At 43.4% G+C, this 72,089-nt stretch overlaps 1 protein-coding gene across 1 annotated transcript; it reads right to left on the bottom strand.

The window, feature by feature from the left end:
• Positions 1-14,951: 14,951 nt before the first annotated feature.
• PDYN (prodynorphin) lies at positions 14,952-54,094 on the bottom strand. Its single transcript, XM_058174544.1, has 4 exons — positions 53,948-54,094; positions 19,004-19,148; positions 17,320-17,445; positions 14,952-15,571 (listed from the first exon to the last, which is right to left on the bottom strand). The coding sequence occupies exons 2-4, from the start codon at positions 19,130-19,132 to the stop codon at positions 15,131-15,133; spliced, it is 696 nt and encodes a 231-aa protein (XP_058030527.1). The 5' UTR covers positions 19,133-19,148; positions 53,948-54,094; the 3' UTR covers positions 14,952-15,130.
• Between the last annotated feature and the right edge of the window lie 17,995 nt (positions 54,095-72,089).

Here is a 72,089-nt window from a genome sequence, read left to right as displayed (position 1 = left end):
TACAGTATCCTTTCCCTGGAGTGAGGTGGGGATGGAAATTTTACAGTATCCTTCCACTGGAGTGGGGTGGGAATGGAGATTTTACAGTATCCTTGCCCTGGAGTGGGGTGGGAATGGAGATTTTGCAGTATCCTTCCCCTGGAGTGGGGTGGGAATGGAGATTTTGCAGTATCCTTTCCCTGGAGTGAGGTGGGAATGGAGATTTTACAGTATCCTTCCGCTGGAGTGGGGTGTGAATGGAGATTTTACAGTATTCTTCCCCTGCCACGCCCACCAAGCCATGCCACTCCCACTAAGCCACGCCCACAGAACCAGTATAAAAAAAATTGAAACCCACCACTGGACCACGGGAATGCTGCGACAGTCGTAAGTGCGAACAACGGTCCTAAGTCCCTTTTTTCAGTGTCTTTGTAACTTTGAACGGTCACTAAATAAAATGTTGTAAGTCGAGAACTATCTGTAGTTGCATTGTATTTTAAGCAGTGATCCTAAACCTTCCAACTTTAAAATATCTGGATTTTAACTCCCAGAATTCACCAGACAGCTGCAGTTGGCTGGGGAATTCTGGGAGTTGAAGTCCAGACCTCTTAATGTTGCTTGGGAAACGCTGATCTAAATGCCGAAGGTTGTGAGTTCAATTCCCAACAGAGATTTGTATAGTCAATTTGACTACTCAAGAGTTGATGAATCCCAGCTGGATAAAACCAGATTGTCTCGTGTGGGTTTACATAACCGAAAAATTACAAAGGGATATTTCACTTCCATCTGGATGAGTCTGTTGTTTAGGAGGAACAATTCTTTGTGCGACGCTGGTCTTTTTGCAACAAGTGAATCGCACAAATCCTCTCCGGTTCATCCAGATGGGGTTTTGGGTATTTGTTTGTTTTTTTGCAGCGGATGCTAAAACTGGAACGGCTGTGTTGTGTCTTGCCCGCCCTCAGAGCAGCCGGGGCCTTCTTACCTGCTCCCGAACACTGAGGAATGTATGCCTCCCGGCCCAAGTCCTGGCTCCATGCCCAGACAAACTGCAGAAGAAGGAGCATCTCCCTGCCCCAGCCCTGGCTCCATGCCCAGGCAAACGGAGCAGCTAGACCCCTCCCCCTCCTCCACAGCAGGTGAGCCTGAGGAGGGTTTACTCCCAACAACAGCTGATTGGAGTAATCCTCGCATCAGAAGATTGGAGAGGCAGAGGCAACAGAAGGAAGGGAGGGGCAGGCCTTAATGAGTGCTGAGTCATGGAGCCACACCCCATGGCCTATATAAAGGATCTGCTTTCTGGCAGTCTCTGAGTCAGGCAAAGTCGAACTTATCTTGCTGAAGTCACTTACTGGTCTCCTGCCTGCTCTGAGGACTTTGCTAGGACTTTGGGCAGAGCTGCAGAGGCAAGCCTGATTCGGATTTCCCTGACCCAGCCGTCAGCGGAGGAGTGGGACACGACAGGCTGTCATTTTAAACGTCAACATTGATGAAACATTTTCAAAAAAAAAAAACTTCTGCGGTCTGTGTATCGTTCCAAAATTTGCCCTCCCGTTTCTTACAGTAGCAGTGTATCGGAAAGCTTTTGCAGTCCAAAGGACTGAAATGTACAAACACACACACTCTCACATGTATGTAGGTCTTGGCATATTCGGGTCTTTTCCCGTGTAAGGTTGAGAGTATCTTGGCGACGTTTCGACGAGGTCTCCCTCATCATCTTCAGGCTGGTGCTTTCGGCTTCGTGCTTCTGCGAGCAAAGCGTGGTCGGAGCTGCCGTCTCTCTATAAATACTGGCGGGGAGGAGGTGGCACAACTAGGACCACACCCACACAGGGTGCTACGAAACAGCCGACTAATCTGCAAACACCCACCCCATCTACCAATCAAGATGCAACCACACAGCCAACCAACCCGCTCACAGCAACACTCCCCACCTCCCCACCAGTATTTATAGAGAGATGGCAGCTCCGACCATGCTTTGCTCGCACAAGCACGAAGCCGAAAGCACCAGCCTGAAGATGATGAGTGAGACCTCGTCGAAACGTCGCCAAGATACTCTCAACCTTACAGGGGAGAAGATTTGAATATGCCAAGACCTACATACCTATACCCATGAAAACCTACGAAAACAAATATATGTGTCTTGGCGACGTTTCGACGAAGTCTCATTCGTCATCTTCAGGCTGGTGTTTACAGCTTCGTGCTTCTAGGAGCAATTATATATATATAATTTCGGAATTAAAGAAAGCTCATAGACAGACACTAATACAATGATTTTATTTATCGCAAAGCAAAGAACGAAAGGAGACATTCAACCAAATTTCTGGCGTGCCAAACTGTCCGCTGTTTTTTGTTTTTTTCCCCGCTTCGCTTGTCTTCTGGAAAATTGCAGAACAGATTTGCCTCTCGGCCCAAAAGAACCAAGACACACATTTTAAAAAAAAACACCACTTAAGAACAGGAAGGGATTTCGGCAAGGGAAAGTGCTGACCCGAGCGGTGCAGAGTTCAAATTCAACCATCGGATTAGACCTTTGGGTTCACTGTCCGTTACGGCTAGCCCTCCAGTCTTACAACCACAATCGGGGGCAAAAATTTATCTTGTTAAGCAAGGCGGTTGTTAAGTAGTCCTGCCCATTTTTTTTCCAGCCAGGGTTGTTAAGGGAATCACCTGCGGTCGTTAAGGGAATCATGCGGTCGTTAAGGGAAACCAGTTCCCCTTTTGACTTGACTTTGCTGGAAACTAGCTGGGAAGATCACAAATTTTGATCATGTCAACGCAGGACACTACACCGTCGTAAATGAAACGTGCCTTCGGAAGTTGTGGGAACTTCATCCCTGGAGGCTTTCAAGAAAAGATTGGACTGCCATTTGTCAGAAATGGTGTAGGGTCTCCTGCTTGGGCAGGGGGGGGTTGGACTAGATGACCTCCAAGGTCCCTTCCAACTCTGTTAATCCGTTAAATACATGACAGGTACCCAAATTTTGATTATGTAGCTGTAGGGGGGTGCTGTGACAGTCCAAACTAAACGCTGCAAATGTTTATTAATTAGCTCTACTAATTCCTAATTCCTAAAACGACTTGTGGTTTTAACACGAAACGTAAAAGTTGATGGAACTTAAAGAAACATTTGCATGATGTTACGTTCGAATCCAGAGGACGTGAGTGCATGAACTTACCCTGTAGTTTTCATGGAATTTTACTTTTTCCTGGACATGCAATCATTAATCTCCCCAATGAAGCCAAGCCAGGAAAATAGCAAAAGAAGGGGGAGGGGAATGAGAAATGAGTCAGAGCTTAATCTTTATCTTCCAAAAATCTAATTTATGCAGGAGGATTCTTGCATTCACTGAAAAAGTGACTTTTCGCTTACGATAAATACATGCTCGGTTGCTTTCTAGATTTCTGTTATGGCCTCCGGCAGTTGGATTTCGTTTTGTTTTTTTCAAACCTGGGGACTTTTAAGAGGTGTGCGACTTCAACTCCCAGAGTTCTCCCTAGCAGATCGACGCATATTATAACGGCGCCTACCCGTTGCAGTCGTAAGTCGTGACAATCGTAAAGCAAGTCACCTGCATGACCGATTTGATTTTACCCCCTTTTTTTCATTGTTTGAAAAAAAAGGTCATAAAATGTGGGTCGGTCGGGTGGATAACCTGGTTTACGACCATCACAGCTTACGATCATCATGGTTTCATTACGGTTATAAATCATGGCTTACCTGTATCCCCCCCCACACACACACACAAAAAAGCATGTCTCATCGCAAACCTCTAGATGGCAGCAGAGATCCAAAACGGCTGGATTTTTTCAAGCTCAGCTCTAACTGCCCTGCAGAAAGGAGAGGTTAACGGTTAACGGTAACAGAGTTGGAAGGGACCCTGGAGGTCATCTAGTCCAACCCCCTGCTCACGCAGGAGACCTGGACTAGGGATTCGAACCGCCGAACTGCCGACCTTTCTGATGGACAAGCTCAGTGTCTTAGCCACTGAGCCCTCTTTACCTGGGCCTACAAATAGTCCTGGACTTACGACCGCAGCTGAGCCCCAAATTTCTGCTGCTAAGCGAGGCAGTTGTTAAGTGAGCTTTGCCCCATTTTGCGGCCGTTCTTGCCACAGTTGTTAAGTGAGTCACACGGCGGTTAAGTGAAGCTGGCTTCCCCATGGACCTGGCTTGTCAGAAGGTCGCAAAAGGGGATCGCGTGACCCCGGGACAGTCCAACGGTCATAAATACGAGTCAGTTGCCAAGCCTACAAATTCTGATCGTATGAACCCGAGGATGCGGCAACCGTCGTTAAGCGTGAAAACCAGTCATCGGTGACTTGTTTCAGTGCTGCTGTAACTTTGAACGGTCACTAAATGAATGGTTGTAAGTCAAGGGCTACCTATATTGCTTAGAGCTGGGGTCTCCAACCTTGGCCACTTTAAGACTTGTGGACTTCAACTCCCAAAATTCCTCAGCCGGATGTGTCTGTTTCTTTTTCTCTTACCCGCCAAAGTGGAGAGATTGCAGAGGAAGGGATTATAAGAGAGTAAGCAAAGCTGGCTGAGGAACTCTGGGAGTTGAAGTCCACAAGTCTTAAAGTTGCCAAGGTTGGAGACCCCTGGCTTAGAGAGGGGAGGAATTTATTATTATTATTATTTTTCACATGACAGCAAGCCACAGTTTAACCTGGATAAAAGCAAGCCAGGCACCAGAGGCCCCTCAGAGTGGTGGGAGAAAAAAAGAAATTAACCTCAGAAGGCCTTAATGGAGGGTTAGAGATGAATAGTGGCAGAATGGTGGCCGATTCACAAAACACGGAGGTGTAACATTGCCCACAGCTCGACATGCGGGCAAAGAGTTGAGGCTTGCGAACTCGGCACAAAAAAAACATCGCCTGTGCGAAATAAGACCAGAACCTGAGAACTGGGGGTCCGTGTGTGTGTGTGTGTGTGGTCGTGTGATTGTGTTCCCGCAACAATTAGAAGGGAGCTTTGAATCTTCAGATCTATGCACGGAAGGGCTCAACAACAGCTTGCGCATATCGCACGGGGCTGGGGCTTCCAATAAAGGAGAATATTTGGAGCTCAGGGTTGACGTGAGGGGTCCCTGGTGCTATGAGCTTGGGGGTTTTCTTGCAGATGTTTCGTGACCTAGCTAGGGAATATCATCTGTGCTAGAAGGGAGTGGGGAGATGAGGAGGAGGAGGAGGAGGAGGAGGAGGAGGAGGAGGAGGAGGAGGAGGAGGAGGAGGAGGTGGTGGACAACTGTGGGGTCCTTAGTGCTCTCTGAGCTTCGTTGTTTTCTTGCAGATGTTTTGTGACCTAGATAGTGAATATCATCAGTGCTACAAGGGAGTGGGGAGATGAGGAGGAGGAGGAGGAGGAGGAGGAGGAGGAGGAGGAGGAGGAGGAGGAGGAGGAGGAGGAGGAGGAGGAGGAGGAGGAGGAGGACAATGACTGTGGGGTCCTTAGTGCTCTCTGAGCTTGGTGGTTTTCTTGCTGACGTTTCGTGACCTAGCTAGTGAATATCATCAGTGCTAGAAGGGAGTGGGGAGATGAGGAGGAGGAGGAGAAGGAGAAGGAGGTGGACAACTGTGGGGTCCTTAGTGCTCTCTGAGCTTCGTTGTTTTATTGCAGATGTTTCATGGCCCAGCTAGGTAACTTCATCAGTGCTAGTGAGGAGTGCTGTTTGCTCTCAGTTTATATTCTAATGTCTTTTCCTGGCATCATCTTGAATTTTTTGATCCTCATCCTCCACCTCATCTCTCTTTGCAGATGCTGGATAAAAACCCAAAGAAACTAATCCATAAGTAGGATTTGCAGATTTCAAACCGTCCTTGACTTACGTCCACAGTTGAGCCCAAAATTTTTGCTGCTAAGCAAGACAGTTAATTGACTTTTGCTCCATGTTATGGCCTTTCTTGCCACAGTTATTAAGGGACTCACTGCAGGCCTTAAGTTAGTCTGCTAACTGAAGTTGGCCGTGGTGAGTTGGCCATGACAAGTTGGCCATGGTGAGTTGGCCACGGCAAGTTAGCTGCAGTGAGTTGGCCATGACAAGTTGGCCGTGGCGAGTTGGCCATGACAAGTTGGCCGTGGCAAATTGGCCATGGTGAGTTGGCCATGACAAGTTGGCCATGGTGAGTTGGCCACGGCAAGTTAGCTGCAGTGAGTTGGCCATGACAAGTTGGCCGTGGCGAGTTGGCCATGACAAGTTGGCCGTGGTGAATTGGCCATGGTGAGTTGGCCATGACAAGTTGGCTGTGTTGAGTTGGCCATGGTGAGTTGGCCATGACAAGTTGGCTGTGTTGAGTTGGCCATGACAAGTTGGCCGCGGCAATTTGACCATGACAAGTTGGCTGTGGTAAATTGGTCATGGCAAGTTGACCAGGTGAGTTATCTTTGACAAGTTGGCCGTGTGAGTTGGCCGCAGAGAATTGTCATAGACCCCTCTAGAGGAGTCTGGGGTTCAATTCTGTCGTGTCCCACTCCTCCGCTGACGGCCGGGTCAGGGAAATCCGAATCAGGCGTGCCTCTGCAGCTCTGCCAAAGTCCTAGCAAAGTCCTCAGGGCAGGCAGGAGACCAGAAAGTAACTTCAGCAAGATATGTTTAGACTTTGCCTGACTCAGAGAATGCCAGAAAGCAGATCCTTTATATAGGCCATGGGGTGTGGCTCCATGACTCAGCACTTATCCAGGCCTGCCCCTCCCTTCCTTCTGTTGCCTCCACCTATCAAGTCTTCTGACGCGAGGGTCACTCCAGTCTGCAGCTGTTGGCAATTGACCTCCCTCAGGCTCACATACTGTGGAGGAGGGGGAGGGGTCTAGTTGCTCCGTTTGCCTGGGCATGGAGCCAGAGCTGGGGGCTGGAGGTATTTCCTCCTCTTCAGCCTGTCTGGGCATGGAGCCAGGGCTGGGGCCGGGAGGCATACTAGGACATTCCTCCGTGTTCAGAAGCAGATAAGAAGGCCCCGGCTGCGGTGAGATTGGACGAGACACAACAAATTCGTAGGAAGGTAGATTCTCCCCAAATCTTGGCTGGGGAGTTCATGAATTCACAAACCGGAAGATCAGAAGGATATAAAATATGAAAATCAGAAAAGGAGACCGTTGTTCAATTCCTTCGCTCATTGATACTTATTACCATCAATGCTGAAGGTGAACAACTGCTCTGGATTTTTGTATACAGACAATCCTCAATTTATAACAGTTCATTTAGTGGCTGTTTGAAATTACAATGTCTTATGACCGTTTTCCAAACTTACGACCTTTACAGCATCCCCCTGGTCATGTGCTTTGCAATTGATTCGTATTTATGACGGTCACAGTGTCTCGGGGTCATGTGATCTCCTTTTGCCACTTTCTGGCGAGCAAAGTCAATGGGGAAGCCAGATTCACTTTATAACCGTGTGACTAAGATAACGACAGCAGTCGTTCACTTAACAACCGTGGCAAGGAAGGTCATAAAATGGGGCAAAACTCACATATCAACTGTCTCGCTTAGCAATGGAAATTTTGGGTTCAACTGTGAACCTAAGTCGAAGATCAGACAGACTTGAACATTGGGCGCTGTCTAACAAAATGAAATTTTGGGCCGTAATAGCTCAGGCTGTTAGAAGCCTGTTATTAGAACACAGCAGCCTGCAATTATTTTTTTTTTTTTTTATTTTTATTTTATTTGAATTTATATCCCGCCCTTCTCCGAAGACTCAGGGCGGCTTACACTTTGTTAAGCAATAGTCTTCATCCATTTGTATATTATATACAAAGTCAACTTTTATTGCCCCCAACAATCTGGGTCCTCATTTTACCTACCTTATAAAGGATGGAAGGCTGAGTCAACCTTGGGCCTGGTGGGACTTGAACTTGCAGTAATTGCAAGCAGCTGTGTTAATAACAGACTGCATTAGTCTGTTGAGCCACCAGAGGCTCAGATCAATCAATTGATTTCATGTCTATGGAGATTCTCAATCACTCAGGTCGTGGTGGTCCCAAAGGGGCTTTTTTTCACGAGGCAACTGGACTTTCTGGTTTTTTCTGTGAAGACACTTCACTTCTCACCCAAGAAGCTTCTTCAGCTTCTTCAAACAAACGTTTTCAAAGAAACGCCTTCAAAGAAAAACCAGTTGCCTTTTGAAAAAGCACCTTTAGGACAACCAGGACCTGGATGACTGATAAATCTCCATAGACATTTGTTCAAAAAGACAGATGGATTTTCTTGCTTTTTTTCTTGGCTGGGGGAATTCTGGGAGTTCAAGTCCAAAAAGACTTGAAAGTTTCCAAGGTTGCACGGTCTTGATTTAAACCAGCGGTTCTCAACCTGTGGGTCGCGACCCCGTTGGGGGTCGAATGACGATTTGCCAGGGGTCACCTACAACCATCGGAAATATGGGAAGTATACTTGAGAGTCGAAGAATCGCACTCCAATGGTTGACTCCACAAGCCAGCTGCAGGTTCTTTAAATCGCTAGCCGAATTCGGCTTCAGGCGCAATGAATTAAAAAAGAGAGAAATCTTTGCTCTGATGTCTCCCTCTCAAGCCAGCTGCAATCACTCCCAATCGCTAGCCTAATCTGGCTTCAGGCGCGATGAACTTGATAGGGGAGGAGTCTCCGCTTTAATGCCTCTGTCCTCAAGGCAATCGCAAGCAGTTCAGATCGCTAGCCAATACGGCTTCAGGCGCGATAAATTCAAAATGAAAATAATTTTACGGTTGGGGTCGCCACATCGTGGGGAATTGTGTTAAAGGGGTCGCAGCACTATAAAGGTTGAGAACCACTGATTTAAAAAGTTCCATCTTACGGGAGACTTTTGAAGCTTATCAACAATTTTTAAAAAATGAAGCATTAAAGCTCCAAGACTCCAGTTTTTCTATTCGCCGAGGGATGTTTTACTTTAATTACTGCAGGTTCAAGCCCCACCCGAGGCGGCTTACACTATATAGGTTGACTCAGCCTTCCATCCTTTATAAGGTAGGTAAAAATGAGGACCCAGATTGTTGGGGGGGCAATAAGTTGACTTTGTAAATATACAAATAGAATGAGACTATTGCCTTATACACTGTAAGCCGCCCTGAGTCTTCGGAGAGAAATCGGATCTATAAATGTTCAACAAAAAAAATCTTTGCTTTAAGAAAACCCAAAATGCACAGGTACCGTATATGTGGTACTTTGCTCAATAGTAGTACCTGTGAGAGGGAATCTTGGAATCCTAGTGGACAACCATTTAGATATGAGCAAGCCGTGTGCAGCAGCCGCTAAAAAAGCCAACACAGTTTTGGGCTGCATAAACAGAGGGATAGAATCAAGATCACGTGAAGTGTTAGTGCTACTTTATAATGCCTTGGTAAGGCCACACTTGGAATATTGCATCCAGTTTTGGTCACCGCGATGTAAAAAAGATGCTGAGACTCTAGAAAGAGTGCAGAGAAGAGCAACAAAGATGATTAGGGGACTGGAGGCTAAAACATATGAAGAACGGTTGCAGGAACTGGGTATGTCTAGTTTAATGAAAAGAAGGACTAGGGGAGACATGATAGCAGTCTTCCAATATCTCAGGGGTTGCCACAAAGAAGAGGGAGTCAAACTATTCTCCAAAGCACCTGAGGGTAGAACAAGAAGCAATGGGTGGAAACTGATCAAGGAGAGAAGCAACTTAGAACTAAGGAGAAATTTCCTGACAGTTAGAACAATTAATAAGTGGAACGACTTGCCTGCAGAAGTTGTGAATGCTCCAACACTGGAAGTTTTTAAGAAGATGTTGGATAACCATTTGTCTGAAGTGGTGTAGGGTTTCCTGCCTGGGCAGGGGGTTGGACTAGAAGACCTCCAAGGTCCCTTCCAACTCTGTTATTCTATTCTATTCTATTCTATTCTATTCTATTCCATTCCATTCTATTCTATTCTATTCTATTCTATTCTATTCTATTCTATTCTATTCCATTCCATTCCATTCCATTCCATTCCATTCCATTCCATTCTATTCCATTCTATTCTATTCTATTCTATTCCATTCCATTCTGCATTCTATTCTATTCTATTCACTACCTGTATTTCAGTATACAAAACATAATTTTCAGAGTTTTCACACAAATTTCTTGTTTCTTGTCTCTCATTGCTGCTGATTATTTGGTCAAGCCAACCAAACTTGCCCACTGTCTGTAAACCTGGACCGCAGGTGACAGATATTATTGTATGTCACAACAAACCTGGGTTTGTGGCAAAAGAGACACTATTACAACAACCTGCAACCGACATTTGCAGAGATGACCCAGTTATTGGAAACAACTTTTTTTAAACAACCTGCTTCTCAAATCTATCCCGAATATCCATTGGAGCTGCAGCTTTTAAATTTAATCTTCAGACAAGTTTGGCAACCAAAACCAACTGTATATATAGGCTTCAAAAGCATGTAGGTAGTCCTCGACTTACAAGGTTCATTTAGTGACCATTGAATGACCTGATTTTTCATGTTTCATTTGCTTCTGATCTTCCGGTGTGTGAATTCATGAATTCCCCACCCAAACATTTTACAACAACAAGTGTTACAACACTGAAAAATGTAATTAACGACCATTTTTCACACTTATGACCGTTGCAGCCATCTGACTCATATTTTTGACAGTTTCAGTGTCCTGGGGTCACGTGATCCCCTTTTACGACCTTCTGACGGGCACAATCAACGTGGAAGCCAGATTCGTTTAACGACCGTGTGACTCACTGAACAACTGCAATGATTCGCTTAATAACTGTGGCAAGGAAGGTTGTAAAATGGGGGAAAAGCTCACTTAACAACTGGTTCGCTTAGCAACAGAGGTTTTGGGCTCAGTTGTGGTCGTAAGTCGAGGACTACCTGTATAGGATGAGAAATCGGACTAATGCCCATTTCTTTTCAACAAAGAAAGCAAGAAAGGAAAATCTGTTGCTTTAGTCACTCGGGAGTTTCTGCTACGATTGATTTATTCCTATAGAGAGTTTTTATATTGCTTTTCTTAGAAAATTGCGAGTTGCGGCTTTTACCTAGCATTTCTAAGGAGGGGATAAGCCTTGCTGAATTCAAGAGAATTAGTTTAGAATTGTGCAACGCCGGTGTAGCTTACCAAGGGCATTGCTGATGGAAATCAATTATTATGGATAAAGTGTGTTTTGGAATTCATTGTTGGAATGTATTTTTATGGGACAACTACAGTAGTATTCACCCAGTAGATGGCAGTGTTTACTGTCATCTATGTGGATCTATGGTGTATATTCTTATGTTCTTTTGCTCTAAGTAGAATTCCCTGTTTCCTGTTACAGTTAAACAGTTAAGCAGTAAAGCACATGGTGACTGTACTCTTTGCTCACCACTCTGCGGTGCTAAAGATACACAGATTTTCTAACAACGTGGTTCACCACACTATAAATATCACTACACTATAAAAAAGATGTTGAGGCTCTAGAAAGGGTGCAGAGAAGAGCAACCGGATGATGAGGGGACTGGAAACTAAAACGTATGAAAAACAGTCGCAGGAACTGGGAATGCCTAGTCTAGTGAAGAGAAGGACTAGGGATGACATGATAACAGTGTTCCAATATTTGAGGGGCTGCCAGAGAAAGGAAGGGATCAAGCTATTTTCCGAAGCACCCGAAAGCCAGACAAGATAAAATAGATGGAAACTGAACAAGGAGAGATTCAACCTGGAAAATAAGGAGAAATTTCCTAGAAGAAGATAAAGTTCCTGCCACAATTTTTCCTTTTGGGAATTATAACGGATTGTACAGGGATTGAGACTAAATTGATTCTGAATTTAATAACAGCAGCAAGACTGTTGATTGGACAATACTGGAAGAAAGAAGAGGTACCTACAATAGAAGAATGGATACTGAAAGTCATTAATTTGGCTGAGATGGCTAAAATCTCAGCGTTTTTAAAAGACAATACGCAGGAAAGATATTTAATTGAATGGAAAAAATGGATTGATTATCTACAAAACAGATATCAGATTAAGAAATATCAGATTGCCTTTGAATAATTAGAAAGTTATTTTATGTAATGGGGAGGGGGTTGGGAGATGAAAAGATTTGGATGAGGTTAATTGGATTAGAAGGGAAAATTTTACTCTATGTTTGGTTTATGTATAACAATACCTTGTGATTGACCCGGGAAGCCGGGGGGGGGGAGGGAGGGGGGAAGGGTTTTTTTGGGGGAGGGAGGGGGGGAAAAAGGGGGAAAATGTTTTTGTTTTTTAAAACTCTTTCAATAAAAAAAAAAAGCAAGAAAGAAAATAAGGAGAAATTTCCTGACTGTGAGAACAATCAACCGATGGAACAGAAGTTGCCTTCGGAAGTTGTAGGAGTTTCATCACCGGAGGCTTTCCAGAAGAGACTGGACTGCCATCTGTCAGAAATGGGGTAGTCTCCTGCTTGGGTGGGGGGTTGGACTAGATGACTTAAAGGGTCCCTCCAACTCTGTTATATTCTAATCAAGGAGAAGCAACCTAGAGCTAAGGAGAAATTTCCTGAAAGTGAGAACAATTAACCAGTGTAACAACTTGCCTCCAGAAGTTGTGAATGCTCCAACACTGGAAATTTTTAAGAAGATGTTGGATAACCGTTTGTCCAGAATGGTATAAGGTCCCCTACTTGAACAAAGGGTTGGACTAGAAGACCTCCAAGGTCCCTTCCAGCTCTGTTATTCTGTTTTTGATTGATATCAAGGACTTTCGCAGGAGGGTCAGAAAAAATTAAAATGGTTTCTGCAGTTACAGAATCAAAATTCCACTTCTTTTTTAGATGTCAGGCATGCAAAAAAGAGGGAGGGGCTTTTCTAAGCAGGGGGGGGGACATTGATTTTTTTTAACCCTTCTGTGGGCACTCAGGATAACTATTAATATTAGAATAGAATTTTATTGGCCAAGTGTGATTGGACACACAAGGAATTTGTCTTGGTGCATATGCTCTCAGTGTACATAAAAGAAAAGATACGTTCATCAAGGTACAACATTTACAACACAACTGATGATCAATATATCAATATAAATCATAAGGATTGCCAGCAACAAGTTATAGTCATACAGTCCTAAGTGGAAAGAGATTGGTGATGGGAACGATGAGAAGATTAATAGTAGTGCAGATTCAGTAAATAGTCTGACAGTGTTGAGGGAATTATTTGTTTAGTAGAGGTCATTGTTAGTTTTCAGGCCTAATTTGGCAAAAAAAGCATACAGATAGCCCTCGATTTACAACCGTTGGTTTAGCAACAATTCAAAGTTACGGTAACACTGAAAGGAGGGTCTTATGACTGGTCCTCGCACTTACAACCGTCGTAGCCCCTCCACGAGCAAGTGATCAAAATTCTGGGACTTGGAAACTGGGACATATTTACGACAATTGCAGCAGAGCGATCGCCATTTGTCACCTTTCTGGCTGGGTTCCGACAAGAAACGTCAATGGGAGAAGGCAGGTTCACTTAATGACCGCATGATTCACTTAACGACTGCCATGTTTTGCTTAAACGCTGCGAGGGGGGGGAGAAAAAAGACCGTAAAATCGGGCACGACTTACTGAACAACGTTAAGCCTTATCCAACGTTGATCACTTTTAAGACTTGTGCACTTCAACTCCCAGCATTCCCCAGCCCGCCATGCTATGCTGACTAGGGAATTCTGGGAGATGAAGTCTACCGGTCTTAAAGGGGTCAAGGTTTAACACCTGTGTTTTAGAGCAGGGGTCTCCAACCCTGGCACCTTTAAGACTTGTGGACTTCAACTCCCAGAGTTCCTCCGCCAGCTTTGCTTTGGTAGCTGAGGAACTCTGGGAGTTGAAGTCCACAAGTCTTAAAGGTGCCAAGGTTGGAGACCCCTGTTTTAGAGGCTGAAGAAAGCTGTCTCCCCTCCCCCGCTCCAAAAAATTATAAGATTTAATCTAATCAAGCTGGGGGCTGGACTAGAAGACCTCTAAGGTCCCTTCCAGCTCTATTCTGATTCTGAGCTTAGCTCGTTGTATCAACGCAGCCAGGGGTCTGACTAAGGCTAAGGCCAACCGTCCCAAACCGAGAAACATATTTGAATCTTAAGCCACCAATGCTGGTTTATTCACATAGCCCTCCACCCAGGGGTGAAATGTAAAATTTGTTACTACCAGTTCTGTGGGCGTGGCTTGGTGGTGGGGGGGTGCAATGTGACTGGGTGGGCGTGGCCAACTTTTTTTTTTTTTACTTTTAAAAGCATTTTTTCTACAACCTCTTCGGCCGAAAGAAAAAAATGCTTTTAAAAGGCTCTGATGATCAGGCAACTCAGCTGGGATCGCCAGACGAGCCTTTTAAAAGCAATTTTTTGTTACAATCTCTTCGGCCGAAGAGGTTGTAGAAAAAATGCTTTTAAAAGGCTCCTCTTTTGATCCTAGCTGAGTTGCCTGATCGTCAGAGGCTTTTCTTTTCTTTGCAAAGCATTTTTTTTGGGGGGGGGGCCTTTAAAAGAAAAAAAGCCTCTGACGATCAGCTGGGATCATCAGAGGAGCCTTTTAAAAGCATTTTTTTTTACAACCTCTGACGATCCCAGCTGAGCCGTGCGATCATCAGGGTCTTTTTTTTTTTTTACTTTTAAAAGCATTTTTTCTACAACCTCTTCGGCCGAAGAGCATTTTTTAAAAGCTTTTTTTTTTTGCCTTTAAAAGAAAAAAAAAAGCCTCTGACAATCAGGCAACTCAGCTGGGATCATCAGAGCCTTTTAAAAGCATTTTTTCTATCACCTTTTCGGCCGAAGAGGTTTTAAAAGCCTCTGACGGTCCCAGCTGAGCCGCGCGATCATCAGAGCCTTTTTTTTTACTTTTAAAAGCATTTTTTCTGCCGAAGAAAAAATGCTTTTAAAAGTTTTTAAAAAAAAACCTCTGATGATCGCGCGGCTCAGCTGAGCATGCGGGGGGGAAGGGGGGGCAGGGATTTTTGCTACCGGTTCTCCGAACCACCCGCCGTTATCGCTACCGGATCAGGCGATCCGGTCCGAACCGGGAGCATTTCACCCTTGCCTCCACCCGTTTCCTTCCTGGTCAGTTTTACGGACATTCTCTGCATGGCTTGGTGGGCACAAGGAAGGGGAAAGCTAGGGTCAGGGGTTTAGGGGGTTCTCCGTGACCCTCAAGATTGCGGGAAGGGGTGGGGCTGGAGAAGGGTTTCATCTGCCATCGCCGGGGCCTCTATAGGTCAGCAACCTCCTCGGAGGCGGCCTTGGGCCCTTCCTCAGACCTCGTGGTCACCTTGAACTGCCGGCGCAGGAACCCTCCGTAACGTTTCTGCTTGTCCCACTTGAGTTTGGGACGGATCCTGCGCATGAAGCCCCCGTAACGTTTGTGAAGGTCCTCCTGGACGCCCCCATCCGCCTCTTCCTTGGAAGTACCCGCCACCCTGGAGCCCCTCTTGGGGAATTTGCGGAGGAAGCCTCCGTAACGTTTCCGCTCTTCCTTGAGAGACGCCAGATCGGGTTCCTCCTCCTCCTCCTCTCGGTGGGAGACCAGATCCTGAATTTCCAGCATCTCTGGGTTGACTTCTTCGGCCTCTGGATCTGGCCCTGCCCTCTCCGCCATCTTCTGGAAGAAGCCCCCGTAGGGTTGGCTGGCATCTCCCTTGGTGAGGACATGCTGTTTTGGAGAAAACGGGAGAGGAGAAAAGGAAAAAAGAGGAGAAGAGAAGGAGAAGACGAGAGGAAGAGAAGACGAGAAGGAAGGAAAAGAGGAGAGAAGAGAAAAATGTGAGAAGGGACGATAGAAGGAAATAAGAGAAGAAAGGAGGAGAGAAGAGAAAAAGAAGAGAAGAAGAAGAGGGAAAGAGAAGACGAGAAGGAAAAGAAAGGAGGGAAGAGAAAGGAGAAGAGACGATAAAAGGAAAGAAGAGAAGAAAGAAGAAGGAGAGGAGAAGAAGAGAGAAGAGATGACAAGGAAAAGAAAAGAGGATAGAAGAGAAAGAAGAGACGATAAAAGGAAATAAAAGAAGAAAGAAGGAGGAGAGGAGAAGAGAGAAAGAGAAGAGAAGGAAAAGATAAGAGGAGGGAAGAGAAAGGAGAAGAGATGATAAAAGGAAATAAGAGAAGAAAGAAGGAGGAGAAGAGAAGAGAAGGAAAAGAGAGAAAGAGAAGACGAGAAGGAAAAGAAAGGAGGGAAGAGAAAGGAGAAGAGACGATAAAAGGAAAGAAGAGAAGAAAGAAGAAGGAGAGGAGAAGAAGAGAAGAAGAAGAGAGAAAGAGATGACAAGGAAAAGAAAAGAGGATAGAAGAGAAAGAAGAGACGATAAAAGGAAATAAAAGAAGAAAGAAGGAGGAGAGGAGAAGAGAAAGAGAAGAGAAGGAAAAGAAAAGAGGAGGAAGAGAAAGGAGAAGAGATGATAAAAGGAAATAAGAGAAGAAAGAAGGAGGAGAAGAGAAGAGAAGAGAAGGAAAAGAGAGAGAGAGAAGATGAGAAGGAAAAGAAAAGAGGAGGGAAGAGAAAGGAGAAGAGGCGATAAAAGGAAATAAGAGAAGAAAGAAGGAGGAGAGGAGAGGAGAGAAGGAGAGGAGAGAAGAGCGAAGGGGAGAGGAAGGAAGGAAGAGAAGAGAAGAAGGAGGAAGAGAAGAGAAGAAGGAGGAAGAGAAGAGAAGAAGAAGAAGGAGAGGAGAGGAGAGAAGAGAAGAGAGAAGGAAAAGAAAGGAGGAGAAGAGAAGAAGGAAGGAGGGGAGAGGAGAGGAGGGGAGGGGAGAACAGTGAGAACATTTAATCAGTAGAATGACTTCCCTTCAGAAGTTGTGGGTGCGAAAAAAGGAACACTTTGCAGCCTTCCGAGTCTGCAAAGGTAAGTAGAACAGCGAGGAGGCGGGGGAGGAAATCCGCTGTGCCACAAGATTTAGATTACCTAGGAAGAAATCCGAGGAATATAAATCAAGTATCACAGCTGATCGTCGCCCAGCTGATCGTTGGAAATACCAATTCAACCAAAGCGGTAGCATTTTATTTTTTTTTACTACCGGTTCGGGAGAACCGGTCTGAACCGATAGCATTTCATCCCTGGTTTGAATGGATGTGTGTGTGTTTGTGTGTGTGTGTGTGTGTGTGTGTGTGTGTGTGTGTGTGTGTGTACTAGAACAGGGGTCTCCAACCTTGGCAACTTTAAGACTTGTGGACTTCAACTCCCAGAATCCCTCAGCCAGCAAAGATTCTGGGAGTTGAAGTCCACAAGTCTTAAAGTTGCCAAGGTTGCAGACATCTGTAATTAGAAGACCTCCAAGACGCCTTCCAGCTTAATGCTCTCGGACTGTTATCGTCCGAAAACTGTGGTAAATCTGTCAGCTTTGAACATTGCCTGTGTCAGTGTGTGTATCAGCAACTGTGAAACGCAAGACACACCTTTTCACACTCACCTGGGATCTGCCAGCCTCCTCCTCCTCCTCCTCCATCGGAAAGGAGGTTAAGAGCGAGAGGATCCTCTCGCATCTCTGCCACTCCCCGCTGGACACGGAGGGATTTTGACACTCCAAAGAACAGCGCTGCAAAATATAATTTTTTTTAAAAAAAACAGTCAAGAGAATTACAGCTAGTTTTCCGCTTACAACAGCTCCTTTAGTGGCCGTTCCAAATTACAACAGCACTGGAAAAAGGGACTCATGGCCGTTTTTCACACTTAATGACCTTTGCAGCATCCCCCAGGGTCACGTGAGATCAAAATTCGTTCCCTCGGCCACGGACTCACACTTACGACGGTTGCAATGTCCCGGGTGTGTCACCTGATCCTGATTTTGCGACCTTCTGGCGAACAGAGTCAATGGGGTTGACTCAAAGTCAAAGCGATTTCACTTAACAACGATGGCAAGAAAAGTCATAAAAAGCTCATTTCCCAACTGTCTCACTTAGTGACACCAATTTGGGGGTCAATTGGGGTCATCATTCTAGCACTACCTGGATTTTATTTCCTTATTAGCTGATCACCCGGCGTTGCCCAGGTATTTATTTATCCCAATCCTGTATTAGACAGGAAGAGCAACTTCACCCTGAGCCCTGATTTTGGCGAGAACTAAATTAGTTAGAAATTTTTTCCCTGTGCCCCCAGAAGCATCAAGTAACGTGATACCACCTTGTTGTTTTTCTAGCTGATCCATGATCATTTGGACGTTGTAGTTCTTTTTCCATAGGTACATCTTGTTGAAAATGTCCGGATCTAACGTAATTTCTAATGTTGGATTTTCCCCCTTACCAGAGGGAGTCCCCTTGTGGAGTACTATGAAGCCGTTACCATGGCAGCTCCACTGTGCTGTACAGTAGAAGCCATTTTAAGGCAGTCCAGTAGCAGCCATTTGAAGGCACAACAGGCTGTATCTTAACAGAACACACACCCCGAGGGGTTTTAGGGGTGTCTTACCCCCGCAGTATTTCTTTCCAGAGAGTAAGTCATCTGTGTACCAAGTTTGGTTGAAATTGCTCTAGGCGTTCCAGAGTTATGCTGGAACATACACACATACATCCGTTTTTATATAGATTGATTAAATTCCTATATTGTCCATCACATCTAATCACTATGGGTGGTTTACAAGAATGCATCGTCTTTGTGGTGCAGTGGTTAGAATGTACTATTGCAGGCTGACTCTGCCCACACTGCCAAGAGTTCGATTCCTTCAACCTAACTGGCTCAATGTTGACTTCCATCCTTCTGAGGTGGGTAAAATGAAGGCCCAGATGGTTGGGGGGCAACAGGCTGACTCTGTAAACTGCTTAGAGAGGGCTGGAAAGCACTGTGAAGCAGTATATAAGTCTAAGTGTTTTCAAGAGGCAAAACTGGACTTTCTTGTGTTTTTGCTTGAAGACGTTTCTCTTCTCATTCAACCAAAGAAGCTTCTTGGATGAGAAGCGAAACGTCTTCAAGCAAAAACACAAGAAAGTCCAGTTGCCTTTTGAAAAAGCACTTTTGGGACAACCAAGACCTGTATTGGGGTCTCCAAACTTGGCAACTTTAAGACTTGTGGATTTCAACTCCCAGAATTCCTCAGCCCTGACTTGGATGACTAAGAAGCTCCATTGACAGTATTCCGCTCAGCGTCTGTTGTAACTTACTAGAGGGTTGATGGGCCTCTCTCCATCCTGGTTGTGAAGAACACACAGGCAACACCGAGAAACACAGTCCCAAGAAGCTGAGAAAGCCACGTGGAGATAGAAAGCCAGTCCCCAAAGTTGCCAATCCATACTTCCCAGAAGGTACCTGGAGGGACGGAAAGACAAGTCAAGAATTAAGAGCCATTACTCATCAATAGAAAAACTATGGGGATCCTCAACCATCCAGGTTGTCCCAAAGGAGCTTTTTTTCAAGAGGCAACCGGACTTTCTGGTTTTTCTGGTGAAGACTTTTCGCTTCTCATCCAAGAAGCTTCTTCGGCGCTGACTGGATGGTGGAGGATGGGAAGATTTATACTCCTTGCAGACAGCTGGTCATTTGTGTCCTTTTAAGGAGTCGTTGAGGCTACTTGGGGGTTTATCTGTGACCTTGAGAGGACCGCTGGTTTGAAAGAGAGAATCAAAGATGCCGTCTATGTCAAAATTGAACAGTCTTTTCTCAACAGAGGGGGAGGGATACATTTTATTTATTTATTTAATTAATTTATTTTATTTGTCACAACAGTATATATAAGTATAAGCATGAAATAACTATACAGATAGAATAGAATAGAATAGAATAGAATAGAATAGAATAGAATAGAATAGAATAGAATAGAATAGAATAGAATAGAATAATTTTATTGGCCAAGTGTGATTGGACACACAAGGAATTTGTCTTGGTGCATATGCTCTCAGTGTACATAAAAGAAAAGATACGTTCATCAAGGTACAACATTTACAACACAATTGATGATCAATATATCAATATAAATCATAAGGATTGCCAGCAACAAGTTATAGTCATACAGTTATAAGTGGAAAGAGATTGGTGATGGGAACTATGAAACGATTAATAGTAGTGCAGATTCAGTAAATAGTCTGACAGTGTTGAGGGAATTATTTGTTTAGCAGAGTGATGGCCTTAGGGAAAAAAACTGTTCTTGTGTCTAGTTGTTCTGGTGTGCAGATTGAATACAATCAAAGGGAATATTAGGACAGGAACGATAGACACGCTGGTGCTCTTATGCACGCCCCTTACAGACCTCTTAGGAATGGGGTGAGGTCAATAGTAGATAGTCTTTGGTTAAAGATTTGGGGATTTTGGGAAGAGACCACAGCGTCAGGTAGTGCATTCCAGGCATTAACAACTCTGTTACTGAAGTCCTATTTTCTGCAATCAAGATTGAAGCGGTTAACATTAAGCTTAAATCTATTGTGTGCCCATGTATTGTTGTGATTGAGCTGAAGTAGTCATCTACAGGAAGGACATTGTAACAGATGATTCTATGAGTTAAACTCAGGTCATGCCGAAGGTGGTGGAGTTCTAAATTTTCTAAACCCAGGATTTTAAGTCTGGTGGCATAAGGTATTTTGTTGTGATCAGAGGAGTGGAGAACTCTTCTTGTAAAATATTTCTGGAGACGCTCAATTGTATTAATGTCCGAAATGAGGTGTGGGTTCCAGACAGGCGAGCTGTTTTCAAGAATTGGTCTAGCAAATGTTTTGTATGCTCTGGTCAGTAGTGTAACATTATCTATCTCCAGTCTACAACATGGTCCTTTCAACAGTTCCAAGAAGGCTCCACAGCCATTTGCACTGTGGGTGCAAATGAGGACACAGTTAAACTTCCAAGTGGCCTCAACGACTCTCTAAAAAGGATGCAAATGACCAGCTGTCTGCAAGGAGTGTCGATCCTTCCTTCCCCCCCCATCCAGTAAGAGCTGAAGAAGCTTCTTGGATGAGAAGCGAAAAGTCTTCAAAGACAAACAAGGAAGTCCAGTTGTCTCTTGACAAAAGAAAAAAAAGAAAAAAGCAAGCCCCTTTGGGGCAACAATAGAAGAGAATATTGTAGGTCAGGCCTGAATTGTGCGTTCCTTGCTGCCTTTCGGTGTCGGTAGGAATTGTCGTGTCCCACTCCTCCGCTGACGGCCGGGTCAGGGAAATCCGAATCAGGCGTGCCTCTGCAGCTCTGCCAAAGTCCTAGCAAAGTTCTCAAGGCAGGTAGGAGACCAGAAAGTGATTTCAGCAAGATAAGGTAGACTTTGCCTGACTCAGAGAATGCCAGAAAGCAGATCCTTTATATAGGCCATGGGGTGTGGCTCCATGACTCAGCACTTATCCCAGCCTGCCCCTCCCTTCCTTCTGTTGACGCCGCCTATCAATTCTCCTGAAGCGAGGATCACTCCAGTCTGCAGCTGTTGGTAATTGACCTTCCTCAGGCTCACATGCTGTGGGGGAGGGGGAGGGGTCTAGTTGCTCCGTTTGCCTGGGCATGGAGCCAGGGCTGGGGGCTGGAGGCACTTCTTCTTCCACAGCCTGTCTGGGCATGGAGCCAGGGCTGGGGCCGGGAGGCATGCTAGGACATTCCTCAGCGTTCGGAAGCAGATAAGAAGGCCCCGGCTGCGGGGAAAGCGGACAAGGCACAACACTAATGTCATTTTTGTTTTCCTGGATCCTTGATTAGGCTGTTGCTTGTTCCACCAAAACCGACAGGGCAAGCCACATGTATATAATGCATGCTTGGGTGTGTGTTTGTGTCAGAGGTGGCTGTCACATATTGTTACCCACCGGTTCGCCACACACACGCACCTTCTGTGCACGCACCTGGCCTTCCACGCGTGTGCTTTGCTCATACATGTGCCTTCTGTGCATGCGCCCGGCCTCGAAAAAGTGGCTAAATAGGACGGCATAGTACCGGGGAGGGTGAGCAGACTGACCCGCGATCTCTGCTACTGGTTCGCCTTGGGTATAAAATTTACTGGTTCGTTAAATCTCTGTGCCACTCATCTCCTCTACAAAGTGATTCCCGTATAATATATATTATATATATTCAGCTTCGTGATGGCTTGGACCATGATTGCGATGATTCAGCCGAGGTGGCAGAGACTCGTCTTGTTGAGGTTATTTGGGATGAGTTTGATTCTGTGGCTCTCGAGGACGTGGACAGGTTGCTGGGGAGGTTGCATGCAACTACGTGTTTACTGGACCCGTGTCCTTCCTGGTTAGTACTGGCTGCTCAGGAAGTGACACGAGGCTGGCTCCAGGGGATTATAAATGCTTCTTTGGTTGAAGGGGTTTTCCCCGCCGCCTTGAAGGAGGCGGTGGTGAGACCTCTCCTGAAGAAGCCTTCCCTGGACCCAGCTATTTTGGGAAATTATCGTCCAGTCTCCAACCTTCGCTTTTTAGCGAAGGTTGTAGAGAGTGTGGTTGCATGGCAGCTTCCCCGGCACCTGGAGGAAGCTGTCTATCTAGACCCATTCCAGTCCGGCTTCCGACCCGGTTACAGCACGGAGACGGCTTTGGTCGCGTTGGTGGATGACCTCTGGAGGGCCAGGGACAGGGGTTGTTCCTCTGCCTTGGTCCTATTAGATCTCTCAGCGGCTTTTGATACCATCGACCATGGTATCCTGCTGCGCCGGTTGGAGGGATTGGGAGTGGGAGGCACCGTTTATCGGTGGTTCTCCTCCTATCTCTCCGACCGGTCGCAGACGGTGTTGACAGGGGGGCAGAGGTCGTTCTCGAAGGGCCTCACTTGTGGGGTACCTCAGGGGTTGATTCTCTCGCCTACCCTGTTCAACATCTATATGAAGCCGCTGGGTGAGGTCATCAGTGGTTTCGGGGTGAGTTATCATCTGTACGCTGATGATACTCAGCTGTACTTTTTCCACCCCGGACCACCCCAACGAAGCGGTCAAGTGCTGTCCCGGTGCCTGGAAGCCGACGGGTCTGGATGGGGAGAAACAGACTCAAGCTCAATCCTCCAAGACGGAGTGGCTGTGGATGCCGGCACCCGGTACAGTCAGCTGCTCCGCAGCTGACTGTTGGGGCGAGTTAGTGGCCCCAAAGGAGGTGGTTCGCAACTTGGCGTCCTCCTGGATGGTCGGCTGTCCTTGATGAACATCTGGCGGCCGTCACCAGGAGGGCCTTTACCAAGTTCGCTTGGTTCGCCAGTTGCGCCCCTTCCTTGACCGGGATGCCTTATGCACAGTCACCACGCCTGGTTACGCCTCGCTGGATTATTGCAATGCTCTCTACATGGGCTGCCCTTGAGGTGCACCGGAGGCTGCAGTTAGTCCAGAATGCAGCTGCGAGTGGTAATGGGAGCCGCTCGTGGCTCCCATGTAACACCACTGCTCCGTAGTCTGCACTGGCTTCCTGTAGTCTTCGGGTGCGCTTCAAGATCCTGGTTACCACCTTTAAAGCGCCCATGGCTTAGGACCCGGTACTTACGAGACCGCCTGCTGTTACCTTATGCCTCCCATCGACCAGACGCTCACAGAGAGGGCCTTCTCAGGGTGCCGTCCGCCAAACAATGTCGGCTGGCGGCCCCCAGGAGTAGGGCCTTCTCTGTGGGAGCACCGACGCTCTGGAACGAACTCCCCCCTGGCTTACGTCAAGTGCCTGATCTTCGGACCTTTCGTCGTGAGCTAAAAACATATTTATTCATTCAAGCAGGACTGGCATAAATAGTTGATTTTAAATTGGGGTTTTAGTAATATTTTAAATTTTTAAATCTTTTAAATTACCGGCCGTTTAGTAATAGTTTATTTTAATTTCTTTTAATTGTATATATTCTGTATTTTATTCCGGCTGTACACCGCCCTGAGTCCTTCGGGAGAAGGGCGGTATAAAAATTTAATAAAAAAAAATAATAATTATATATTGTGTGTAAATAGAGAGAAAACCTGATACCCTTCTAGCATTGATGATGGGACCCTGTTTGGGTCATGCAACGTCTACAAGAAAGCAACCAAACTGAAAATAGATACAGCAAGAGATAGAGATAAGGAGAGAGGTGGCGTTCTGTCCCCCCCATACAACCACAACCAAGCAGACACGCGAGCTGACTATATTTGCCAGCAATTTATTCCTACGACAGATATCAGTTCTGGCAATGAACCTGCGATTGCCTGCCAAGTTCTCTTATCTCCTCAGAAGCCAGCGTCACTGCAGTTCGTTGCTGGAGCAACCAAGAGTTCAGAAATAAACAGAAATCCAGAAGCCAAATTCTTAGTCTCGAAATATTGCAGCCAAAGTTTCCAAGAGTCAGTTTTTGTCCGTCAGAAGAAGCTATAGAGCAGCTCCTCCTGCTTTGATACCCTGTGGGGTGTGGCTCCGTGACTCAGCACTCTCTAGGCCTGCCCCACCCCTTATTTTGTTGTTCCCGCCTCTCCTTTCTGTGATGCCTGGGATTTAACCAGGACTGATTGTCAGCAGCTGGGTCTTGAGGCGTTGCCTGGGAGGGGGAAGGTGCGGGAGAAAGAGGCCTCGTCATCTCCTCCACCTGGCCTGCCTCTGGGACCTGGAGTGGAGCCAGAGAGGACGGTCCTGCAGAGGGAAGCCCTGTCGGCTCTTCCCCCTCACTCACTGAGTCACTCTCTGCCAGGAGGCCAGGCTTGGGGGCTGAAGACCCAACAGGTGGAAGGGAGAAAGAGGGAGAGAGAAAGAAGAAAGGGAAGAGGAGGGGGAGGTAAGGTGAGGGAGATAAGTGTAGGAGAGAAGGTTAGAGGGAGGAAGTAGGGTGGAGGAGGAGAAGAAGAAGAAGAAGAAGGAAGGAAGGAAGGAAGAAGAAGAAGAAAAGGAATGAAGAAAGGAGGAAGGAAGGTCGTTGTTTGTGTTTTATTTTGGCTGTAAGAAGAAGAAGAAGAAGAAGAAGAAGAAGAAGAAGAAGAAGAAGAAGAAGAAGAAGAAGAAGAAGAAGAAGAAGAAGAAGAAGAAGAAGAAGAAGAAGAAGAAAAGGTTGCTGTGAAAGAAATGGAGAAATGACAACCCCGAAAATATTTAAAGAATAAAAATTGAAATAGTAAAAAAAAAAAAAAGAAAGAAAAGGAATGAAAGGGAATGAATATGAATAAAAATGGAGAAATTAGAAAACGAAGAGCGAAAAAAGATGTAATTTGATAAAATAAGCAAAGGAATATTAGGAAAGGAATAAAAAGTTAGGGGAATATATATATATATATATATATATATATATATATATATATATATATATATATATATATATATATATATATATATATATATATATATATATATATATATATATAGGTTTTAGTTTCTGCATTGGTGTGTTGTGAAGTCTCATTCGGTTTCAGGCCGTAAAATTGCTTGTGGGAGCAAGAAGCACGAAGCTGAAGCCTGAAGATGACGAATGAGACTTCGTCGAAACGTCGCCAAGACAATTCCAATTTTACGTGGGAGAAAACCCAAGTAACCAAAGACCTACATACAAACACCCGCGAAAACCTCAGAAAACAAATATATATATATATATAAGGTCACTACATTGTTTATGAATTGTGTTTGTGTGGCGGGGGAGGAACAAAAAATCAATAAAAACTTGTACAAAAAAAAAGAAAGCAAGCAACCAAACTCAGAGAGCACCAAGGAGCCCGCACGCCTCCTCCTCCTCCTCCTCTCCACAAAATCCACTCCTTTCTAGCACTGATGATGTTACGTAGTTTGGTCATGAAATGTCTGCAAGAAAACCATGACACTCAAAGAGCCCCAAGGACCCCTCAGTCCTCCTCCTCCGCCTCCTTCTCTTCGTCCTCTTCCTCCATCATTCCACAAAAACCACTCCCTTCTAGTACTGATGCTGTTACCTAGTTTGGTCATGAAACGTCTGCAAGAAAACAGCCAAGCTCAGAGAGCACCAAGGACCCCCACAGTCATTATCGATCTTCTTTCCTCTGAAAATGGAACCCACGAAGATTTAGACTTCCCGAGATGCGCCCACCAACACTTCGCTTACACACTTCATCCCCTCATCTGGTGAACCGTTCTCGAGCCCTCAGACTCAAACCAGGCCCAAGCCGGATCCGTGTCCTGAATTCCTGTCAGAAATTTAAGCCTCTTCCCGGGTGACATCGCCGACTTTCTTAGCGAAACGTCCCTTAATTGGGGCTGATGGAGAAATGGAGAACGCACACTCCGAGTTTCATTTGTGCTAAATTAAGCCGTAATTTGAATGATACGCATTATCATATGTCAAATTATCAGCCCGAGCAGAACATAAATTACGCCGAAGCTTGCTGGCTTCGACAAAGTGGCATGAATCACAATCCAGATTCCCGGATCGTTTGGCGTTTTTCATCTGCTGATTCCAAATTGCCCTTAAGAGCGTTAATTAATGGCGCCTCACAATATGATTGAAAGAGCTGAGGGCCGCCATTTAGGTTACACACACACACACACACACACACACACACACACACTTGGGATAACAAACTCAGAAGTCTGTTAATTCTAAATGGTTAACACCAAGCAAGCTGCAAACTCAAAACGGAGGAAATAAGACAGTGGTGGGATTCAGCCGGTTCGCACCTATTCGGGAGAACCGGTTGTTAACTTTCTAAGCAGTTTGGAGAACCGGTTGTTGGAAGAAATCTTATTTTGGTTTTTCCCCCCCACTTTACAGGGCTAATCCTGTAAGGAAGGCAGGAAGGAAACATTCTGGTGGTGTTTCTAGCCTAATCTTTATTGCCCTGCTTACAGAAACTGTCTCTATGGTTAACCCTTAGTACATTGTAACAGCTAAGGCGAAGCGGTGGGATTCAGCCGGTTCGCACCTATTCGGGAGTAGAGGTTGTTAACTTTCTAAGCAGTTTGGAGAACCGGTTGTTGGAAGAAGCCTTATTTTGTTTTTTTCCGCTTTACAGGGCTAATCCTGTAAGGAAGGCAGGAAAGAAACATTCTGGTGTTTCTAGCCTAATCTTTATTGCCCTGCGCACAGAAACTGCCTCCCTGGTTAACCCTTAGTACATTGTAACAGCTAAGGCGAAGCGCTCATCAACGTGAGTGACGTTGAGTTGGCCACGCCCACATGGTCACATGACCACCGAGCCACACCTACCCAGCTGGTCATTAGGGCAGAGAACCGGTTGTTAAATTATTTGAATCCCACCACTGAAATAAGGTCATTTGAAGGAATGATTGAGTCACGGTCATTTCTTACAGGTAGTCCTCGAAGTTACGACTGCAAGGGAGCCTGACATTTCTGTGGCTAAGTGAGACATTTGTTCAGTGAGTTTTGCCCCCCTCTGACGAACCTTTCCTGCCGGGTCGTTGTTAAGTGAATCGCCGCCGTGGATAAGTTAGTAACACGGTTGTTAAGTGAATCCGGCTTCCCTTAATCGATTTTGCTCGTCGGAAGGTGGCAACAAGGGGATCACGTAACCCCCGGGACGCTGCGACCGTCATAAGTATGAAGCAGTTGCCAAGCGTCTGAATTTTGATCACCTGACCAAGGGGTCGTAAGTGTGAAAAATGGTCATACCGTAAGTCACTTTTCTCAATGCCGTTGAACAGTCACTAAATGAAATGTTGTAAGTTGAGGGCTAACCGTATTTCTATAACTGTCTGGTTTGGCACAGCAACCAAACAGGACACAGGCACAGATTCCAAGCAGTGGTAGGTTTCTACCGGTTCATCCCGGTTCGGGCTAACTGTAGCGGCAGCAGTGGGAGGCTCCGCCCACCCACGCAGATGTCATCACGGAATCTCTGTGCATGCACAGAAGCCCTGCGCACTCGCAGTTCCAAACCGGTAGCGAAGGTAAAGGAAACCCACTACCGACTCCAAGGGATAGTTAAGACTGCAGAAAAAAATCAGTTGCAACCAGCCTGCCTTTGAATAGAGGACCTCGATATTTCGAAGGTCAGAAGGAGGGCTCAGATAATAATATCCATGGACCAGGAGGTGAAATGTAAAATTTGTTACTCCCAGTTCTGTGGGCGTGGCTTGTGGGGGGGACGGTAATGTGACTGGGTGGGCGTGGCCAACTTTTTTTTTTTTTTTTACTTTTAAAAGCATTTTTTTCTACAACATCTTTGGCCGAAGAGGTTGTAAAAAAAGTGCTTTTAAAAGGCTCCTCTGACGATCCCAGCTGAGTTGCCTGATCGTCAGAGGCTTTTCTTTTCTTTTAAAAGCATTTTTGTTTTGCCTTTAAAAGAAAAAACAACAACACTCCGACGATCAGGCAACTCAGCTGGGATCGTCAGAGGAGCCTTTTAAAAGCATTTTTTTTCTACCGAAGGCTGTGACGATCAGGTAATTCAGCTGGGATCAGCCGAAGAGGTTGTAGAAAAAAATGCTTTTAAAAGGCTCTGACGATCCCAGCTGAGCGATCATCAGAGGCTTTTTTTTTAACTTTTAAAAGCATTTTTTTAGCTGAAGAAAAAAATGCTTTTAAAAGTAAAAAAAAATCTCATGATTGCATGGCTCAGCTGGGCATTGGGGCGGGGGGGGCAGGGATTTTTGCTACTGGTCCTCCGAACCACCCGCTGCCATCACTACTGGATCGGGCAATCCAGTCCAAACCGGGAGCAATTCACCCCTGCTACAGACCCTTCAAATCCTGAACATAAACTGTTTCAACTCCTCCCTTCGGGACTGCTATAGGGCGTTGCATGCCAAAACAACTAGATACTAAGATAGTTCCTCCCCCATGCCATCACTCCGCTGAACACCTAATTCCTCCTGTCTTGGGCTTAAGGATATTTACCCATATAGTAGGGGTGTAGTAGTATTATTATCCTTTTCACCTTTCTCATCTTCTCACCTTTCCTACGTATTATCTTCTCCTGTTGGTATCTTATGATTTATCACTTGCTGTTTGTAATCTTACGATTACTGATTGTAATTATGATTTATGATCTCTGACCTATCACTTTGCTGTTTGTTTGTATACTGAGAGCTTATGCACCGGAGACAAAATCCTTGTGTATCCAATCACACTTGGCCAATAAAGAATTTTATTCTATTCTGGTAGACTTTAGGAGAAACCCTTCCATACTTCCACCTCTCACAATACTAGACAACACAGTATCAACAGTAGAGACCTTCAAGTTTCTAGGTTCTACCATATCGCAAGACTTAAAATGGACACATCAAAAACGTCATCAAAAAAGCACAACAAAGAATGCTCTTTCTGCGCCAACTCAGTAAGCTCAAACTGCCCAAGGAGCTGCTGATCCAGTTCTGCAGAGGAATTATTGAGTCTGTCATCTGCGCCTCTATAACTGTCTGGTTCGGTTCTGCAACCCAACAAGAAAGACACAGACTTCAGAGGATAGTTAGAACTGCAGAAAAAAGCATTGCTACCTTCCATGGAGGACCTGTATACTGCATGAGTCAAAAAGAGGGCTGTGAAAATATTTACAGACCCCTCACATCCTGGACATAAACTGTTTCAACTCCTACCCTCAAAACGACGCTACAGAGCACTGCACACCAGAACAACTAGACACAAGAACAGTTTCTTCCCGAACACCATCACTGCTAAACAAATAATTTCCCTCAACACTGTCAAACTATTTACTAAATCTGCACTACTATTAATCTTGTACACTGAGAGCATATACATCAAGACAAATTCCTTGTGTGTCCAATCACATTTGGCCAATAAAAAATTCTATTCTATTTATCTTCTCATCATTCCCACCACCCATCTCCTTCTACTTCTGACTATATGACTGTAACTTTGTTGCTTGTATCCTTACGATTTATATTGATTGTTTCCAGATTGCTTATTTGTACCCTTTGTATCATTAAGTGTTGTACCTCATGATTCTTGATGAACGTATCTTTTCTTTTATGTACACTGAGAGCGTATGCACCAAGACAAATTCCTTGTGTGTCCAATCACACTTGGACAATAAAAAAATTCTATTCTATTCTATTCTATTCTATTCTATTCTATTCTATTCTATTCTATTCTATTCTATTCTACTCTACTCTATTCTCTACTCCTCCACTCTACTCCATTCCATTATTCTATTCTACTCTACTCCATTCCATTATTCTATTCTGTCCTGTCCTGTCCTGTCCTGTCCTGTCCTGTCCTATCCTATCCTATCCTATCCTATCCTATCCTATCCTATCCTATCCTATCCTATCCTATTCTCTACTCCTCCACTCCACTCCATTCCATTATTCTACTCTACTTTACTCTACTCTACTCCATTTTTCTTTTCTTTTCTTTTCTTTTCTGTTCTGTTCTATTATTTGCAAACTGCTCTGAAAAGATAAATCCCAAATTCAGGAAGCACCAGAATAGGCAGATCCCAGACCAGGAGGGGTCAAAAAAAATCAAAATGGAGACCCCAGGCATGAGATCAAAGTAGCAGATGAAATAAAGGCAGAGTTTCAAGTGCCAGCTTAAGTGTGCCACCGCCCAGCCTGGGCCCACCCTTGCAGTTCAAGGTTTTATCAACTGAACACAGATAAAATCACCGGTAGGAAAGTTTAACTTTGATTACCTATTTATTTATTAGATTTGTATCTGCCTTTTTTTTACTTGGTAAGTAACTGAAGGTGGCAAACATCCCTAATATTCCTTCCTCTTCCTGTTTTCCCCACAGCAACAACAACAACAACAACCCTATGAGGTGGGTTGCACTGAGAAAGTGATTGGCCCAACTCACAATCTCCTGGTTTCTAGGACAGCACCTTCGCCATTACACCAAACTGGCTGTCTTTGTTGTTTTTCTTTTGTTGTTGTTGTTACCCACAAACAGATTGTCACAACAGCATCTCTTTACATAGCCCTAACTATCAACTTGACTAACTGCCTGTGTCCGCTTCATTTTTTTGTGACCAGACCCAAATAGGTAGTAATAAACTTACTTTATTCAAAAGTTATAAACAAACTTTATTCAAACAGCTGGGAATTACTTCATTCCCAGCGTCGCTCAACTCAAAGTAAAACAAATGCCTCCCAACACAAATTCCTCAGTTATCTCACAAACCTTAGTCCAATTAGGCAAACTGCCAAAGGCCCCTTCTGGCAAATGTCCAGAAGCCACAAAAACAAAGACGTACACGAAACAAAAGACACAGCTGAAATGTTTTCCAGAAAAGCTGAAACGCCAGTGCTGGTCTGTTTTAAGCCTTATGGGAGGGGCCAATCATCTCTTGGCCTTACTCCCGAGTCGTCCTCTCTGCTTGAGCTGCTCTTGCCTTCTGGCAGCTCTTCTTATGCGTGCATTAGGAACAGGCTCCTCCTGTTCCTCTGCCTCACTACTATCAGTCTCTGGAGTCCGCACCTCACTTCCCGGATGGCCCTGGCCTCACCTCAGCCTCATCGCTGTCCGACTCCGTTGCCAGCTCCGTAGGCTGCTGACGGACCACAACACATTTTTGCCAAAGAGTCATGAATTTTATTTATTTATTTTTTGGCTCATCTTTTCTAAATTTTGTATGTGTTGCTGGGCTAACACCTTTGCCTAACTTTGTGGCAGCTGACACTGGGCTTCTGTGGCTCAGACAGGTAAGACAGTCTGTTATTAACACAGCTGCCTGCAATTACTGCAGGTTCTAGTCCCACCAGGCCCAAGGTTGACTCAGCCTTCCATCCTTTATAAGGTAGGTAAAATGAGGACCCAGATTGTTGGGGGCAATAAAAGTTGACTTTGTGTATAATATACAAATGGATGAAGACTATTGCTTGACATAGTGTAAGCCGCCCTGAGTCTTCGGAGAAGAGCGGGATATAAATGCAAATTAAAAAAAAAACTGCATTCCTCAAGTGGTTCTCAACTCACCATTGCATTGCATTGCATTCCCTTCAGTACAATCTCAAGATCCAGGTTCATGCTCTATGAGATATTTTCTAAGGTGGGAAAAACTTGGATAGTTGAAGGAAACCGGCAGTGTCTTCCTTTTCTTTACAAAAAAATCTATTATTTCGTTACAGAATCAAAACTGCAACCCTACCACCACCAAAATATATTTTTAAAAAATCTATTATTTCATTATAGGATCAAAAAACAATTGCAACCCTGCCACCAACAAAATATATTTTTAAAAAAATTACATTCGCTAGAGTGATTAAAATAAATAATAAACTGAAGAATGGGGGGAAAAAGAATTAATAAAAAGATGCCTATTATACCAATTTGCATCAGTAGGGAGTTAATTCGATCCTTAAGCCTGTTACTAAATCTAGGCCACGTAAGAACACATCGTTCTGTTTTCTCATTTTTAAAATGAAGAGACTTTTCAAAATACACCAGAGATTCATATGGCAAATCCATTCCTTCATATCAAAAGGATAAGTTTCTTTGTGTAAAATTTTCCTCTTGGTTAAGTTCCAGGCTTGGAAGATCTTCATAAAATGGGAAACTCCGTATTTTAGGAATATAATTTAACAACACTTTACGTCTTTATTTATTTAATTTCCACCTTCCCACCAAAAAAAAAAAATAATCAGATTAAAATATGATTTAAATCAAAACAACTATAGATGAAGAGGAGTCTGAAAATTCCAGATTAATTGGTCTTGTCCAGGGCTTATGAAACCGATGGTCACATAATGAAAATAGCCACTTCTACGTATCGATATTATTCACAATTTACAAGTTGCACAGTGGGATTGACCAAGATAAGGTTGCTAAGTTTCCTGGGGGGGTTAGAATAGAATAGAATAGAATAGAATAGAATAGAATAGAATAGAATAGAATAGAATAGAATAGAATAGAATAGAATAGAATAGAATAGACTACTAACCAGAGCATACAAAACATTTGCCAGACCTATTCTTGAATACAGCTCATCCGTCTGGAACCCATACCACATCTCTGACATTAATACTATCGAATGCGTCCAGAAATATTTTACTAGAAGAGTTCTTCGCTCCTCCAAAAACAACAAAATACCTTATACCACCAGGCTTGAAATCCGGGGATTAGAAAACTTAGAACTCCGCCGACTCCGACATGATCTGTGTTTAACACACAGAATCATCTATTGTAATATCCTTCCTGTAAAAGACTACTTCAGCTTCAATCGCAACAATACAAGAACAAACAATAGATTCAAACTTAATGTCAACCGCTTCAAACTAGATTGCAGAAAATATGACTTTTGTAACAGAGTTGTTAATGCTTGGAACTCCCTACCTGACTCTATAGTCTCTACTCAAAACCCCAAAATCTTCAACTAAAAACTGTCTACTATTGACCTCACCCCATTCCTAAGAGGACTATAAGGGCCGTGCATAAGAGCGCAAAAGTGCCTACCGTTCCTGTCCTATTGTTCCCTTCATTGTATCAAATTAACATAGTTATTCCATACTTTTACTTATATATATATTTTTCTTTTATGATGTGTTGTTGTTTTATGTCGATGTTTGTGTATACTGTTGTGACAAAATGAAATAAAAAATAGAATAGAATAGAATAGAATAGAATAGAATAGAATAGAATAGAATAGAATAGAATAGAATAGAATAGAATAGAAAAATGGAGTGGAGTGGAGTAGAGATTGGGATGGGATGGGATGGGATGGGATAGACTAGACTAGACTAGACTAGACTAGACTGGACTGGACTGGACTGGAATGGAATGGAATAGAATTTTTATTGTCCAAGTGTGATTGGACACACAAGGAATTTGTCTTGGTGCATACGCTCTCAGTGTACATAAAAGAAAAGATACCTTCATCAAGAATCATAAAGGGACACATTATGTGTCCAAGATGGTATAAGGATTCCTGCCTTGGGGTTGGACTAGAAGACCTCAAGAGTTCCTTCCATCCCTAACCTGCTGCTCCTTTTTTATATATAAATTTCCTTTGTACATTTTTCTTTAACATACGTGAGTGCTTAATATACAGTGTATTGTCAGGGGTCAATCCACTTATGCATAATATCAATAATTATAGCAATGTTTACTTATACATAGTGGCGTTCTTCCAACTTCTAATTTCTACCTTTATCGTCTAACCATTGGTAAAACAAATCCCAGGTTAAAAAATATTCTGTATCTTCTTTATCCTTTATCTTTAATGTTAACCTATCCATTTCCGCACATTCTAATGTTTTTTAAATTATCTTTTCATCTGTAGGAATTGCCTCATTTTTCTAATGTTGTGCAAATACAATTCCTGCTGCTGTTAACACATCTAATATCCCAGCCCTAAGCTTCTATGAGAAACAACAAATTTTAAACTGGAGCTCTGTCTAGACCCAATAATAATTATTATTGAATAATAGACCCAAAAAATATTACACATATTAACGGCAGCAAGGATTATCATTGCACAAGAGTGGAATCAAAATAACGCACCACCAGAGGAAATAATGATTGGGGAAAAAATTACAAAGTGCAGAAATGGATAAAATGACAATGGAAATTAAGGAAAGAGACGATTCGGACTATTATAGTGTGTGGAACAAAATGTGTAAATGGTTAGAAAAAAGAAATCAAAATAAGAATTGGGAAATTTAAGTTAATATTGCTGAAATGCAGAACTATGTCACTAATTATTGTTAATCGCATAATTATATGAGTATAACGTAATTATAATATAATGTAATGTAATGTATAAGGGACGCGGTGGCTCAGGGGCTAGGACGTTGAGCTTGTCGGTCGAAAGGTTGGCAGCTCGGCGGTTCGAATCCCTAGTGCTGCCGTGTAATGGGGTGAGCTCCCGTTCCTTGTCCCAGCTTCTGCCAACCTAGCAGTTTCGAAAGCACGTAAAAATGCAAGTAGAAAAAATAGGGACCACCTTTGGTGGGAAGGGAACAGCGTTCCGTACGCCTTTGGCGTTGAGTCATGCTGGCCACATGACCACGGAGACATCTTCGGACAGCGTTGGCTCTTCGGCTTTGAAATGGAGATGGGTACCGCCCCCTAGAGTCGGCAACAACTAGCATATATGTACGAGGGAACCTTTACCTTTACCTTTAATGTAACTATATGTATTTAGTAGCAGAATTGAGCAAAAATAGAGAATATGTATATCGATAAAGAAGGCTGTAAAAATAGCATATATTGTATTGTTATGTATGCCTTGTATTTTACTGTGTTTTTGTCCCTGTTGTTTTTCTTTTCTGTTTTTAAAGATAAAAAGCTCAATAAAAACCATTTAAAAAATAAAAATTAAAAAAAAAGAGAAACAAGGCCTTGGAAACTGATGATACTGACTCCCACCGACCCGTACGCTCACACAGAGAGGGTCTTCTCAGGGTGCCGTCCGCCAAACAATGTCGGCTGGCGGCCCCCAGGGGAAGGGCCTTCTCTGTGGGAGCTCCTACGCTCTGGAACGAACTTCCCCCTGGATTGCGTCAATTGCCTGATCTTCGGACCTTTAGCCGTGAGCTGAAAACGTATTTATTTATTCAAGCGGGACTGATTTAATATTTTTAAATACTCTTAAATCTTTTAACCGGGGTTTTATCATTTTAGGGTCTGTAATTTTAAATTTTAAATCTTTTAATTGGCCATTTTTCTAATATGCTCGGTTTTAAATTGTTGTTTTAATTGTATATTTTCTATGTTTTTTATCTTTTGGCTGTACACCGCCCTGAGTCCCTTGGGAGAAGGACGGTATAAAAATTTAATAAATAAATAAATAAATAGATAGATAGATAACTAAATAAATAAATAAATAAATAAGGAGAAGACCACCAGAGATGGCAGTCAATGCCCTCTCTGATGGCACATGAGCTATCGGCCCCGTTCAGCTCTTGTTGCACATGCATGCACGCCTCGCTCCAGCCAACTGGTCTTTGGGTCTGTGCCGTGCATGCACAGGGGTCGGGGCCTGTGACACGTGTGGATGCAGGGGCCCATGCGCGCATGTGTGTGGGACCCATGCATGGGCCCATACGTGAATGCACGAGGGGACAAGGCGCATGCATTTTGGGGGTTTGGGCATGCACACATGCATTTGTGTGCGCACATGTGCACTTTGGGCACTGGGTCCAGAAAAGGTTAGCCCTTGATGGTGTAGGGTCTCCTGCTTGAGCAGGGGGTTGGACTAGACAGAGGTCTCCAACCTTGGTCCCTTTAAGACTTGTGGACTTCAACTCCCAGAGTCCCTCAGCCAGCAAAGCTGGCTGAGGAACTCTGGGAGTTGAAGTCCACAAGTCTTAAAGGGACCAAGGTTGGAGAACCTTGGACTAGCAAAGCTGGCTGAGGAACTCTGGGAGTTGAAGTCCACAAGTCTTAAAGGGACCAAGGTTGGAGAACCCTGGACTAGCAAAGCTGGCTGAGGAACTCTGGGAGTTGAAGTCCACAAGTCTTAAAGGGACCAAGGTTGGAGAACCCTGGACTAGCAAAGCTGGCTGAGGAACTCTGGGAGTTGAAGTCCACAAGTCTTAAAGGGACCAAGGTTGGAGAACCCTGGATTAGCAAAGCTGGCTGAGGAACTCTGGGAGTTGAAGTCCACAACTCTTAAAGGGACCAAGGTTGGAGAACCCTGGACTAGCAAAGCTGGCTGAGGAACTCTGGGAGTTGAAGTCCACAAGTCTTAAAGGGACCAAGGTTGGAGAACCCTGGACTAGCAAAGCTGGCTGAGGAACTCTGGGAGTTGAAGTCCACAACTCTTAAAGGGACCAAGGTTGGAGAACCCTGGACTAGAAGACCTCCAAGGTCCCTTCCAGCTCTATTCTGATTGAATGATTTACTGCCTTGTATTTTAGCCAAGGAGTTGCTCTCCGTGGTGCTGAAATATAAGTCAAGTACTATACTTTCCTAAAGATGCGGTGGCTCCGTTGAGCTTGTCGGTCGAAAGGTCGGCAGCTCGGCAGTTCGAATCCCTAGTGCTGCCGCGTAACGGAGTGAGCTCCCGTTCCTTGCCCCAGCTTCTGCCAACCTAGCAGTTTCGAAAGCACGTAAAAATGCAAGTAGAAAAAATAGGGACCACCTTTGGTGGGAAGGGAACAGCGTTCCGTGCGCCTTTGGTGTTGAGTCATGCCGGCCACATGACCACGGAGACGTCTTCGGACAGCGCTGGGTTCTTCGGCTTTGAAACGGAGATGAGCACCGCCCCCTAGAGTCGGGAACGACTAGCACGTATGTGCGAGGGGAACCTTTACCTTTACCTATACTTTCCTGCTATGGATTTGACTTCAAAGAACGGAGACTGGAAATACTGAACCTTTACAGAAAAGATACAGATAATCCTCAGATTATGACCCAAAATTTCTGTTACTCAGCAAGACGGTTGTTAAGTGAGTTTTGCCCCATTTTACCACCTTTCTTGCCATCGACGTTAAGTGAATTGCTGCAGTTGTTAAGTAACATAGTTATTAAGTGAATCCGGCTTCCCCATTGATCTTTGCCTGTCAGAAGGTTGCAAGAGGGGATCGCGTGACCCCGGGGCACTGCAACCGTCGTAAGTACATGCCAGTTGGCAAGCATCTGAAATTTGACTCCGTGACCCTGGGGATGCTGCAAAGGGCCGCGGTGTGGCTCAGGCTGTAAGAAGCCTGTTATTAAAACACAGCTGCCTGCAATTACTGCAGGTTTGAGTCCCACCAGACCCAAGGTTGACTCAGCCTTCCATCCTTTATAAGGTAGGTAAAATGAAGACCCAGATTGTTGGGGGCAATAAAAGTTGACTTTGTATATAAATATACAAATAGGATGAAGACTATTGCTAACATAGTGTAAACCGCCCTGAGTCTTTGGAGAAGGGTGGGATATAAATGTAAATTTTAAAAAAATGGTCATAAGGGTGAAAAAAGGTCATAAGTCACTTTTTTCAGTGCTCTTGTAACTTTGAACAGTCACTAAATGAATGGATGTCTGTCAAGGATTAGCAATAGCCTGCATTCGAAGGGAAGGAAGGAAGGAAGGAAGGAAGGAAGGAAGGAAGGAAGGAAGGAAGGAAGGAAGGAAGGAAGGAAGGAAGGAAGAATAGAAGAAGAGAGGGAAGGATGGAGAGGGAGGTTGGAAGGAAGGAAGGAAGGAAGGAAGGAAGGAAGGAAGGAAGGAAGGAAGGAAGAATAGAAGAAGAGAGGGAAGGATGGAAAGGGAGGTTGGAAGGAAGGAAGGAAGGAAGGAAGGAAGGAAGGAAGGAAGGAAGGAAGAAAAGAAGAAGAGAGGGAAGGAGGGAGAGGGAGGTAGGAAGGAAGGAAGGAAGGAAGGAAGGAAGGAAGGAAGGAAGGAAGGAAGGAAGGAAGGAAGGGGAGGGAGGTTGGATGGATGGATGGAAGGAAGGAAGGAAGGAAGGAAGGAAGGAAGGAAGGAGAGAGAGGTTGGATGGAAGGAAGAAGGAAGGAAGGAAGGAAGGAAGGAAGGAAGGAAGGAAGGAAGGAAGGAAGGAAGGAAGGAAGGGAGGGAGGGAGGGAGGGAAGGAATAGCAATAGCACTTAAGACTTATATACCGCTTTACAGTGCTTTACAGACCTCTCTAAGCAGTTTACAGAGTCAGCCTCTTGCCCCCAACAATCCGGGTCCTCATTTTACCCCCCTCGGAAGGACGGAAGGCTGAGTCAACCTGGAGCCTGGTGAGATCAGAACTGCCAAATTGCAGGCAGCCAGCAGCCAGCAGAAGTAGCCTGCAGTACTGCAGTCTAACCACTGAACCATTGTGACTCTGTATTCCGAGGTGGCCTTACTTGTATGCTGTTGAAACAGAAGGTTTTTTTAATGTCTTCCAATATTTGAGGGGCTGCCCCAGAAAGGAGGAAGGGGGTCAAGCTATTTTTCCAAGGCACCCAAAGGCCAGACAAGGAATAATGGATGGAAACTGAACAAGGAGAGATTCAACCTGGAAATAAGGAGGAATTTTTTGACAGTGAGAACCGTCAACCGATGGGACAGAAGTTGGAAGTAGTGGGAGTTTCATCACTGGAAGCTCCTGCTTGGGTTGGACTAGATAACCTACAAGGTCCCTTCCAACTCTGCTATTCTGTTATTCTGGTAGCACAGAGCACAATATAATAAAAATAAATCAATCAATAATCAGCCATAACAAACCACAATGCCGCAGATCTACTAATAGAATAGAAGAAGGCCGTGGCACCTTTCCAGCCTAACACATTTTAAACGCTTTTTCACAGCAAGGCATAAGTGTCCATGATCCGTAATAAACCATCTCTAGTGTTTGAATGTGGGGTTTAAATTGGGAGGAAGGAAGGCAGAGAGATAGGGAGATGGGGATAATACAAATGTGGGTTACAGTATATGAGATAGATGACAAGTACCTCATCCATTAACAATTGCATTGTTTTTAAAAGAGCATTGTGTTGGTTGAGTCCTTTCTAAATAGCTGGGAACCTTTGGCTGCAACGCCACTCCTAGCCTCTCAGTCTATGTAGGTTCATTGTTCCCAAAACAGCCACTTTGTGATCCGTAATCAAATGTCCTGGGAGATCAGCGGGAGTGATTCATACCCAAAGTAGAACGAGAGGGTGGAGAAGAAGGACACGTGACTTGCTTGTCCTAACGCCTTTACCCTGGTTTGCAGAACAAATAGGAGTCTGTTTAAGAAGGCTTGCATTGGAGAAAGGAAGGAAGGAAGGAAGGAAGGAAGGAAGGAAGGAAGGAAGGAAGGAAGGAAGGAAGGAAGGAAGGAAGGAAGGAGGGAGGGAGGGAGGGAGGGAAGGAAAGCAGGCCAGAAGAAGGGAGAGAGGGAGGGAAGAAGAGGGGAAGAAAAGAAGCAAAGAAGAAAGGAACAAAAATAGGGGGGAGGGAAGGAGAGATGGAAGGAAGGCCAGAAGAAGGGAGGGAGGGAGGAAGAAGAGCAAGAGGGAGGAAGAAGGGAAGGAAGGAAGGAAGGCCAGAAGAAGGAAGAGAGGGAAGGAAGAAGAAAGGAAGGAAGCAAAGAAGCAAAGAAGGAAGCAAAGGAAGAAGACAGGGGAGGGAGGGAGGGAGGAAAGCCAGAAGAAGGGAGAGAGGAAGAGAAGAAGAAGGGAAGAAAGAAAGGAAGCAAAGAAGAAAGGAAGGAAAAATATGGGGGGAGGGACGGAGGGAGAAGAGCAGGAGAGAGGAAGAAGGGAAGGAAGGAAGCAAAGAAGGAAGGAAGAAGAAGAGGGAGGAGGAGGAGGAGGAGGAGGAGGAAGGAAGGAAGAAAGGAAGAAGAAAGAGAAAGAAAGAAAGAAAGAAAAGAAAAGAAAAGAAAAGAAAAGACAGGGAGGGAGGGAGGGAAGAAGGGAGGAAGGAAGGAAGAGAAGGAGGGAGGGAGGAAAGGAGATAGTATTTGGAATTCTGGCCACACCTTGAAACCCTCTGATTTAAAGAAATTTTCTCAAAGACACCAAGTAGTGCAAGATTGTCAAAACAGGCCTCTTTTAATATTCCAAGGTTTTGTTTTGTTTTTGTCTCGTATGTCATTTGTTCCGAATGCATTGGAATGTTTCTCGGAGCCGTCCAGGCTCCAAGCCCCTGAATTTCCCATACCAAAGATTGGGAACCGATCCGTTCCTCTCCCATCCACGTCTTCGGTTCGTCAGAATGAGCCGAGTTATTGCTTTCCCTCCGAGTAATTTAAACCTCCTTATTAAAGCCGAGAGCAGCCCGTTCGCTTCCCCGCTGACAAGCTCACTGAGAACCGAGGCGTTGCTAAGAATCTTGCAAGGGGTCACTTCATTGCGGCCAGAAACAATGATATAAATAGACCCACATTGTGCAAATGTTCCCAACGCCAGGAAGACTTTTATATTCTAAATATGCGGTAATAATATGTCACAGATGGAAAGAAACTCGGTTGGCCTTGCGGAGGCTTGACAGATTAACCTATGTTTGCAGGAAATGCCGAGTTTAATGAAAAGAAAGACTGGGGGGGGGGACATGATGAGTAGTGGGATTCAAATCGCAGCGCTACTGGTTTGCTATCAGTAGCGCGCGAGCGCACGGCGCTTCTGTGCATGTGCAGAGTGTTTTTGATGATGTCTGGGTGGGTGGGCAGAACCTGCCACCACCGCCACTGGGGCAAACTGGGAGCAACACACCACTGGACATGATAGCAGTCTTCCGATATTTAAGGGGCTGCCCCAAAGAAGAGGGAGTCAAGCTATTCTCCAAAGCCCCTGAAGGCAGGACAAGAAGCAATGGGTGGAAACTAACCAAGGAGAGAAGCAACCCTGGAACTAAGGAGGAATTTCCTGATGGTGAGAACAATCGGATGGAGGCGAGGGGGGACCGTCTACTGCCGGCCTCTATCTCCCATCGTCCGGTACGCTCCCACAGAGAGGGACTCCTCAGGGTGCCGTCAGCCAAACGGTGTCGACTGGCGGCCCCCCGGGGGGAGGGCCTTCTCTGTGGGGGCTCCGACCCTGTGGAACGAACTTCCCCTCGGACTCCGACAACTACCTGACCTTAGGACCTTTTGCCGCGAACTTAAAACTTATTTATTTCGTATGGCTGGACTAGCTTGATTTTTATCTTTAAATTTTAAGTGAATTTGATGGGTTTTTAAAGTTTTGTAATTTTATGGGGGAGTGTGTTATTTTAACATTTGGGCAAATTTAATCTAGTTTTTTAAGGGATGTTTTTAACTATTGTGTATATCTGTATTTTATCTGCCTGTTCACCGCCCTGAGTCCTTCGGGAGAAGGGCGGTATACAAATTAAAATATTCATTCATTCATTCATTCATTCAGAACATTAGGGGACAGGAGGCTAAAACATATAAAGAACAGTTACAGGAATTGGGTAGGTCTTTGCTGTTGCTGTTGTTGTTGTTAGTTGCAAAGTCGTGTCCGACCCATCGCGACTCCATGGACAATGTTCCTCCAGGCCTTCCTGTCCTCTACCATCCCCTGGAGTCCATTTAAACTCATGCCGACTGCTTCAGTGACTCCATCCAGCCACCTCGTTCTCTGTCGTCCCCTTCTTCTTTTGCCCTCAATCTTTCCCAGCATTAGGCTCTTCTCCAGGTATGTCTAGTTTCATGAAAAGAAGGACTAGGGGTGACATGACAGCAGAAGGGGGAGAGTCTTCTCCGTGGCAGCACCGGCCCTTTGGAATGAGTTACTCCGGGGTTACGCCAACTCCCCGACCTCCGAACCTTCAAGCGGGAATTGAAGAGTTTACTACTGGCTTGATTTTTAAAACTTTTAATTTGATTTTATGGGTTTGAAATTTCTGTCAATTTTATAGGGCGTAATTACATTTTAAATTTGGCCATTTGAATAAGTTTTTTAAGGGTTGTTTTTTAGTATTGTATGTATTGTTTCTTTTGTATTTTATTTTGGCTGTTCACCACCCTGAGTCCTTCGGGAGAAGGGCGGTATACAAATTAAATTATTATTATTATTATTATTATTATTATTATTATTATTATTATTATTATTATTATTATTATTATTATTATTATTATTATTATTACTACTACTACTACTACTACTATTTAATCATGCGGGACTAGCCTAAGTGTGTTTTAATTAATTTATTTATAATTTTAAATTTTAAAGGGTTTTATATCGGTCTATGATCTTTTTAGTTAATTGGGCCTATTAAATATTTCATTTTAAATTCGTTTTAAATTTGTGATTTATATTTTGTATATTCTGTGTTTTAATATGGCTGTGAACCGCCCTGAGTCCTTCGGGAGAAGGGCGGTATAGAAATTAAATTATAGAATAGAATAGAATAGAATAGAATAGAATAGAATTTTATTGGCCAAGTGTGATTGGACACACAAGGAATTTGTCTTGGTGCATAGGCTCTCAGTGTACATAAAAGAAAAGATACCTTCATCAAGGTACAACATTTACAACACAATTGATGTTCAATATATCAATATAAATCATAAGGATTGCCAGCAACAAGTTATAGTCATACAGTCATAAGTGGAAAGAGATTGGTGATGGGAACGATGAGAAGATTAATAGTAGTACAGATTCAGTAAATAGTCTGACAGTGTTGAGGGAATTATTTGTTTAGCAGAGTGATGGCCTTCGGGAAAAAACTGTTTTTGTGTCTAGTTGTCTAGTTATAATAATTATAAAATTATAAATAAAGAATTCCAATATTTGAGGGGCTGCCACAAAGAAGAGGGGGGTCAAATCTATTCTCCAAAGCACCTGAAGGCAGGACAAGCAGCAACAGATGGAAACTAATCAAGGAGAGAAGCAACCTGGAAATTTCTTGAGAGTGAGAACAATTAACCAGTGGAACTGCTTGCCTCAGGAAATTGTGGGTGCTTCATCACTGGAGGTTTTTAAGAAGAGACTGGACAAGACATTTGACTGAAATTATATAGGGTCTCCTGCCTGAACAGGGGGTTGGATTAGAAGATCTTTGAGGTCCCTTCCAGTTCTGTTATTCTGAAAGTGTGTTAGACTAAGCGGGAAATGTAAAACATACAGTACACATACACACAAAGGGTGCGGTTGGAAAAAACAACAATGGCATTGAACATGGCTTGTAGAGGTGCAGAATTGGTGCTTGTTGGGTGATGAATGGGTCTAAGTTTTAAAAAAAGCAGAGACATCACCCTGCCAACAAAAGTGCGTATAGTCAAGGCTATGGTGTTCCCAGTTGCAATGTATGGCTGTGAAGGTTGGACCATAAGAAAGGCTGAACGCCAAAGAATCGAGGCCTTTGAAGTCTGGTGCTGGAGAAGACTCCTGTGAGTCCCTTGGAGTGCAAGGTGAACAAACAAGTCAGTTCTAGAGGAGATCAACCCTGACTGCTCTTTAGAAGGCCAGATCCTGAAGATGAAACTCAAATACTTTGGCCACTTAATGAGAAGGAAGGACTCACTGGAGAAGAGCCTAATGCTGGGAAAGATGGAGGGCAAAAGAAGAAGGGGATGACAGAGAACGAGGTGGCTGGATGGAGTCACTGAAGCAGTCGGGGTGAGTTTAAATGGACTCCAGAGGATGGTAGAGGACAAGAAAGCCTGGAGGAACGTTGTCCATGGGGTCGCAATGGGTCGGACACGACTTCACAACTAACAACAACAAAGTTTATTGTTAAAATGTACTCGTATCGGTGCTACAGGAAATAATCTGTTTCTTTTTATATTTATTTATATTTATTTTATTTGCATTTATATCCCGCCCTTCTCCAAAGACTCAGGGCGGCTTACACTATGTCAAGCAATAGTCTTCATCCTTTTGTGTATCATATACAAAGTCAACTTTATTTGCCCCCAACAATCTGGGTCCTCATTTTGCCTACCTTATAAAGGATGGAAGGCTGAGTCAACCTTGGGCCTGGTGGGACTAGAACCTGCAGTAATTGCAGGCAGCTGCTGTTAATAACAGACTGTTTTACCAGTCTGAGCCACAGAGGCCCATATGTGTTTTATTACTATTTTGCTCAATGGGGTTAATTTGGAAAATCCCAGATTGCGTAAGGCAAGCGTGGTTGGAAAAAAGGAATATTTCAAGGAACAGTAGAACTGTAGACGCTACAACTATTTATTTAGTGACTGTTCAAAGTTACAATGACGCTGAAAAAAGTGACTTATGACCCTTTTTCACACTTACGACAGCATCCCCAGGGCCATGTGATCAAAATTCAGATGCTTGGCCACTGACTTGTACTTACGACAGGTGGACGCATCCTGGAGTCACGTGATTCCCTTTTGCGACCTTCTGACAAGTAAAGTACATGGGGAAACCAGATTCACTTAACAACCATGTTACTAACTTAACAAGTGCATCGAATCACTTAACAGCTGTGGCAAGGAAGGTCGTACAGTAGGACAGAACTCACTTAACAAATGTCTCGCTGAACAACGGAAATTTTGGGCTCCATTGTGGTCGTAAGCCGGGGACTACCTGTATTGTAACTGGTTCTTGGGGGTTCTCTTGGAGGACAGTTGGGAGTGGAGCAGACACCCTCATAACTCTAACCTATTTACTGGGTTCATTAAATGTCTAGCTTGAAAAGTTGCTTTAATTCATATTTAATTACTGGGCACATTTGGAATCACTCTTTCTCGATCTGGACCACTTGAAGATGGGTGGACTTCAACTCCCAGAATTCCCCAGCCAGCTCTGCAGAGCTGGCTGGGGAATTCTGGGTGTTGAAGTCCACCCATCTTCAAGTGGTCAAGATTCAGAAACGCTGATTAAAATGTTGGTTCCCACCTTTAAAGCAGGGGTGAAATGTAAAATTTGTTACTACCAGGTCTGTGGGTGTGGCTTGATAGGGGAGTAATGTGACTGGGTGGGCGTGGCCACTTTTTGGGGTTTTTTTTACTTTTAAAAGCATTTTTTCTACAACCTCTTCAGCTGAAGAGGTTGTAAAACAAATGCTTTTAAAAGCCTGTGATGATCAGGCAACTCAGCTGGGATCGCCAGAGGAAAAAAAGCTTTTAAAGGGTTCTGACGATCCCAGCTGAGTTGCCTGATCGTCAGAACCTTTTAAAAGCATTTTTTTCTACAACCTCTTCAGCCAGAGGTTTTCTACAACCTCTTCACCATGTTCTGGTGATCAGGCAACTCAGCTGGGATCACCAGAGGAACCTTTTAAAAGCTTTTTTTTTTTTTACAACCTCTTCAGCTGAAAGAAAAATGCTTTTAAAGGATTCTGACGATCCCAGCTGAGCTGCGCGATCCTCCGAAGCTTTTTTTTTTTTACTTTTAAAAGCATTTTTTCAACCGAAGAAAAAATGCTTTTAAAAGTAAAAAAAAACCCTCTGATGATTGCGCAGCTCAGCTGGGGGGGGGGGCAGGGATTTTTGCTACCGGTTCTCCAAACCACCCACCGCCATCGCTACCGGATCGGGCGATCTCGTCCGAAATGGGAGCATTTCACCCCTGCCTTAAAAGTGAACTTTTAACGCCTCAAATCTCTTGTTACAATTCTGTCAACTCATTAAAACCTGGAAACCAAGTTATGTTCAGGAAGGGCTATTAGTTTATGCTGATAAATATTATATTTATAGTTTTTAACCTACATCTTTGTGGTCGCTCTCTTTAGAAAAACTATTAATGCGAACTTTTCAGCCAAACTTCCTGACCTCCGGACCTTTTGCCGCGAGCTGAAGACGTATTTATTCTTCCGAGCAGGACTGGCATAAAATGGGTTTTTAAATTGGATTTTAAATGGGGTTTTATACTATGTATTTTATAATTTTAAATTATTGGTCACATCGAATAAGTTTTTTAATTGGTTTTATTGTATTGTACTGTATTGTATTTTATCTGGCTGTTAACCGCCCTGAGTTCTTCGGGAGAAGGGCGGTATAAAAATTAAAAATATTATTATTATTAAACTTTAGAATGTCTGAAAGAATGACGGAATTATGGAGAATTTAGAAAGACGATGAGATTTTCGAAGGCTTTTCATCGCTTCACAGTTTTGCAACGATGCAAAACTGTCGGTAGCTACCTTAATCATCTTTCTGAGATGTCAATCAAATTAATACGAATGGATAATAGCAATGTGGCTAAAAAGGAGATGGTAATAAGATGGGGGATACTGAAATGTTTTAACAAAATGAAATTAATAAAACCTAAGATATGTACCTTTAAAAAAAAAAATCCATAGCAAAGAAATTCTAACAGATCTGAAATCACTCTTATAGGATTCACATATTTTATGTTTTCTTTATTCCCTAGCAGGTAAAAACATTTACCAATAATATAAGGTATTGTATACTTATTAGTCATCCGTTTGAATTATTTTTCTTTTCATTTTTTTTAAATGTCAATGCTATGACCTCCTAGAACCTCATGGCCTCTAGCTGAGAACAGGAAAAAATGAATTTCCAGATCCTACTTTTGATATAAATAATATTGCTGGGGTGGATGATGGCGTAACAGTTAATTCCGTCGGGTCAAACTCAGCTTGGCAATTAGGCCTTCAAAGCCAATTAAGGAACAAAACTCTCTGCTTTTTGTGTTGTTGTGATGGATGGATAAAGAAAGAAATGTTTGCATTTAACGGAAGCGTCCTTGCCCATCTCTCAGGAGGTGACTTCTGGTTGCTATCGTGATTTACACCTGGGTGGTAGACTTTCTACAGATTGACAGAACATGAAATAATAGAATCATAGGGGAAGGGGAAGGACCTTGGAGGACTTGTAGTCCAACCCATTGATCAAGAAGGAAACCCTACACTGTTTCAGACAAAGGGTTGTCCAGTTTCTTCTTTAAAACCTCTAGTGATGGAGAAGGAAGGAAGGAAGGAAGGAAGGAAGGAAGGAAGGAAGGAAGGAAGGAAGGAAGGAAGGAAGGAAGGAAGGAAGGAAATTGAAAGAAATTGGAAGGAAGGAGGAAGGAAGGGAGGGAGGGAGGGAGGGAGCAAGGAAGGAAGGAAGGAAAGAAGGAAGGAAGGAAGGAAGGAAGGAAGGAAGGAAGGAAGGAAGGAAGGGCTACAAGCCAGTCCCGTTTGCACAGCTCATCCCACCCCCTGCTCAATCAACACAACACAAAAGCAGCTGGCCTGGCCACAGGGCCTCGCTGGCTCCACCAGGAAGTTGGAAGGAAGGAAATTAAGAAGGAAGGAAGGAAGGAAATAAATTAGAAAGGAAATTGGAAGGAAGGAAGGAAGGAAGGAAGGAAATAAATTAGGAAGGAAATTCGAAGGAAGGAAGGAAGGAAGGAAGGAAGGAAGGAAGGAAGGAAGGAAGGAAGGAAGGAAATTAAGAAGGAAGGAAGGAAGAGGGAGGAAGAGAGGAAGGAAGGAAGGAAATAAATAAGAAAGGAAGAAGGAAGGAAGGAAGGAAGGAAGGAAGGAAGGAAGGAAGGAAGGAAGGAAGGAAGGAAGGAAGGAAGGAAGGAATAGAATAGAATAGAAATCATAGAGTATAGCAGAATAGAATAGAATAGAATAGAATAGAATTCTTTATTGGCCAAGTGTGATTGGACACACAAGGAATTTGTCTTTGATGCATAGGCTCTCAGTGTACAAAAAAAAGATACCTTCATCAAGGCACAACACTTACAACACTTAATGATAGTCATAGGGTACAAATAAGGAAGGAAGGAAGGAAGGAAGGAAGGAAGGAAGGAAGAAAGGAAGAAAGGAAGAAAGGAAGAAAGGAAAGGACCATGTTTTTTTACACAAGTGGATTGGAAAACTAAAAGGTGATGAGGTAGTTCTGAACAGCAGTTCAGAAATGAATATGTTGTCTTGATGGGACTCAGGAAAAAGTGGAGAGCTTAATAATTTCAAGGAGAGTTTTAGCTCTCCCATAGCAAGTGCGGAAAATCAAGGCCCATCGGCTGCTTCTCTCGTGCCTATTTTGTGAAGGATTTTGCTCCTGGTTTTCACTTATTAGTCATCCATTTGAATTATTTTTCTTTTCATTTTTTTTAAATGTCAATGCTAATGGCCTCCTAGAACCTTAACAACAACAGAGTTGGAAGGGACCTTGGAGGCCTTCTAGTCCAACCCCTTGCCCAGGCAGGAAACCCTACACCATCTCAGTCAGATGGTTATCCAACATTTTCTTAAAAATTTCCAGTGTTGGAGCATTCACAACTTCTGCAGGCAAGTCGTTCCACTGATTCATTGTTCTCACTGTCAGGAAATTTCTCCTTAGTTCTAAGTTGCTTCTCTCCTTGATTAGTTTCCACCCATTGCTTCTTGTTCTACCCTCAGGTGCTTTGGAGAATAGTTTGACTCCCTCTTCTTTGGGGCAACCCCTTAAATACTGGAAGACTGCAATCATGTCTCCCCTGGTCCTTCTTTTCATTAAACTAGGCATACCGAGTTCCTGCAACAGTTCTTCATATGTTTTAGCCTCCAGTCCCCTAATCATCTTTGTTGCTCTTCTCTGCACTCTTTCTAGAGTCTCAATATCTTTTTTACATCGTGGCGACCAAAACTGGATGCAGTATTCCAAGTGTGGCCTTGTGGCCTCTAGCTGAGAACAGGAAAAAATGAAGTTCCAGATCCTACTTGCGATATAAATAATATTGCAGGAGTGGATGATGGCGTAACAATTAATTCCGTTGGGTCAAACTCAGCTTTTTCAATTAGGCCTTCAAAGCCAAGAGGTTTTACGAGTGTCCAGGAAATGGTTTGTAAATATTAGGAAAACATTGGAATTTCAGCTCCCCCCACCCTCATTGTGCCCTGCAATTCATCCACCAGCTGTATTTTTCTAAGACACCCTGCAAACCAGCTGTTGTTTTAATACTATTGTTCTATCACTGGAAGTTTGCCAAAGAGATTGGACTGCCATTTCTCCAGAAGGGTACAGGGTCTCGTTCTCAAACAAAGGGGTTAGACTAGAAGACCTCCAAGGTCCCTTCCAACCCCCATGATTCTATCCAAAGGAAGAAACAGCTGCAATCACACATTGCTCCCAGAAGCATGAAGCTGAAGCCTGAAGATGACGAATGAGACTTCGTCGAAACGTCGCCAAGACACTTCCAATTTTACGCGGGAGAAAACGCGATATATATATATAAGAAAAGAAAAACAATAGGACAGGAACGGTAGGCACGTTTGTGCGCTTATGCACGCCCCTTATGGTCCTCTTAGGAATGAGGTGAGGTCAATAGTAGAAAGTTTTTGGTTAAAGCTTTTAGGATTATGGGAAGAGACCACAGAGTCAGGTAAAGTATTCCAAGCACTGATGATTCTGTTACAGAAGTCATATTTTCTGCAATCTAGATTAAAGCGGTTAACATTAAGTTTAAATCTATTGGTTGCCCTTGTATTATTGCAATTAAAGCTGAAGTAGTCTTTGACAGGAAGGACATTACAATAGATGATTCTGTGAGTTAAACTTAGGTCTTGTCGAAGGCGACGGAGTTCCAAGTTTTCTAAGCCTAGGATTTCAAGTCTGGTGGGATAAGGTATTTTGTTGTTTTCAGAGGAATGGAGAACTCTTCTTGTAAAATATTTCTGGACACGTTCAATTGTATTGATGTCAGAGATGTGGTGAGGGTTCCAAACAGGCGAGCTGTATTCTAGAATTGGTCTAGCAAATGTTTTATATGCTCTGGTTAGTAGTGTGGTGTTTTTGGAAAAGAAGCTACGCAAGATTAGGTTTACAACTCTTAGAGCTTTTTTTGCTATGTAGTTGTGTCTCAATCTTTGTCATTTGGAGCCATGGGGTGGGGGTGGGGGAGTCGCCAGTTAGTCAAAAGCTGCATACAACTTCTGATACCAAAAATTCCGCCTCTTCTTTTCTTTTTCCCCTTTCTATCACACCAAGCCACACTCCAAATAATTCACAAAAGCGAGAGAGCCATTCAGTTTTACAGCACTTCGGATAAAACTGTGTGGTTGCTGGAGCAGGGGGTTGGACTAGAAGACCTTCAAGGTCCCTTCCAACTCTGTCATTTGGTTATTCTGTTGTGGAAGGAAATGCCTTCGGAATCCAGTTCTTTTAAGCGTTGCTCCCAAACGCCGTCCTTGCAAATGCAAGTGTTGTACCTTGATGAAGGTATCTTTTCTTTTATGTACACTGAGAGCATATGCACCAAAGACAAATTCCTTGTGTGTCCAATCACACTTGGCCAATAAAATTCTATTCTATTCTATTCTATTCTATTCTATTCTATTCTATTCTATTCTATTCTATTCTATTCTATTCTATTCTATTCTAAGGGGAATACTGTATTGTTGATGGGGCAACAATATTCCCACAGAACTGAAAAATGACCTTGATCCAAACACAATTCCCATATGCTCCTCTCAAAACCTACTCAGAAGCAAAACCCTCCAACTCAGAATAACAGAGTTGGAAGGGACCTTGGAGGCCTTCTAGTCCAACCCCCTGCTCAGGCAAGATACCCTATACCATTTCAGACAAATGGTTTGTCTAATCTCTACTTTAATACTTCCAGTGTTGGAGCATTTACAACTTCTGGAGGCAAGTTGTTCCACTGATTAATTGTTCTCACTGTCAGGAAATTTCTCCTTAGTTCTAAGTTGCTTCTCTCCTTGATTAGTTTCCACCCATTGCTTCTTGTCCTGCCCTCGGGTGCTTTGGAGGATAGTTTGACTCCCTCTTCTTTGGGACAGCCCCTCAAATATTGGAATATTGCTATCGAGGAATTATTGAGTCTGTCATCTGCACCTCCATAACTGTCTGGTTTGGTTCTGCAACCCAACAAGACAGACAGAGACTTCAGAGGATAATTAGAACTGCAGAAAAAACAATGGCTACCAACCTGCCTTCCATTGAGGACCTGTATACTGCACGAGTCAAAAAGAGGGCTGTGAAAATATTTACAGATCCCTCACATCCTGGACATAAACTGTTTCAACTCCTACCCTCAAAATGACGCTACAGAGCACTGCACACCAGAGCAACTAGACACAAGAACAGTTTTTCCCCGAACGCCATCACTCTGCTAAACAAATAATTCCCTCAACACTGTCAAACCATTGATTAAGTCTGCACTACTATTAATCTTCTCATCGTTCCCATCACCCATCTCCTTCCACTTATGACTGTATGACTGTAACCTTGTTGCTTGTATCCTTACGATTTGTATTGATATTGATTGTTTCCTGATTGCTTATTTGTGCCCTCTGACTATCATTAAGTGTTGTACCTTATGATTCTTGATGAAGGTATCTTTTCTTTTATGTACACTGAGAGTATATGCACCAAGACAAATTCCTTGTGTGTCCAATCACACTTGGCCAATAAAAAATTCTATTCTATTCTATTAAACTAGACATACCCAACAACTCTCTAATAAGGAAGACCATAACTATAAAAGGTAAAGGTTTCCCTCACACAACTGTGCTAGTCGTTCCCGACTCTAGGGGGCAGTGCTCATCTCCGTTTCAAAGCCGAAGATCCAGAGCTGTCCGAAGACGTCTCCGTGGTCATGTGGCCGGCATGACTCAATGCCAAAAGCGCATGGAACTCTGTTCCCTTCCCAGCAAAGGTGGTCCCTATTTTTCTACTTGCATTTTTTACCTGCTTTCGAACTGCTAGGTTGGCAGAAGCCAGGACAAGTCACGGGAGCTCACCCCATTAGGGATTCGAACCGCTGAACTGCCGACCTTTCGATCGACTAGCTCAGTGTCTTAGCCGCTGAGCCACCGTGTCCCTACCATAACTATAAAATCCCATTGATTTCAACAGTCAGAAGTCCACAGCATTCCAGATAATCTGATTTGGAAAGGATCAACCCTCTTCCTTCTACTGTTGAATGCAATAAATACGTGTGATTGTTTATACTACTATATACTGAATATTTCCTTCTGCTCTCAGAAATTGGACAAAGGCGGTAAAAATCAACTCTTGTGTTTATAGAGAGGATTTTTATAGCTTTCTCTGAATTTCACAAAAGTAAATCTTCAATATATAGCTGCACAGCCTCAGTTCAGAAGAAAAACAAAAGAAGTTGACAGGCTCAGGAAAAAAAATGTTTAAAAGAATAAGAACTTTTTCTAAATGTGGGCTCCCTTTACATTAAAGGTTTATATTTCTTTTTTAATATATATATATATATATATATTATGTTTTATCAATGACAATAAAATACAAAACAGAAAAAAAAAACCCATACATCTAACAGTAACAACAACAAAAAATTGTGTACCAAAAAGGAATAAGAAAAAGGAAAAAATGACCCAAACATCAAATAAATCCAAAATTAATCACAGAAAAAAAATCCATCCTTTTTGGATGCTAGTGTAATATTTGGGTTAAACTATTAAACTGTTGACTGTTGGGGGTTTTTTTCTTTCACTTTTTATATATATTAGATGTTGGGTTGATTTGATTATTAGATAGAGACCTCCTCATCTGAAATATTTGTTTTTAAATTATATTTTTCTTCTAAATAAGGATGAGAAAGTTTAAAACTATTTGCAAACCCAGCATATAAGAGGAAGATAATTTATCTTTTTAATGTTTCTTTTCAGCAAGCATCCAGCCAAAAAATTATATTTCTATATGTAAAATATAAAATAAATCTATTTTATTAGATAAAATAAATCTATATTTCTATATTCTAAATGTGTAATACTTACATATTTCTAAAGATTAAAAATGCACCACAGCGAAAATCTCTTTCCCCCTTCCCCTTGCCACGTATGGCAAGAGTCTTAGTTTATCCAGAACTGATGCTTACATTGTACTTCCAATAAATAGATAGTAGACAGATAAATTCATTCACACACACATACGTGATTTTAAATAAAAAGGAACAGCTATTGCAAGAAAAGGGGGGAAAGAATGAATATAGAGATAGAAGCATGAATGAAGAATGTCAGATATACACAGGTTTGTAATATAATGAGGCATGCTATTATTTTCTATTTTCTCAACTTCTCTTTTCAAGCAAGGTCCGTTCAACTTTAAATGAAAAGGAACACCGATTGTCAAAAAAAAGAGGCGGGGGGTGGGGAATGGGAAGAACGAATAGAGACATATGCAAATAAATCATGCAGCATATTATTTATCCTATTTTTCTCTTTTTTTTCCCCAATTTCTCTTTTGAACCTGGCCCCTCGTGAAATCGACAGAGACCAACGGCAACCGAAAGAACAGAACTGGTTGCTAGTGAAGTTTTTAAAAAAGACACATGTGGAGACAATGAAGAAGGGGGGGGGAAATAGATAGATAGATAGATAGATAGATAGATAGATAGATAGATAGATAGATAGATAGATATGGATGGAGATATAGAGATAAACAATACATATCAATAAAGATAAAGATATTAGATAGATAGATAGATAGATAGATAGATAGATAGATAGATAGATAGATGATTGATTGATAGATGATAGATAGAAGATAGATCTATCTCTATCTCTATCTATCTATATATCTCTATCTCTATCTAGTCTGTCTATCTATCTATCTATCTAGTCTGTCTGTCTATCTATATCTATCTATCTATCTATCTATCTATCTATCATCTGTCTATCTATCAATCATCTATCTAATCTATATCTATCTATATCTATCTATCTATCTATCTATCTATCTATCTATCTATATCTATCTATCTATCTATCTATCATCTGTCTGTCTATCAATCATCTATCTAATCTATCTATATCTATCTATCTATCTATCTATCTATCATCTATCTATCTATCTATCTATCTATCATCTATCTATCTATCTATCTAGATCTAAACTATCTAGATCTAATCTATATCTAATCTATATCTATATATCTATCTCTATCTATCTATACATATACATATATATATATATATACATACACATACATACTTAAATACATACATATATGTAGGAAGAAAGAAGAGCAGGCTAAGAATTTAGCAAATAGATAATTGCCACTGAAAACTAAAATTAAGAAGTTACCAGGACGAAGAACTTGAAGAAGCAGATTGAATTTTGAGTTTGGGTTCCTGTTGGTGGTCTCTGTAAAAGTTGCAGGCTGATCTTGTAGATATATATATTTTTGGGGGGGGGTTGCCTTCTTTTCACCCCCTAGGAGAGGGGCTGCTAAGGTTGTCCCCTTCTGGCTTGGCAACTCGAATTTTCCCACCTTTTGGAAGAGGTTTTGTGTTCCCTTTCTTTTTATTGAGGCTCGGTTTCCTCTTGTCATTGAGCCAGAGCTCAGCCTACGCTGAGCCAATCGGGAAACAGGAAAGCTTTAAATCAGAAAAAAACATCACTCCGGCTTGGAAATGCCGTGCTGGAGAACGGGAGAGAAACTGACCTCAGCATTGGGCAGGGCTTGGGGAAGAAGGAGGTTATTTTGAACCCGTGTCAGAAGAATAATTTGGGGTCCCAACTCGAACCAGGGTTTTTGTTGTTGTTGTTTTTGCCCTTATGCATATTTTATTTTTTTATTTTGTCACAAACATAAGCATAAGCTTATAAGCATAAGCATGAAAGTAACTATATAATATATAAGCATATATATAAGCATAAGTAGGTAATAACTATATTAATTGGATATAATGAAAGGAAACAATAGGACAGGAACGGTAGGCACGCTGGTGCTCTTATGCACGCCCCTTACGGACCTCTTAGGAATAGGGTGAGATCAGTGGTGGGATTTATTTATTTATTTATTTTGTCACAACAATATATGTAGGTATCATACAAAAAGATTATACAGTATATAAACACTTATATGAGTAAATATAAGGAGGTATAAGCATATATATATATAGGAAGAAGAAAAGAAAAACAATAGGACAGGAACGGTAGGCACGTTTGTGCGCTTATGCACGCCCCTTATGGTCCCCTTAGGAGTGGGGTGAGGTCAATAGTAGAAAGTTTTTGGTTAAAGCTTTTAGGATTATGGGAAGAGACCACAGAGTCAGGTAAAGTATTCCAAGCACTGATGATTCTGTTACAGAAGTCATATTTTCTGCAATCTAGATTAAAGCGGTTGACATTAAGTTTAAATCTATTAGTTGCTCTAGTATTATTGCAATTAAAGATGAAGTAGTCTTTGACAGGAAGGACATTACAATAGATGATTCTGTGAGTTAAGCTTAGGCCTTGTCGAAGGCGATGGAGTTCCAAGTTTTCTAAGCCTAGGATTTCAAGTCTGGTGGGATAAGGTATTTTGTTGTTTACAGAGGAATGGAGAACTCTTCTTGTAAAATATTTCTGGACACGTTCAATTGTATTGATGTCAGAGATGTGGTGAGGGTTCCAAACAGGATTCAGCCAGTTCTTACCACTTCGGGAGAACCGGTTGTTAACTTTCTGAGCAGTTTGCTGAATTGGTTATTGGAAGAAATCATTAGGGCAGAGAACCGGTTGTTAAATTATTTGAATCCCACCACTGGGTGAGATCAATAGTAGACAGTTTTTGGTTGAAGCTTTTGGGACTTTGAGAAGAGACCACAGAGTCAGGTAGTGCATTCCAGGCATTAACGACTCTGTTACAGAAGTCATATTTTCTGCAGTCGAGATTGAAGCGGTTAACATTAAGTCTAAATCTGTTGTTTGCTCTAGTATTATTGCAATTAAAGATGAAGTAGTCTTTGACAGGAAGGACATTACAATAGATGATTCTGTGAGTTAAACTTAGGCCTTGTCGAAGGCAACGGAGTTCCAAGTTTTCCAAGCCCAGGATTTCAAGTCTGGTGGGATAAGGTATTTTATTGTTTTCAGAGGAATGGAGAACTCTTCTTGTAAAATATTTCTGGACACGTTCAATTGTATTGATGTCAGAGATGTGGTGAGGGTTCCAAACAGGATTCAGCCAGTTCTTACCACTTCGGGAGAACCGGTTGTTAACTTTCTGAGCAGTTTGCTGAATTGGTTATTGGAAGAAATCATTAGGGCAGAGAACCGGTTGTTAAATTATTTGAATCCCACCACTGGGTGAGATCAATAGTAGACAGTTTTTGGTTGAAGCTTTGGGGACTTTGAGAAGAGACCACAGAGTCAGGTAGTGCATTCCAGGCATTAACAACTCTGTTACAGAAGTCATATTTTCTGCAGTCGAGATTGAAGCGGTTAACATTAAGTCTAAATCTGTTGTTTGCTCTTGTATCGTTGCGATTGAAGCTGAAGTAGTCTTCAACAGGAAGGACATTGCAATAGATGATTCTATGAGTTAAACACAGGTCCTGTCGGAGGCGGCGGAGTTGCACAAGAAGGAATTAAAAACAATAAAAAAAGGGTATTTATTGCTAAAAGCAAAAACAGTTTGCTTTTAAGAGCAGGCTGCAGAGAAATGGGGTACAGAACCTGATTTTTATCGGGGGGACCTTGTTCCGGGGTGTTACATGCTGATTCTAGAGTGACACTTGTGTGTGTGTGTGTAGGTATGTTTATTCTTGTGAACATGCCATGCCTCTGGGAGGCCTAATTTAATTAACTCCGTGTCTGCAGACCTTATCCTTTGATATGTGGATTGGGCCTGGGTAACTTATTTGAGGAAGTTTGCTAAATAAATAAAGGGCAGATTTATTTGGATTTTCTCAAAACCGCGATCTACCCGTGGAGTAGATTCAGGGACCAAATAAAACCCTGACTCATTTTGAATGTGAACATTGCTCTGCATATACAATAGTATATACCAGCGGTCACCAACCAGTGGTCCATGGACCACTGGTGGTCTGTGAGAAAATTTTGGTGGTCCGCAGAAAAACTATTTGCATTTTTTAAATATTGCACTAAATACTATTTATCTTTTTAAAAAATTCCTATTGGTGATCCTTGGGATTTAAAATTAGGAATTTAGTGGTGAAATGGGTCAAAAAAAGTCAAGATTGTGGCCGTAACCTTCCAACCGAAGATTTGCCTTTTTTCAGACTGCGCTGCACAAAAACGGAGTCCAGGATCCTTGGCTATGCAAAGTATGTGCAAAGCGCTCCCTCTCTCTTCTTAATTGCTTTTTTTTTTTTAAATCAAAATCGTCCTAGGGTGAAACACAAATGAAAATAAAGTTGATAGGAACATGGGAAAGGGGAAAAAAGAGGACAAGGATAGGTTCAGGGGGAAATTAACATAGCGTTGACTTACTTCCAACTCTTTTTCAGAGCCATAAAATAGAGAGTGAATGGAATTACAGCCTCGACATTTCATTTTACCAACTTAAGAATAATAGAATAGAATAACAAAGTTGGCGAACAAGTGGTTGACTTAATGACTGTGACGTTCGCTTTTAAAGATCAGCAGAAGAAAGGCCATAAAATCTGGTTGGTCATAATAGGCAGGCTTATTATAGGAAGGAAGGAAGGAAGGAAGGAAGGAAGGAAGGAAGGAAGGAAGGAAGGAAGGAAGGAAGGAAGGAAGGAAGGAAGGAAGGAAGAAATAGGCAGGGAGATGGGAGGAAGGAAGGACAAGGAAGAAAGGAGGGAGGGAGAGAGAGAGGAAAGAGAGAAAGAGAGAAAGAAAGAAAGAAAGAGAGAGAGAGAGAGAGAAAGGAAGGAAGGAAGGAAGGAAGGAAGAGGGAGGGAGGGAGGGAGGGAGGGAAGAAGTAGAGATGGGAGGAAGGGAGGAAGAAAGGAAGGAAGAAAGAGGGAGGAGGAGGGAGGAGGAGATGGGAGGAAGGAAGGACGAAAGGAGGGAGGGAGGGAGGGTGAGAAGGAAGGAAGGAAGGAAGGAAGAGGGAGGAGGAGGAAGTAGAGATGGGAGGAAGGAGGAAGGAGGAGGAGGGAGGAAGGAAGGAAGGAAGGAAGGAAGGAAGGAAGAAGAAAGAGGAGGGAGGAAGGAGGAGGGAGGAAGGAGGGAGGAGGAGATGGGAGGAAGGAAGGACAAGGAAGAAAGGAGGGAGGAGGAGGAAGAAAGGAAGGAAGGAAGGAAGGAAGGAAGGAAGGAGGAGGAGGAAGTAGAGATGGGAGGAAGGAGGAAGGAGGAGGAAGGAGGAGGAAGGAAGGAAGAAAGAAAGAAAGAGAAAGTGAAGGAGGGAGGGAGTAGAGATGGGAGGAAGGAAGGACAAGGAAGAAAGGAGGGATGGAGGGAGGAAAGAAAGAAAGAAAGAAAGAAAGAAAGAAAGAAAGAAAGAAAGAAAGAAAGAAAGAAAGAAAGAAAGAGGGAGGGAGGGAGTAGAGATGGGAGGGAGGGAGGGAGGGAGGGAGGGAGGAAGGAAGGAAGGAAGGAAGGAAGGAAGGAAGGAAGGAAGGAAGTTAAAGGAGGTAAATAAATAAAGTTGTACAGCAAACATTTCCTTGAACAGGAGTCATAATTCATTTATAACCCAGAACTATAAATGATACGTTTATATTGTTCAGTGATTGATTTGTAAATTGCTGGTAACATCCATTCTTCAGTCCATGGAATAGTTACTTATAGAAGTTGTGGGTACTCCAATACTGGAGATTTTCAAAAATAGATTGGACAGCCAAGGTTTTCTGCCTTGAGCAGGAAATTAGAAACTATTCTAATAACCAAATGATTTCCCTTCGCTTAAGAATGGAAGTGATTCGCTTAACAACAGTGTCAAAAAACATTGTAAACTCAGGCGCACTTAACTACCCCTTAGGAACAGGAATTCTGGTCCCCATTGGGTCGTAAGTAGAAAATAGAACATAGAATAATAGAGTTGGAAGGGACCTTGGAGGTCTTCTAGTCCAACCCCTTGCTTGAGCAGAAGAGCCTATACCATTTGAGATAAATGATTGTCCAGTCTCAATGGTTAGTTTCCACCCATTGCTTCTTGTTCTACCCTCAGGTGCTTTGGAGAATAGCTTGACTCCCTCTTCTTTGGGGCAGCCTCTGAGATATTGGAAGACTGCTATCATGTCTCCCCTGGTCCTTCTTTTCATTAAACTAGACATACCCAGTTCCTGCAACCGTTCTTCATATGTTTTAGCCTCCAGTCCCCTAATCATCTTTGTTGCTCTTCTCTGCACTCTTTCTAGAGTCTCAGAATCTTTTTTACATCGTGGCGACCAGAATTGTACGCAGTTTTATGTCAGCGTATAAGAATTTATGAACTGGAATAGCCATAACAACAAGTCAGCCCATGGGAACTGTTTGGTGACTGAGACACAGGATTTGTGGTGAGCTGTATGAGGCGGCTCGGAGCCTGGGCGTGGCTTAGCCTAACCGTTCTGTGTATATAAGAGTCCATTTGTCTTTGCTTGATTGCTTCTACTTCTTGTCCTTCTCCTTGCTACTTCTTCTTCACTCTACCACGTTGCAAGAGCTGCATGGGTATTGTATACATGCCTCTTGTTTTATATTATTGTATACAGGGGTGGGATTCAAAAATTTTAGCAACTGGTTCTCGGCCTGGTTGCTGACTGGGCGTGGCCATGGTGGGCGTGGCCTACTCGGCTTCCTGCCTCGGCTTTTCTTGAGCCTCCGGGAGGGCAAAAATGGCCTCCCCTGGGCTCTGGAGGCCCTTCGGAGACCAGAAACGGGCCCATTTCTGGACTTTCAGAATGTTTGGGAGGCCCGTTTTTCGCCCTCCCCAGGCTCCAAAGGCTTTCCTTGAGCCTCCGGGAGGGCAAAAATGGCCTCCCCTGGGCTCTGGAGACCCTCCGGAGGCTGGAAACAGGCTGATTCCCAGACTTCCAGAACTTCCGAAGGCCTGTTTTTCACCCTCCCAGAGCCTCCGCGCGGGCCCTGCAATTACCTGGCATCTAAAACAGGCCAGGTGGAGACTCTTGGGAGGGGAGGGGCAGGGTGGGCGGGGCCAACCAGTTCTTGTAACTACCGGTTCGGCAAACCAGATGTAAGATTAGCATCCGGTCTGCCCAAATCGGTCTGAACCGCCTGAATCCCACCCCTGATTGCATATAAAGGAGTTTCTTCTATAAATGAATCCTGCGGAATTATTTACTTGTGTGCTGGCTGGATAGCTACAGACTCTGATATTTTATATGTAAAAAATATATATTTTTGTCAAGGGCTACATGTACGTTGAAGTCAAGAGATGCTGAGGTTAAGGGAAACTAAGTTCTGTGCGGTTCAAAGTTCTTGCGACAGAGAATGGTAAAAAAATTCAAGCAGGAAAGTGAAGTGGGGGAAGAGATCCTACATACACTCTCAATTGTACGTTTAATTAATATTCACCCTAATGGAAGACGGTCTGTGATTAAACGCTGACATTTTGCTGGGACAAAGACAATTAAGCACCAAGGTAAAAAGAAAAGAAAAAACAAAAAGAAAGAGAAATATATGTAATGGGAAAGTTAAGTTTTGAACTTCATCATAGTTAATAGCTCGAGGAAGAGCGAGGAGAAGGTAGGCGTTAATTTAGCTTTATGTCACATTGTAATTCTTCTCTCTCTCTCTTTTTTTTCTTTTTCGAATCCAGCTGCATTTTGCACAAATAAAAAATTAGAGGAGTTTTTTGGAAGTTTTCTGAACAACCCTGAGCTGTTTTCTAAGATGCTGATTTTTTTAAAAAAAAATTAAAAAAATAAAACAGGTAGACCTTGACTTATAATCCTTTGTTTATTGACTGTTCAAAATCACAATAGAAATGGGAAAAGTGACAGAATAGAATAGAATAGAATAGAATAGAATAGAATAGAATAGAATAGAATAGAACAGAACAGAATAGAACAGAACAGAACAGAACAGAACAGAACAGAATAGGGAATAGAATGGAATGCAGAATAGAAAATAGAATAGAATAGAATAGAATAGAATAGAATAGAATAGAATAGAATAGAACAGAACAGAACAGAACAGAACAGAACAGAACAGAATAGAATAGAATAGAATAGAGAATGGAATGGAATGGAATGCAGAATAGAGAATAGAATAGAATAGAATAGAATAGAATAGAATAGAATAGAATAGAGCAGAACAGAACAGGGACTAGAATGGAATGCAGAATAGAGAGTAGAGTAGAGTAGAATAGAATAGAATAGAATAGAATAGAATAGAATAGAATAGAGAATGGAATGGAATGGAATGCAGAATAGAGAATAGAGTAGAATAGAATAGAATAGAATAGAATAGAATAGAATAGAATAGAATAGAATAGAATAGAATAGGGAATGGAATGCAGAATAGAATAGAATAGAATAGAATTTGAATAGAATAGAATAGAATAGAATTTTTTTATTGGCCAAGCGTGATTGGACACACAAGGAATTTGTCTTGGTGCATAGGCTCTCGGTGTACCATTTTTCTCATGACCATTTTTCACACTTAACGACCGTCGCAACATCCTTGTGTTCACGTGATCAAAATTCGGACACTCGGCAACCAGCCTGCACCAGTAGTCCTCGACTTACGACCGCGATTGAGCCCCAAATTTCTGTTGCTTAGTGAGACGTGCATTAAGGAGTTTTCCCCCGTTTTACGACCTTTCTTGCCACCATTGTTAAGTGGATCACTGCACTTGTTCGGATAGCAAGGTGGTTGTTAAGTGAATCCGGCTTCCCTCTGGGCTTTGCTGGTCAGAAGGTCTCAAAAGGGGGATCACGTGACCCCGGAACACTCCAACCGTCATAAGCACAAGTCAGTTGCCAAGCATCTGAATTTTGATCATGTGACCAGGGGGAATGGTCCTAAGTGCGAAAAACGGTCATAAGTCCCTCCTTTCAGTGTTCCTGTAACTTTGAAGCATCACTGAATGAACCATTGTAAGTCGAGGGTGACCTATATTTATGACGGTTGCAATGATCCACTTTTACGACCTTCTGGCAAGCAAAGTCTATCTGTAGGGAAGCCGGATTCGCTCAATGACCATGTTGCTAACTGAACAACTGCAGTGATTTCGCTTAGCGACGGTGGCACGAAGGATCAGAAAACGTGGCAAAACTCACTTAACTGTCTTGCTTAGCGACAGAAACGCTGGGCTCAATTTCGGCCGTAAGTCGAGGAATACGTTTCTTCGATTCTTCCTTTTATTACGATGGGCAGAAAAACCAGAATTAATCCATCAAAGGCGTCGCGATCAATTCTTAAAAGGAAAGGAATGAAACAAGGATCACGATTTTTTTTTTAAAAAGCTGATTTACAGATAAAGCAACGGGAAGTGACTGTAACGTAAGCATCTGCCACGTTCGTCATGTCACGGAACCAGTGACGGCTGTGGCAACGTTTGCATGATGATGTCATGACACACACGTGTATGCTACCTCCTGCCTCACTGACACCCACGGGTTGCGTTTAACATGGAATCGTCACCTGTTTTGAAGGTAACCATCTGGAGTGCAAAACTATTCTACTGATTCTTACCTGCTGGCGGGAAAAATGTGAAAATGTCATCATTGATCCTCCGGTGTGGAAATTAAAATAAAATAGAGCTGGAAGGGACCTTGGAGGTCTTCTAGTCCAACCCCATGCTCAAGCAGGAGATCCTATGCCAGTGATGGCTAACCTTTTTGCCGTCGCGTGCCAAAAGCCGGGGGGACTGCAGGGGGTCGCGTGCGCGGGTGCTCACACCCATAATTCTATGTCTTCCCCCCGCATGCACATGCAACCCCCATTTTGGCACGCGATGGCTCAGTGGGCCTGTTTTTCACTCTCCCCAGGCTCCAGAGCCTTTCTAGGAGCCTGGGGAGGGTGAAAACAGCTTTCCTCACCCCCACTCCTTGGAGGCCCTCCGGAGGCCGGAAACAACCTGTTTGCCGACTTCTGGTATGACCGGAAGGCCCGTTTTTTGCTCTCCTCAGGCTCCAGAGCCTTTCTAGGAGCCTGGGGAGAGCGAAAAATCTGCCTTCCCAACCCCCAACCCCCAGAGGCCCTCCAGAGGCCTGTTTGCTGTCTTCTGGTAGGACTAGAAGTCCCGTTTTTTGCTTTCCCCAGGCTCCAGAGCCTTTCTAGGGGCCTGGGGAGAGCAAAAAATGTGCCTTCCCCATCACCACCCCCAGCCCTCCGGAGGCCGGAAACAGCCTGTTTCCCTACTTCCGGTGGGCCTAGAAGGCCCGAAAATCAGCTGGCCGGCGCACACATGCACGCCACAGCTGAGCTCACATGCCCATCGATATGGCCATAAGTTCGCCACCACGTTCCTATACCACATCAGACAAGTGAAATGAACTGTTGTATGCACAGGTACCGTATACGTACCTTGCTCAATAGTAGTACCTGTGAGAGGGATTTTGGAGTCCTAGTGGATAACCATTTAGATATGAGCCAGCAGTGTGCAGCAGCTGCCAAAAAAGCTAACACAGTTCTGGGCTGCATAAACAGAGGGATAGAATCAAGATCAGGTGAAGTGTGAATATCGCTTTATAAGGCCTTAGTAAGGCCACACTTGGAATATTGCATTCAGTTTTGGTCACCACGATGTAAAAAAGATGCTGAGACTCTAGAAAGAGTGCAGAGAAGAGCAACAAAGATGATTAGGGGACTGGAGGCTAAAACATATGAAGAACGGTTGCAGGAACTCGGTATGTCTAATTTAATGAAAAAAGGACTAGAGGAGACATGATAGCAGTCTCCCAATATCTGAGGGGTTGCCACAAAGAAGAAGGAGTCAAGCTATTCTCCAGAGCACCTGAGGGTAGAACAAGAAGCAACGGGTGGAAACTCATCAAGGAGAGAAGCAACTTAGAATTAAGGAGAAATTTCTTGACAGTCGGAACAATCAATAAGTGGAACGACTTGCCTGCAGAAGCTGTGAATGCTCCAACACTGGAAATTTTTAAGGTGATGTTGGATAACCATCTGTCTGAGATGGTGTAGGGTTTCCTGCCTGGGCAGGGGGTTGGACTAGAAGGCCTCCAAGGTCCCTTCCAACTCTGTTATTATTATTAAGTTAAGGACTACGCACATAAAACCCACACACTGCTATCCATGGTACTGAAATATAAAGTACTAGAAATAGTAATTATTGGGAGTTTGAGCAGTGACAGGGTGGCCTTGACTTGCAACCTTTCATTTAGTGACGGTTCAAAGGTAGAACGGCACTGAAAAAATCGACTATTTATGGTCCATTTTTCACATTTATGACCATTGCAACATCCCCTTGGTCATGCGACTAAAATTCAGAAGCCTGACAACTGACTCATATTTATGACGGTCGCAGTGTCCCAGGGTCACGTGATCCCCTTTCGCGACCTTCCGACAAGCCAAGTCCATGAGGAAGCCTGATTCACTTAACAACCTGCTACTAACTGAACAACCGCAGCGATTCACTTAACAACGGTGGCAAGACAGGTCGTAAGATGGGGCAAAACCCACTTAATAAATGTCTCACTTAGCAATGGACAAGTGGAGGACAATGTAAGTGGGGAACAAAAATACGCTGGAAACCAGAAAGAAAAAATAGTTTGGAAAGATTTGGCCAGTAATCCCCATTAAGGAAACCGCAGGTTTCCCACAAAACCTTGAACCAGATCAATTAAAAATCGGATGGCTTTATTCGCCTGCTATATTAAGCTCGGCAAACTTTTAATCTTGAGTCTCTCTCTTCTTTCTTTTTTTAAAATAATGTTTTGGCCTTGGCCCGTTTCTTCAACCTGACTCCCTTTGTTAATTTACCACTGAGCATATCGTACAAATCGAAGGTTAATTTGAGGTTAAATCTCTTGGCTACTGCAAGTCAGCGAGAAGTGGAGGCCGTTAACCGATTATAAAATTAGAACCGGCAGAGTGAAAATTAGCTTGTTTCTGCACGTTGCAAGAGAAATAGCATTTAAAATTAGAAGGGAATCTGGTAGGTAGTCCTTGGCTTATGACCATCATTGGGAGCGGAACGTCTATCGCTAAGTGAGGCAGTCATTAAGTGAGTTGCACCCAATTTCAGGACCTTTTTTTGCTGCGATTGTTAAGTCAATCCCCACGAAGCACCATGGTCATTAATTGAATCACAAGGTTCTTCAATGCAGGGGTCTCCAACCTTGGCAACTTTAAGACTTGTGGACTTCAACTCCCAGGATTCTGGGAGTTCAAGTCCACAAGTCTTAAAGTTGCCAAGGTTGGAGACCCCTGCTTCAGTGACTTATCCACAAGTCTTAAAGTTGCCAAGATTGGAGACCTCTGCTTCTCGCTTCCCCCATTGACTTTGCTTGTCGGAAGCAGTCTGGGAATGTCACAAATGAGAATCACATGTATTTATGCAGCTCTCATAAATACATACTGGTGTTGTGCCTCGCCCGCCCTCCTCTCCTCAGCCGGGCCCCTCCCTCCTCCTGCTGGGCCTGCTATCAGATTCAGAGTCTGATAATGAAGAGGAACAGCCTGGCATGCCTCCAGCCCCCAGCCCTGGCACCATGCCCGGACAGAATGTCAGGAATGAACAAACAAACCTCACTCCTACAGCGTGTGAGCACGAAGCCAGCCACGTGTTAAAATTGCCGGCAGCAGATCCGGAGGAAGGGAATTTACAGTGGACGGATCCCCACTTCCGGAGAATTGAGAGGCGACGTCAGCAGAAGGAAGGGAAGGGCAGGCCTGGATAAGTGCTGAGTCATGGAGCCACACCCCATGGCCTATATAAAGGATCTGCTTTCTGGCATTCCTTGAGTCAAGCAAAGTCTCATCTGGTTTGCTGAAGTCACACCTTGGATTCCTGCCTGCCCTGAGAACTCTGAAAGGAATTTGGCAAAGCTGCAGAGGCTTCGTGGCCACGCTTGATACAGACTTCCCAGACCCGGCCGTCAGAGGAGGAGTGGGACACAACAACTGGTAGCCAGGCACCTGAAGGTTGATCACGTCACCGTTGTGAAAGTCGTAAATATGAGGACTGTTCCTAAGTCACCTTTTTCAGCGCCAACTTCAAAGAGCGGCGAAACAGCCGAAGGGGGATCACATGATCCCGGGGACACTGCAACCATCATAAATATGTTACGCAGTTACCAAGTGTCTGGATTTTGATCGCGTGACCACAGGGAACCTCAGTGTGAAAAATGGTAGTAAAAGTCACTTTTTCCCATGTCTGTGCAACTTCAAATGGTCACTGAATGAACTGCTGTCAGTTAAGGACCGCCTGCCTTAACAAAAATAAGCATCTTGTTCAAAGCAACTTTAAACGGTTACTAAACGAATGGTTGTAAGTCAAGGACCACCTGCAATTCCAGTTTGTGAGTTATATATGTGTATTGCTATGTATATCTCTGAGGAAGATGGGCAGTTAAGCAATATGAAATATATAATTAGATAGGTAGATAAATAGATAGATAGATAGATAGATAGATAGATAGATAGATAGATAGATAGATAGATAGATAGATAGATAGATAGATAGATAGATAGATAGATAGATAGATAGATAGATAGATAGATAGATAGATAGATAGATAGATAGATATGGATAGATGGATGGATGGATGGATGGATGCATGGATGGATATATAGAGATATAAATATCAATAGACAAACTAGATATAGATAATATGATAGATATAAAATGATAGATATAGACAAATGATAGATAGATAGATAGATAGATAGATAGATAGATAGATAGATAGATAGATAGATAGATAGATAGATAGATAGATAGATAGATAGATATGGAAGGATATATAGAGATATAGATAGACAAACGAGATATAGATAATATGATAGATATAAAATGATAGATATAGACAAATGATAGATAGATAGATAGATAGATAGATAGATAGATAGATAGATAGATAGATAGATAGATAGATAGATAGGGACGGCTGGATGGATGGAGATATAGAGATAGACTAACAATATAGATATTGATAAAGATATAACATAGATAGATAGACAAATGATAGATAGATAGATAGATAGCAGACAAATGAGAGGCAGAAAGAGAGAGAGAGAGAGAGAGAGAGAGAGAGAAATAGGTTTATTTCATAAGAACTCTGGGAAAATAGATGCTTCATCCAAAACACTGATGGAAACCCATCAGAAATGTATTGTAATGGGGGTGCTAACAATTCCCCCTGGGGTTGGTTTTAAAAAGGGTAAAAGTCAGTAAGGTTCAAGTCCTTATGATTCACGAACCAAGGAATAGCACGGTCTTTATTCCTTGCTTTTCAGATCTTCTCCGCGGGGAACGGACAAAGTGGCAAAACGTGAATATCGCTTTCGGATTATTATTTTTCCCCCGCTCTGTTCTACCCGTCAAAGGTTAGGCGTGACAAACTTCCACACCGCAATTATGCACGCGGGGTTTTTCATCACCTAATCTCTGCACGCGGAGTAGACTGTTGGAGGCAAAAAAACAAAATTGGAGATTCCGCATTGTAGGATAAAAGGTGGGAACAGCAGGGGAAGCCAGCTCACCGATAGGAATTCTACGCTTCTGGGGGGGGAAAAGCAATTTTATTTTATTTTATTTTTTTTACAAAACGGTAGGTAACTTGAGCCATACAGATGCTGGGACCCCGAAGGGCGATTTGCAGAACTGGCATGGGAATTGAAGCCTCCGGTACGGTGCCAATGGAAACAAAATTGGGCATTGTTTGCTAAATTGCACGCCCGAGGACCCTAATCTCTCTGTGCAAAAGAAACTTTGGAGGTGCCAATTTTCCCCCCTGAAATTGACTAATCCAATAATTGCAGATGGCTTGCAAACAGGTTAAGAGCAGGTGCTGAGAAATCCCTCGCACAGGACCACCAACTCTTCGGGGATTGAACTGAATTAGCGGTTTTGTTCTGCAGCGGGTGTGTGCGGGTGTGTTGTTTGCCTGTTTACATTTTAGGACTTTGTCAAAGGCCTCTGTAGAATCTCACGAACTTGTGGGAGCTTCATCACCGGAGGCTTTCAAGAAGAGACTGGACTGCCATCTGTCAGAAATGGTGGTGTAGGGTCTCCTGCTTGGGTGGAGCGCGGGGAGTTGGGCTAGATGACCTACAACCATGACGGCCAACCTATGGCACCAGAGGTGGGTTTCAGCAGGTTCTGACCAGTTCTGGTGAACTGGTAGCGGAAATTTTGAGTAGTTCGGAGAACCTGGAGTAAAAATTCTGACTGGCCCCACCCGCATCTATTCTCTGCCTCCCGAGTCCCAGCTGATCGGGAGGAAATGGGGATTTTGCAGCAACCTTCTCCTGGAGTGGGGAGGGAATCAGTGGTGGGTTTCAAAAATTTTTACTACCGGTTCTGTTGGTGTGGTTTGGGGTACGTAGCATGGCATGGCTTGGTGGGCGTGGGCGTGGCAGGGGAAGGATACTGTAAAATCTCCGTTCCCACCCCACTCTAGGGGAAAGTTACTGCAAAATCCCCATTTCCTCCCCATCAGCTGGGATTCAGGAGGCAGAGAATAGATGGGGGAGGGCCCAGTCCGAATATTTACTACCGGTTCTCCGAACTACTCAAAATTTCTGCTCCGGTTCTCCAGAACTGGTCAGAACCTGCTGAAACCCACCTCTGGTGAGACTTTACTGAATGTTGAAGAGATGAATGTTGGCTTAGTCTGCAGAGCAAACAACCTGAGTTGAGCCTCTGGTTCAACCTGCTGTGCGAAACCTTAAACCTGATTTTATAACCATCTTAAGGGCCCTTCGTGTGAAGGCAACCACCGAGCGTTATTTTGCTCAGAAAGAGATACGGGCATTGTAATTGTCTTTTCCAACAAACGATTCGCCCTTGTTAAATAAAGTGTCCAGCAGTCTTCAAATAAAATCTTCGGATATATCAGTTTTAATCTTCAACCCGCTGAAAGCGATCTAAATTTAAGGCCTGCGACCGTTTTATTATCAGGTTCTTTGAGTCTTTCATCCGCTTAAGCCATACCTGTTTTTAATGTCAATTTGAATTTTTGATAAAACGGTTCAGTGATTCCAAAGCTTGCTGGCGGTGCTGTAACAATATTTATTATAGATAATCATCTTGTTCTTCTGGTCGTTTATTTATTGAGAGTCTCTTGGTTTTGCTTGCTCGCTAGGAGAAAAATTATTTTCGATCAACTTCTAAAATCCTTCAGTGAATTTTATTAATCTCAGCTTGCTGAAAAATCTTCGGGGAACTTTTTCCCGTCAAGTGGCAGGCAAACCCTTTGTCAGGGTTCCGACGGATACCTCAATTAAATTATGAACCTCGAGCGAAGCTTCAAAAGAAATCCAGTTATTTATTAGGAGCCTTATGTCCCCATTCCAAGTGAAGCCAACTCTGACCCCATGTTGTGCCTTGCCCTCCCTCCTCTCCTCAGCCGGGCCCCTCCCATCTCCTGCTATCAGAGTCTGATAATGAAGAGGAATGGCCTGGCATGCCTCCAGCCCCCAGCCCTGGCACCATGCCCGGACAGAATGTCAGGAATGAGCAAACAAACCTCCCTCCTACAGCATGTGAGCACGAAGCCAGCCACGTGCTAGAATTGCCGGCAGCAGATCAGGAGGACGGAAAGTCACAGTGGACGGATCCCCGCTTCCAGAGAATGGAGAGGCGACGTCAGCAAAAGGAAGGGAGGGGCAGGCCTGGATAAGTGCTGAGTCATGGAGCCACACCCCATGGCCTATATAAAGGATCTGCTTTTTGGCATTCCTTGAGTCAAGCAAAGTCTCATCTGGTTTGCTGAAGTCACATCTTGGATTCCTGCCTGCCCCAAGAACTCTGACAGGAATTTGGCAAAGCTGCAGAGGCTTCGTGGCCAGGCTTGATACAGACTTCCCAGACCCGGCCGTCGGAGGGGGAGGGGGACACGACACCCCACGTAATTTAAAGCCCAGATTTGACCCTGTTTCCTCCCCTCCCCCCAGGGTGTGTTATCACTCACATTTGCCAACCGAGCAATTTCACAGGTTGTAGAGATCACTCCCCTCTGGCCGCTGTGGGTAACCCTGGGAGACAGCCTTGAGAGAGAGATGTCTGGAATGTGCTTTTGTTTTTTGGCTGCCGTGCTGCTTCGCCGTTTTCCCATCCCCCCCTTGCCTATGGCAACTCGAGAGCAGACCAGGGATGCTTTGCGAGTTGACACCCTTTGTCAATTACACACACACACACACACACACAAAATTATCTTGGTTAGGGTCACACTTCTTTAATCAACTCACAGAAAGACCAAGCAGTTCCATTTGCACCCTAGGTTAATCCTGGTTAGCATTAACCTGGTTAATGGGCATCTGTTTCTTAGTGGGCTAAACCAACCCAACTTATCGGTTGGTTGAAATTTCAGACTGTGTAAGGTATGAATACATCGAAATACTAATTCTAACACAAACTGCAAATAACAACGCATCAAATTGGCAACTGTGGTGCTCGCTAAGATCTGCAAGAAGAACTGGTGGGACCACAAAATACAGGTAGCCCTTGACTTACGACCACGATTCAGCCAAAACTGTGTTGCTAAGCCAGTCGGCTGTTGAGTGAGCTTCGTCCCATTTTACGACCTTTCTTGCCAAAGTTGTTAAGTGAATGGGCTGCAGTTGTTAAGTTAGTAACAGGGTTGTTGAGTGAATCTGGCTTCCGGGCTGACTTTGCTTGTCAGAAGGTCGCAAGAGGGGATCACGTGACCCCAGGACGCTGCAACTGCGCCGGAATAGCTCAGGCTGTTAGAAGCCTGTTATAGAATAGAATAGAATAGAATAGAATAGAATAGAATAGAATAGAATAGAATAGAATAGAATAGAATTTTATTGGCCAAGTGTGATTGGACACACAAGGAATTTGTCTTGGTGCATATGCTCTCAGTGTACATTATTAGAACACAGTAGCCTGCAATTACTGCAGGTTCAAGCCCGGCCCGAGGTTGACTCAGCCTTCCATCCTTTATAAGGTAGGTAAAATGAGGACCCAGATTGTTGGGGGGGCCATAAGTTGACTTTGCAAAAAATATACAAATAGAATGAGACTATTGCCTTACACACTGTAAGCCGCCCTGAGTCTTCGGAGAAGGGCGGGATATAAATGTATACAAAACAAAAAAAAACTGTCATAAGTACAAGTCAGTGGCCAAGCATCTGGGTTTTGATCACATGACCATGGGGCCATAAGTGTAAAAACCAATCGTAAGTCACTTTTTTTCAGTGCCATTGTGACTTTGAACGGTCTCTAAATGAATTGTTGTAAATGGGCCTCTGGTGGCTCATCAGGCTAATGCAGCCTGTTATTAACAGCAACCGCCTGCAATATTGCAGGTTCTAGTCCCACCAGGCCCAAGGTTGACTCAGCCTTCCATCCTTTATAAGGTAGGTAAAATGAGGACCCAGATTGTTGGGGGGGCAATAAGTTGACTTTGTAAAAAATATACAAATAGAATGAGACTATTGCCTTATACACTGTAAGCCGCCCTGAGTCTTCGGAGAAGGGCGGGGTATAAATGTAAACAAAACAAAAAAAAACTGTCATAAGTACAAGTCAGTGGCCAAGCATCTGGGTTTTGATCACATGACCATGGGGCCATAAGTGTAAAAAACAATTGTAAGTCACTTTTTTTCAATGCCATTGTGACTTTGAACGGTCTCTAAATAAATTGTTGAAAATTGAGGACAACATGTAGAGAAAATAATAGAAAATGACGAAGTTAAAGTGCGCTGGGGCTTTATAATTCAGTCAACTGTGCGTCCCAAAGGTGCTTTTTCAGGAGGCAATTGGACTTTCTTCTTATTGTTTTTCTGTGAAGACGTTTCGCTTCTCACCCAAGAAGCTTCTTCAGCTCTACAGACTTTTAGCTGTACAATTTGGGATATGAATATGAATATGAATATTTTAATTTGTATACCGTCCTTCTCCCGAAGGACTCAGGGCAGTGAACAGGCAGATAAAATACAAATACACACAATAGTTAAAAACATCCCTTAAAAAACTAATTTAAATTTGCCCAAATATTAAAATAACATACACCCCCATAAAATTACAAAACTTTAAAAACCCATCAAATTCAATTAAAATTTAAAGGTAAAAATCAAGCTAGTCCAGCCATACGAAATAAATAAGTTTTAAGTTCGCGGCGAAAGGTCCTAAGGTCAGGTAGTTGTCGAAGTCCAGGGGGAAGTTCGTTCCACAGGGTAGGAGCCCCCACAGAGAAGGCCCTCCCCCTGGGGGCCGCCAGTCGACACTGTTTGGCTGACGGCACCCTGAGGAGTCCCTCTCTGTGGGAACGCACCGGACGATGGGAGATAGAGGCCGGCAGTAGACGGTCCCGTAGATAGCCCGGTCCTAAGCCATGGAGCGCTTTAAAGGTGGTAACCAATACCTTGAAGCGCACCCGGAAAACAACAGGTAGCCAGTGCAGTCTGCGCAGGATAGGTGTTA

The sequence above is a fragment of the Ahaetulla prasina genome, chromosome 3 (assembly GCF_028640845.1).
Source record: "Ahaetulla prasina isolate Xishuangbanna chromosome 3, ASM2864084v1, whole genome shotgun sequence".
NCBI lineage: Eukaryota > Metazoa > Chordata > Lepidosauria > Squamata > Colubridae > Ahaetulla > Ahaetulla prasina.
This window is presented reverse-complemented; position numbering and strand designations above follow the sequence as displayed.

Bases quoted from the DNA above. Each gene is read 5' to 3' on its own strand.
- PDYN (XM_058174544.1), bottom strand. From the start codon at position 19,132: ATGGATTGGCAACTTTGGGGACTGGCTTTCTATCTCCACGTGGCTTTC. The intron at 17,446-19,003 runs GTAAGTTACAAC...TATATTTTGCAG, and splicing joins AGAGGCCCATCAACCCTCTA to CGCTGTTCTTTGGAGTGTCA. The intron at 15,572-17,319 runs GTGAGTGTGAAA...TCTCCAAAACAG, and splicing joins AGGAGGCTGGCAGATCCCAG to CATGTCCTCACCAAGGGAGA.